This window comes from Manihot esculenta, chromosome 6, assembly GCF_001659605.2.
Source record: "Manihot esculenta cultivar AM560-2 chromosome 6, M.esculenta_v8, whole genome shotgun sequence".
NCBI lineage: Eukaryota > Viridiplantae > Streptophyta > Magnoliopsida > Malpighiales > Euphorbiaceae > Manihot > Manihot esculenta.
In genome coordinates, this window is record NC_035166.2 from 20,154,338 (window position 1) to 20,204,995 (window position 50,658).

At 34.7% G+C, this 50,658-nt stretch overlaps 3 protein-coding genes across 9 annotated transcripts; all 3 read left to right on the forward strand.

Moving 5' to 3' along the window:
• Positions 1 to 10,709: 10,709 nt before the first annotated feature.
• On the forward strand, positions 10,710 to 15,242 carry LOC110616685 (probable protein phosphatase 2C 15). Of its 4 annotated transcripts, XM_021759138.2 has the most exons (10): positions 10,711 to 11,153; positions 11,255 to 11,416; positions 11,692 to 12,169; positions 12,583 to 12,754; positions 12,864 to 13,017; positions 13,097 to 13,160; positions 13,293 to 13,400; positions 13,546 to 13,671; positions 13,803 to 14,035; positions 14,840 to 15,242. In XM_021759138.2, the coding sequence occupies exons 3-10, from the start codon at positions 11,960 to 11,962 to the stop codon at positions 15,057 to 15,059; spliced, it is 1,287 nt and encodes a 428-aa protein (XP_021614830.1). In that variant the 5' UTR covers positions 10,711 to 11,153; positions 11,255 to 11,416; positions 11,692 to 11,959; the 3' UTR covers positions 15,060 to 15,242. The 4 variants fall into 4 exon arrangements, with proteins under 4 accessions (XP_021614831.1, XP_021614830.1, XP_021614833.1 ...); XM_021759139.2 differs by having other exon boundaries at positions 10,710 to 11,412; XM_021759141.2 differs by lacking the exon at positions 13,293 to 13,400 and having other exon boundaries at positions 10,711 to 11,416.
• A 10,124-nt stretch (positions 15,243 to 25,366) lies between these two features.
• LOC110618268 (zinc finger protein BRUTUS) lies at positions 25,367 to 35,685 on the forward strand. 2 transcript variants are annotated; one of them, XR_006350960.1, is made up of 15 exons: positions 25,367 to 25,879; positions 27,145 to 27,354; positions 28,855 to 29,049; positions 29,136 to 29,497; positions 29,969 to 30,194; positions 30,580 to 30,748; positions 30,871 to 32,115; positions 32,292 to 32,463; positions 32,544 to 32,765; positions 32,846 to 32,983; positions 33,536 to 33,770; positions 33,886 to 33,945; positions 34,689 to 34,824; positions 35,161 to 35,232; positions 35,306 to 35,351. XR_006350960.1 is itself a non-coding variant. In XM_021761407.2 (14 exons), exons 1-14 carry the CDS (start codon positions 25,583 to 25,585, stop codon positions 35,447 to 35,449), a joined length of 3,747 nt encoding a protein of 1,248 aa, XP_021617099.1. In that variant the 5' UTR covers positions 25,368 to 25,582; the 3' UTR covers positions 35,450 to 35,685. The 2 variants fall into 2 exon arrangements, 1 of the variants encoding a protein (XP_021617099.1); XM_021761407.2 differs by lacking the exon at positions 34,689 to 34,824 and having other exon boundaries at positions 25,368 to 25,879; positions 35,306 to 35,685.
• A 2,117-nt stretch (positions 35,686 to 37,802) lies between these two features.
• Positions 37,803 to 49,541, forward strand: LOC110617731 (chaperone protein dnaJ 15). Of its 3 annotated transcripts, XM_021760709.2 has the most exons (13): positions 37,841 to 37,999; positions 38,230 to 38,481; positions 39,414 to 39,537; positions 42,631 to 42,713; positions 42,791 to 42,902; positions 43,007 to 43,111; positions 43,232 to 43,282; positions 46,222 to 46,311; positions 46,418 to 46,526; positions 46,623 to 46,771; positions 47,381 to 47,477; positions 48,070 to 48,123; positions 48,947 to 49,144. In XM_021760709.2, the coding sequence occupies exons 2-13, from the start codon at positions 38,354 to 38,356 to the stop codon at positions 48,952 to 48,954; spliced, it is 1,110 nt and encodes a 369-aa protein (XP_021616401.1). In that variant the 5' UTR covers positions 37,841 to 37,999; positions 38,230 to 38,353; the 3' UTR covers positions 48,955 to 49,144. The 3 variants fall into 3 exon arrangements, with proteins under 3 accessions (XP_021616400.1, XP_021616401.1, XP_021616399.1); XM_021760708.2 differs by lacking the exon at positions 47,381 to 47,477 and having other exon boundaries at positions 37,803 to 37,957; positions 48,947 to 49,541; XM_021760707.2 differs by lacking the exon at positions 47,381 to 47,477 and having other exon boundaries at positions 48,947 to 49,541.
• The last annotated feature ends 1,117 nt before the right edge of the window (positions 49,542 to 50,658 follow it).

Below are 50,658 nucleotides of genomic sequence, written 5' to 3' on the forward strand. Positions count from 1 at the left end.
TGGAATTTTGATGATGCCAGAGTCTTCTAGAGGGGTAAAAAATGTAATTTCTAAAATGAGTTTTACTGATTTCATGGTTTTAAATGAAAAAGATTTGAGTTTTGAAAAGAAAAGACTAAGGAGGTTTTTGCCAGGTTCGGCCGCCGAAAGTGAAGTTCGGCCGCCGAACATGAGTTGGTTTTGGGAGCACTTTTGGCCTCCGAAAGCTATGTTTGAACAAACCAGGTTCGGCCGCCGAACCTCAAGTTCGGCCGCCGAACATGGGGGTGATTTGCATGCATGTTAGGCCGCCGAAGGAGGTTTGGCTGGCCACCTATAAAAGCCCCTCAGACCGAAAATGGGCGAGATTTCTCCCCATTCTCGAGCTCAGATGTGTTCACGTCCTCCTCTAGTCATTTTCATGTTTTCTCTTCATCTCCTTCATATTTTTATGAGTTCCATGGTTGTTTTGAAGAGTTTTCAAGCTTAGATCAAGTTTTGGGAGCTTGGAGCTTTTGGAGCTTGGATTCTCCACACCTCCAAGTTAGAGCTCACACAAATCCTCGATCTTCAAGAGGTGAGTGTGGATCTATGTTTTTCTTTACGTTTCATGAAGTTTTAAGATGGTTTTGTTGGGTAGATATGCATGTTAGGGTTTATGTGGGTTTTATGCCTAATGTATGATATTTGTAAGGTTGTTGGGGTTTAGGATAGTTTGAGACCCCTATGTGCTTGGTTGCATGTTGTAGAATAGTTAATGCGTGTTTTAGGGGTGTTTGGAAGGTTTGGGAGGCTTCAATGCATGAGAAGCTGAGTTCTGCCCTTCTGGAAAGAACTCAGGTTCGGCCGCCGAAGGTGGTTTCGGCCGCCGAACCTGCCTTTGAATGCAGGGATTGGCCGCCTAACCTTGCCCCCGAAAGTTGAGTTTTGGCTTGAAAGCAGACTTTCGGCCGCCGAAGGTAATGTTCGGCCGCCGAAAGTGCCTGACTTTCGTCTCTGGAGTGAGGGTTCGGCCGCCGAAGGTGCCGCCGAACTTGCCTGACTTTCGTCTCTGTCTGGGACTTTCGGCCGCCGAAAGTGCCGCCGAAAGTGCCCTGTCCAGCCTCTTCTTGGGTGTTTTCTATGCATGCTTCTATGATGTTTTAGGGGGTTTTTGGGTAGTCTTTTATGAGTTGTTTAGAGTATGTTTAGCACCTCACTGGAGTCCACTTGTGTAGGATCGGACCCGAGGAACGAGGTGTTTAGCAGTGTCAGCCGTTTCAGAGTCGGCCCTGAGCTAGTCATAGGTGAGTGGAACTAACCCTTATGTTTTAAAAAGTTAAACGAATGTTTTAGCATGATCCATGCATTATAAAATGCCATGAAATATATATTAGGTTGTGCTGCACTAGTATTCACGAATATGATGCATTGCATATTATGTTGTTGATGTGGATGAATGTTGAATGATCCTCTAGCCCTCACCATGATAGTATATGATGACGATGATGATGATAATATGATATGAGATGAAAAGACCAGGTCGCCCCTGGTACTATGTTTATGCAAGCGAACACTAAGTGAGGCCTAATCGCCCCTGGTGTAGTCGGACATGTTATGATATGAGTTATGTAAGCGAACACTAGGTGAGGCCTAATCGCCCCTGGTGTAGTTGGACATGTTATGATATGTAAAGGGCTAGTGGTGACAAATTCATCCTTGATGTGATATGTTTGTGCTGTGGCGCATTTCATGAAAGCATATGTTAAAATAAACTGTTTTCTTTTATGGTTTCTGCTCACTGGGCTTTTTAGCTCACCCCTCTCCCCTAACCCCAGGTTTGCAGGGTCAGAGATAGTCAGGAGATCAGCAGGTTACGTCCATGGTCATGTTTATGTAATAGAATAGTTGTGGACATGATGTAATGTAAGTTTATGTAATGAAGTTAAAGAGTTGTTTCACAAAATGATTTTGTGTAATTTGTTCAGAGTTATAGTATTGTGCTTGGCCCGAGTTGGATAATCCCTTTGTACATGAGTTTTATTTTATATTGTTGCATGTGATGGACAGAGTTTGGCGTAGGGTATGCTGACCCTAGGGGTTCTATGATTCAGTCATAGTGCATACACAGGTCAAACTGGTTAAAGGTAAAGTTTTTAAATGTTTTAAGAAAATGTTGGATCATGTTTGGGATTATACCAGCTGTACAGGATGCATAGTAGGCTTGCTACGGGTCTCGGCGGCCTTATGCCGATCTGGATCCTAGCGCCGGTAGCGGTTCGGATTTTCGGGTCGTTACATGCATGCACTAACTTTGTACACAGACCCCCTTGCCAGAGCACTCATTAATGCCCTAGCTGAGTCCACACAGTATATGTTAAACCTAGTCATCCATACTCATCAACTAGCCATATACATAATAGACCATGGATACAAAAGGGATTTTCATTACATATGGATCAAGCACACTACTAGATACAAACTCTATACAGATCCATTACATCTCCTTACATCATTACATGTCCACACTATGCTATTACATATCTCTTACTCTTTCTCTTCCTGTACCCTGCTCAACTTCCCCTGTACACTGATCCTGCAAAACTAGGTTAGGGGTGAGCTATAAAGCCCAGTGAGTAGAAACACTGAAAATAGTTCATTCAGTACATGCTCTCATGAAATGCGTCACAGCATAAACATTTCATATCACGGATGGACATGACCACCAAAACTCCCCCCAGTGTCAGTATGCCTGGCCCGGCCAGGTCTTACAACATCAGTATGCCTGGTCCAGCCAGGTCTTACAACAGCAGTATGCCTGGCCCAGCCAGGTCTTACAACAGTAGTATGCCTGGCCCAGCCAGGTCTTACAACATCTCTAGGGCTATTGGGGTCGCCTTAGTCCATCCACATCCTCAACATATTATGCAATGCGTCATATTCGTGATACTAGTGCAATCAACCTATTACATCTCATCAGGATACATGAACATGCTTTAGGCATATGATTTCATGCAATAAAAGATTAAGTTTCGTGCTACTCACCTCTGGCTGACTCTGTACTGACTCGGAATACTCTGAAGCAATGCTCACTGCTGCTCTCTGCGGTTCCTCTGGTCCGTTCCTACACAGGTGGACTCAAATGAGGGACCAACCTAACTCAAGAACAATTCTATAAAACTCCCCAAAACCCCCCTAAAACATCCTACAACAATCACATAAAACATGCCAAAAGAAGGCTGGACAGGGCACTTTCGGCGGTAGGTTCGGCGGCCGAAAGTCCCTTCTAGAGACGAAACTCAAGCACTTTCGACGGCCGAACTTTACTTTCGGCAGCCGAACCCTTTCGGGGGCAAGGTTCGGGGGTTGAAAGGCACTCCAGAGACGAAAGTCTCTACCCTTCGGCGGCACCTTCGACGGTCGAAACCCCACTCCAGAGCCGAAAGTCCAAACCTTCAGGGGCAAGCTTAGGCAGCCGAAACCACCTCCTTAGCACGTTCGGCGGCCGAACCTTCCTTCGGCGACCGAAACTGGATTTCCCAGTTAGGCAGAAACTTGTTCTGCTTCATGCACAACTTCCCCTAAACACACTCAAACATGCAACCAACCAAAACACAACTAGCATATACTCATGTACATGCACAAAGGGGTCCAAAACTAACTTAAACCCCCAAACAACAACATCAACACAACATATAAACATAGTCTTGCACAAAACTCACATAAAACCTACTTAACCTAATCATGCATCTCTACCCATAAAAACTCCATAAAATCTTATAAAACTTTCATGAAACATACAAAGAACTAAAGATCTCCACTTACCTCTTAAAATACTTGAGTATAGGTAATCCTAACGTGAAACTATAGAGAACCAAGCTTCCAAAGCTTCCAAACTCTCAAACTTGGTCTTTTAGCTCAAAACTTCAAAATAAACATAAAACTTCTCAAAACCTTGAAAGATTTAAAGGAAAACATAAAAATCACATGAGGAAGGAGAGGAACACACCTCTGGCGGCTTATGGACTAAAATTCTATCCATTTCACCGACATGTGGCCTTTTATAGGTGGCTGGCCAGACCACCTTCGGCGGCCAAACGTGCGTCCGAAACCATGCAAGGTTCGGCGGCCGAAACTCACTTTCGACGGCCGAAACTCACTTTCGGCGGCCGAACTTGCCATTTCTTTTCTTTGTGTTTTTCATGCAAAAACTCTTTATACTTAAAACATTAAACCATAGCAAAACACGTAAACAACCACATGTCTATACCCTGCTAGAGGGTGCCGACTTCCGAGATTCCACTGGACTATAGGAATTCTGATGCCAGACTCTAGCCGGGTATTACACTTAAGACCTTCACCGACCGTTTTTGTTTTGTTTTTCCAGGAGTTCTAGGGGATCCCAGTCTTCTTTATTTTTCCGGGAGTTCTAGAGGATCCCGGTCTTCGTGCTCCGGGAGGTCTTTTAAGATCCTCACCGACCGTTTTTGTTTTGTTTTCCCGGGAGTTCTAGGGGATCCCGGTCTTCATGCTCCGGGAGGTCTTTTAAGATCTTCACCGGCCGTTTTTGTTTTGTTTTCCCGGGAGTTCTAGGGCATCCCGGTCTTCTTTGTTTTCCCGAGAGTTCTAGGGGATCCCGGTCTTCATGCTCCGGGAGGTCTTTTAAGATCCTCACCGGCCGTTTTTGTTTTGTTTTTCCGGGAGTTCTAGGGGATCCCGGTCTTCTACCTCTGAGGTCTCTATGTCTGAGGGTCTTCATTGCCAGGAGATTTTAGGGATCCTGGACTTGTATCCGAGAGATCTTGGGGATCCCGGTCTTCTACCTTTGAGGTCTCTATGTCTCAGGGTCTTCATTGCCAGGAGATCTTGGGGATCCTGGACTTGTATCTGGGAGATCTTGGGGATCCCGGTCTTCTACCTCTGAGGTCTCTATGTCTCAGGGTCTTCATTGACAGGAGATCTTGGGGATCTTGGACTTGTATTCGGGAGATCTTGGGGATCCCGGTCTTCTACCTTTGAGGTCTCTATGTCTCAGAGTCTTCATATTTTGTTCTTTCTTTTTCAAAGAGAAGTGACATTCATAATAGAGATAACATCATTGTGTAAAGAATGGCGTTATTTTATTCATTTGTGCTTTTCAGAGTACAATATATTTTTTTTTTACAAATATTTCAAGGGAAATACCTCTTCAAGTGCTGGATATTCCAAGCATGGGGCTTAGGGTTTCCCTGCATATCTTCAATTCGGTATACTCCTGGCCTGACCACTTTTGCTATCCTGAATGGGCCCTCCCAGGTCGGTGCCAACTTGCCCACTGCCGCTCTTTTTCCCATAGCTTCCAAGTTTCTTAGGGCTAGGTCCCCTACCTTTAGACTTCTTTCCCTGACCCTTTGGTTGTAGTAACGGGCTGCCCGTTGTTGATAAGCAGCAGTTCGGACTTGAGCTTCCTCCCTAATTTCTTCGAGAGCATCCAAGTTGTTCCTTAATTTGTCGTCGTTAGTGTTCTCGTTAACAAATTGGATTCGATGAGTGGGGATTTGCAGCTCGACTGGGACTACGGCCTCTGTGCCGTAAGCAAGTGCAAAGGGCGTTTCTTTAGTGGACGCTCTAGGGGTAGTTCGGAGTGCCCACAGGATACTGTTGAGCTCTTCTGCCCAGTTCGCCTTTGCCCCATCCAGCCGTTTCTTTAATCCTTGGAGGATAGCTCTGTTGGTAACCTCTGTTTGACCATTAGTTTGAGGATGGGCTACTGAGGAGAATTTGTGTCGTATGCCCATGTTCACCGTAAATGCCTTGAAGGCGTTGCAGTCAAATCGTCTGCTGTTATCTGAGATGAGCACCCTTAGTACGCTAAATCTGCAAATGATGTTCCCCCAGCAATCATGTTGATGGTCCCACTGGATCCATCATTCACTGGTCCAGCTCCCGTTCTCCTCTGTACTGGGACTGCCGGATTAGGCTGAGGTCTCTGTCCCTCCGGTCTTTTAACGAAGTTTTTCAGGTGCCCTCTCTTTATCAGCCTTTCTATTTCTGCTATCAATTGGAAGCAGTTGTTGGTGTCGTGGCCGTGTGCGCAATGGTACTGACAATACTTGTCAGGATCTCTCTGATTTGCTTCTGCTTTCATGGGCCGAGGCCATTGGAGGAACTCCTTGTCCTGGACGGCCATGAGCACTTCGGCTCTAGAAACGTTGAGGGGAGTCGGTGTTTCTGGGACCCACGGGGGGAGTGACCTTTGTTCTGAGGCACGAGGGGAAGGTCTTTGGTCTCTGCGTTCCCAGGGTTGTCTGTACGATTCAGGTCTCTTACCATGCTTTTTCTCGTGCCTCTCCGGCCTTCCCTCCTCCGGTGCTTTCCTCTTATCTGTCGCTCCCCTGGCGAACCTGCTTGTCTCCAAAGCATCGTCCTGTCTTATATACTTTTCGGCCCTCTTCATCAACTCGGCCAGTGAGGTCGGAGGCGTCCTGCTTAATGAGCCGAAGAACTCGGCAGAGGTCGTTCCCTTTTGCATGGCCTCCACCGCCCTTCCCTCATCAAGCTCGGGAATCTGCAGGGCCTCCGTATTGAAACGAGCGACATACTCCCTGAGCGATTCGTCTTTCCTCTGCCTGATTGTCTCTAGGTAGCTCATCTTCCTATCCGCTGGCACCCCGGCAATAAACCTGCTGATGAAGCGGGCGGCTAGATCTCCAAAACTGCCAATGCTTTCGGTCTTAAGGCTGTTGAACCACACCCGCGCTGGCCCCGAGAGCGTCGTTGGGAATACCTTGCACATCAAAGCATCCGATAAAGTTTGCAACCCCATGAAGGTCTTGTAGTTCATGACGTGCTCCCTCGGGTTGCCAGCCCCGTCATACGCTGCCATAGAAGGCATCATGAACTTCTTGGAAATAGTCTCCTGTTGTATCCATTTTGAGAAGGGCGAGGAAGTGGACAGGAGGGTTTGGCTCTGATCCTTCTTTCCCAGTTCGGCCAAGAGCTGCTCTCTCAACTTTTGCAGCTTTTGGTCTACATTCTCATCTTCCAGCCTGGGTTTCTTCTCTAGGTGGTATTCCTCCTCCTCTGCTTCACTTCTCGTCTACCTGGTTGTCCCGGCGGAATAGTTGTCAGCCTCATCATTCTCTATCATCTCCCTCACCCTCCTTCCATGGACTCGAGCCTCCGGTTCTTCCTCTTCCCCGACTCTTCTCCCCCTTGCTCCGGTACCGCGGCTGCTGGTTTGAAGGCGGTCAAGGGCAGGTTGGGGCTCATTGGTTTAGGGTTCTTCTACCACTGGGAGTGTATTTATCGGGGTGCTGAGGCCTCTTTGTTGCATTATCTGCCCCAACCAGTGGGCGGTGTTCTGTAGTTGGAGGGCCATGGTTTGAAGGTCCTGGTTAGATAAGGTAGCGGTGGGAGCATTCCCTGCCAAGCTTGGCGAGGGATTGAGAGGAATAGGTGTTTGGTTATTTAGTGTTGTAGGACTAAAAAAGGAGAATTGCTGCCCCTCTTGGGCAGAGCTCAGGTCATTTGGGATGTTAAGGTTGCTTTCATTGTGATTAGCCATCGTGAATCTCAGTGGGTTTTGTTAAGAGTGGAACTCCGGTGATGAAAAGATCTCCTTCGTTCCCCACAGACGACACCAATTTGATGATCTGAGATCCAGAAAAATAGGGTTTTACAGAGGTTCTTGGAATAATGAAAAAACTTAGTGCTTAGGAGAGGATCATTCTCCTTTTATCTCTTTTTCTCCTATGCTAGTGACATGCAACGGCCCGGCTATCATTGGACCACCTGTCTCTGCCATATTGATACGATTGTACGAGGATATCCGGTACCTGTCTCATGCGTAACGGCCCCTGATTCCCTTCGTACGTGTGTGGATGGGTCTACAAGGCTGAAGGTGGGGCCTTCTTCCCGATTCCGGGCTGGGCCGAGAGATAGAAATAATACTGAGTTCAAGGAGGATCAGCCTGAGAAGCAGTGAGGGCTGGGCCGGCCTGAGAGGCAATGGGAACTGGGTCGGCCTGGTTGAGAAATCCATATGGACCCTGTATCAAGGTTCGAACGGGCTGGACCTGCTCGTACTGGGGTCGCATGGGCCTCCGAGCGATGGGCCGTGATCGAGGGCTTGGCCCCTGACCGAGGTGGAGAAATCCAACGGTCATCAAAAATCATATTTAAAAACTATTTTTAAATAATATATTTTTAAAAATATTTTTATAACTTTTCTAACAAAAATACCAAACTGACTCATAGTATATGTTCATTTGTAATTGCCCTTCAAATAGTTATTTTAAAAATAAATTAATTTATTATTTGAACTATTATGTAATTTAAAAGTAAAACAATGATTGAATTCAAATTAACAAAAGCCCGTTAAAAGCACGAGCTTAAAAGAAGCAAGTACGCAGCGCATTATTGCTCGTGGACAAAGCGAAAGGCAGGAGGGTTGCAACTTCTGATGTGGTATAAATAGGCCTAGTCCTCTTAGGCCTACTAACTCAGAAACATAGCCTCAGGCTAGGGCATATGATTCATGCACTCATCTGCCACTGCCCACATGCTGTTTTTATGTCATCGCTTGACTCCACAAAAATAGGACGTTTGAGTTGTTTTTGAAATTCATATAAAATTAATTATAATAAATTTCACATAAAATTATACATATTTATTTATTAATTTATATATAAAAAACTACTATAACATAAAAAAAATAATTATTCACTTATTCCACAATTCATAATAAACTTAGGTATATTTTATTTGTTAATAGATATTGGTATATGTATTTAAATAATTATTCACTTTAAATATTTATTTAAAAAATATTTTTATATTTTAAATTTAAGAATTTTAAATACCAATAATATATTATTATATTTTGACTAGATAATTTATTATGTATAATCACCTCTCTGTTTCAAATGATATTACTTCCTGTTGGATGAAATTTTATTGATATAATAAGTAGTTTTATTTTAAAAAAAGATATCGATCGTGTATATATATATACTCTTTTATTATTATTTTATTCATAGATCAACTAATTAGAAAATAAGACTTTAACCATTTATTTTAAAATTTCAAATTATATATTATATGTTGTATTATATTAAATACAAATTTATATTCGATTATAATTAAATATTTTATATATTAAACGATGATAAAATATATTAAATAACGAAAGTAATTATTAACCATATTAAAAATATAAATATTGAAATAAATACTAAATTATAATATTAAAAATAAGTACTCCAGTTATCTTATAGAAAACAAATTTTATTTGTCTTAAAAATTATAAACCACTTTCTTTTAGATAATATTTTTTTTCTGAATTTTTAGATAGTGCTTAATTCGTTTCATTTGGAGATAGTAAACCGCGCAGTTGAAAAAATTGATTAAATTAAATTAATTTAATAATTTAGTATGTTTTTATAAATTTCAATTTAATTTAATTTTTATTATTAAATTTTTAATTATTTCAATTTAATAAAAAAATAAAAAATAAATCTAACTGATTATTAATAATATTATATTATTTTTATAATATGAAAATATTAAATCATAATTAATATTAAAATATTTTAATTAAATTTTAAAATATTAAAAATAAAATAAAAAATAAAATATTTAATTAATAAATTTGAATTGAATTAAATTAAACTAAACTGATTTGATTTAAATTAATTTTTAATTAAAATTAATTTAATTTAATTTTAATTCGAATCAATTGAATATTTCGCTGAAGCCTCCGGCTTTTGAAAAAAAAACAAATTAAAGACCCTGGATCCAACCACGCAACATGATTGGCCATAGAATCTGCGTACAAGACGGAGTCCTTTCCATCAAAATCACACCTAGGACTGGGACCACCATAATACGAAACTTACACTGCAGTCTCTATGAGGAAATTTATTAGCAAAATTATCGGTTTTAAAAAATATTTTTTAATATTTTAAAATTTTATTATTAATTTTAATAATTAAATATTTTTAAAAAATTTTAAAATATATTTAATAGAAAATAATTAATTAATAAATATTTTTATAAATTAAAATTTTATATTATAAAAATAAAGTAATAAAGTATTTAACTATTAAAATTAATAAAATAATCAATTACTATATTTTTTTAAAAAATTTTAAAAATTAAAAATTTTTATACATCATAAAAATTAAATAGTTATTACACTTTAAATAATAATTTTAAAAATAATTTTTTATTTACTATTTATTTTATCATATCATATTAAATAATTTACATTATTAAACTATATTATATTTAATAATTTTTTTAAATAAAAATATATCAATAAAATTAATGACTCACAGTTTGGCATGATTGTTTTGCCTGATTTTATTTTTTTAAATAAAAATTAAAAAATAATTTCTTTATTTCAAACAATAAAATTGATATAAAAAAGTAAATTTAAATTTTAAAAAGTTTTTAATTTCAAATAAAGAATAAATAAATTATTATTTAAAAATATTATTTTATCTATTAAAATGAGTATATTATTTTTTAAAATATTATTACAAAAATATGTTAATTTACGTATTGAAATTTAAATAATGAGGGTTTATCATACCCATTTTATTGTATAATTTTTGGAGTAGACATGAGGAGCCACATCATTGCATTCACAGAAACACATGCACCGTCAGCCACACGTGTCAGCTTTTCACTCACTTCTCTGCAAAAATTGGAGGAAAAAAGAAAAAAAAAATAGTTGCATAAATTTCAAACTACCGCACTCCTCTTTCTCTGTAGTTTCAACTCTGAAATGCATGTGGTCCCCATTTCCTCTGATTTTTACGGCAACCCACCACCAGCAACAACCTTCCTATCCTCTTCTCTGATTCAAGCTGCAGCAAGGAATCTAATAAACACTCTGCTCTATTGTGTGATCTCTCCGAAGCAGCCAATTTTGCTACATTTTGAAAATCGGCTTTCATGGTTTTTGTTTTTACCCCTCATTCTAACTCTGCTTTCGGTTTTTGACAGAAAGGGGAATGTGGGTATGTGGAGAGATTGCTTCGTAGAGTCGGCGAAGCCACTTTCTGGCTCTCCTTCTGTTCCCCAGTTAAAAAGCATGTCTTTCTAAGCAACCCTTCTCTTTGGTTTTGATTTTTTCACCGAGGACGAAATTTTTTTCTTTTTTTAAAAAGCTTTGTTTGGTAGAGGAAAATGTACAGAAGCTGACCTGGGTCGGTCCTTAAAAAATTGAACTTTTTTACTTATTTATTTATTTTATTTCCTTACATGGGTTTATTTGTTTATCATTTTAATGAAGGATACTCGGTTTTAGATTAATGGGGATTCCAGTTCACGTCTTATCAACAAAACGCGTTCGGTATCCATATTGATGATCTCTTCTTGAACGTGGTGGTGCTAGTGGTTGGTTGCTTAGTGTCGCAATCAGATCTGCGTTTTTGGCTCTGCTAAAACACACAGCCAGACATTCTTGTTGGTATTCTACATTCCATTTTTTAACTCTCATTTTGTCTGCTGCAATTTCGTTCTCTGTTTAGAAGCTAATGGCATTGGCAATTTTGCCTTGCTTATAGAGTTTGATTCTCATGTTTATTGCAGTTATATTAGAGCTAGTTTTGCTGCTAAACAGACAACTATAGAAGGCTTAAAACAGAGCATTTGGCCTTTTAGAATAGCTCAATGCAGTTGCCTTGTTCATAATCTTGATCTCGGTCTAACATTTGCCTTTTATCTTTCGAACGATAACTGCAGATCAAGGCAGAAACTTTGGTGGTTAATTGAAAGACAGTTGAATTTCATTGTTAAGACTTGAGATTTCTCACGTTTTTGAAGTAACAACGAACACGGCTTCGTCGTATTTTCGGGGATCATTTGTATCGAGAAAATTGCATTGAGATCGAGTTAAATTGGATGTAATCTTAAGCTCTTAAAGTGTACGGATATAATATGCTTTTGAGTCAAATTACTTCGTTATTTGGAGGTCTTGGACCCAGAAGCTAAGACATCGGAGTGTTAGTTAATGGCTTCCGGAGAAGGGAGGCGTCGCCGTGACAATCTTGTGCCTCTTGCTGCTTTGATCAGCAGAGAAATGAGGAACGAGAAGATGGAGAAGCCAACTGTGAGATATGGTTTTGCAGCCCAGTCTAGGAAAGGAGAGGATTATTTCCTGATTAAGACCGACTGTCAGCGAGTTCCTGGAAATTCCTCATCCACATTTTCAGTGTTTGCGGTAATTCTTGCCTTCTCTAGCTCCTATTTTTCTTTTGTTCCCGAGAAACTGCAATGATTTTCTGTCACTTAGATGGGAGCATGTGATGTAGGAAATCTTCAGTTGTAATTATTAAGACAGGACTCTGCTAAATTATTTGACACTTGGGTTTCCAATAATTTTGTTAGATTGTGAACTTGGTTAACGAATAAGTTCCCAACATAAGCAATATCTCCCTTTTCTCCATTGGTTTAGATTCTATTCACAGAATCCTTATAAAAAAATAATAATGGTAATAAGAAAAATACCTGTAAGTTTGAAAAGAATTTAACTGTGTTTGAATAAATTGCAGTGCTTGTGTACTTGGATATATTTTCTTCAGCAATATCTTTCTTGTTCTATGAGATAGTCAATTGTTTTCTTCTAACTGTCAGATCTTTGATGGGCACAACGGAAATGCTGCAGCAATATTTACTAGGGAGAATCTGTTGAATCATGTTTTGGGTGCTCTTCCTCGAGGGCTTGGGCGAGAGGAATGGCTTCAAGCTTTACCTCGAGCACTGGTTGCTGGGTTTGTGAAGACTGATAAGGAGTTTCAGAGCAGAGGCAAGGAATTTTTGCACCAAATCTTCACCATTTAGTATGTTTAAGCCTTCCATTTTACACTCTATTAATGTGCGATTAGATAATTGTTTTTTCATGCAATTGTATACAGGAGAAACATCAGGGACTACAGCAACGTTTGTGATAGTTGATGGATGGACAGTTACTGTTGCATCTGTTGGAGACTCGCGTTGTATTTTAGATGCTCAGGGTGGTTCCATTTCCACCTTAACCGTGGATCATAGGCTTGAAGAGAATGTGGAAGAGTATGTGTATTTTTGAATACCTTGTTATCTGTTACACAACATTGGACAGAAGCTTATATGTGTTGTGATTTCTCTGCAGGAGGGAACGCGTGACTGCAAGCGGTGGAGAAGTTGGAAGGCTTAGCATTGTTGGTGGTGCTGAGGTGTGTTGCTTTAAGAACTTTCACATATATCTGATACCAAAATTTCAATTCTTTCTGATTGGCATTATAATAAACAAACATATGTTTTTAGTTAATATTAATTTTGCTTAAATTTACGTTTAACCTTCACAGATTGGTCCACTCCGTTGTTGGCCCGGAGGCTTATGCCTTTCTAGGTCAATTGGAGACATGGATGTTGGAGAGTTTATAGTTCCAATTCCATATGTCAAGCAAGTGAAGGTGAGAGTCCATTAATGGACTTGTTACTTGTCTATGGTTTTGTCTGTTGTTTTCTGTCTTGAGTGTTAGTGTCCTTGTAATTTTCTTGGATATTGCTAAGCCTGTTTACAGCATGAACTCTAACTTTCTTCAATACATATAAAAGCTATCAAATGCAGGTGGCAGGCTTATAATTGCTTCTGATGGCATCTGGGATGCCCTTTCCTCAGAAATGGCAGCAAAATCATGCCGTGGGTTGCCAGCTGAACTTGCTGCTAGACAAGTTGTGAAGGTAATCAAAATTTTTGTTTCATATTTCTATTTAGTAGTAATATTTGATTAACGAGCCCTTTCAAGTTCGAACACACAGCTCATGGTAATCTGTGCTTAAAATTCTTTCTCGCCTCTATTTGATTGTGCTAGGAAGCATTAAGGAAAAGGGGACTAAAAGATGACACAACATGTATAGTTGTTGACGTAATTCCTCCTGACAACTCATCACAGCCCTCTACTCCTCCCAAGAAGCAGAACAAGCTCAAAGCCTTCTTATTCAGAAAGAAACCACATGATTCTGCCAATAAGCTATCAAAAAAGCTTTCTGCCGTAGGTATAGTGGAAGAACTTTTTGAAGAGGGCTCTGCAATGCTTGCTGAAAGGTAAGCACTGCCATTTCTGCATCATGTTCATTGTTATATATTATTTCTACTCTGGGTCTTTTCAGTTATTTTAGATTTCTTGAAGGTTCGTGAAGGAGTTATGACCAGTGCATGAAGGTTAATTCCATTATTAGTTCTAATAAATCATAGTTAGGCATTGAACTTGATAAACGTACATTTGCTTTGAGGGTTATATAGTATACAGGAAGAATCATAAAAAATCTTCAAGGAACTACCTCAACTAATCCATGAACCAAACCAAAATCTGCAATGAATTTTGTTGCGTTGGCTGAAATTTCTGAGGATTGGTTGGCAATGGGTTGAAAATTTAAGGTTTGGCCCGATTTTGTGCTGGCTATCAACCCAGAGAGAAGTTTCAACTACTAGATGAGCACTGGCCCAGAAATGATAGCTTTGATGTCAACATTATCCTAACCATTGATGTTGACATAAAACCAGATATATTGATTATGCATTTGTTCATTTATTATTTTGGTTTTAGAGTAGTGAGTTTCACTGCCTTAAAGGTATCATAAGTGTAAGGATGTCCGATCAATTCTCCTGAACATTTACACACACATGCATACACACACACACGCTTAAGGACTTCGGCTGGGCTGTTGTATGGTCATGAATCACCTTGCTCACGTGGAAACTCCTAATTAAATTTTCAGTATTAGTTCAATGGCTGGTATCTTTGAATGCTACTACTACATTTCTTATCACATGTCATTATCTGCAGGAAATTTCTTCTCTTGTATTTGTGGCTACATCTTAATTAATTGTTCATCCTTTGTCTTGCAGACTGGGGAATGATGACACCACAACACACTCACCATCTGGTCTTTTCACATGTGCTGTATGCCAAGTTGATCTTGCTCCAAGTGAGGGTATCTCTGTCCATGCTGGTTCAATCTTCTCCGCCAGTTCCAAGCCCTGGCAAGGGCCTTTCCTTTGTGCTGATTGCCGCGATAAGAAGGATGCCATGGAAGGAAAACGCCCAAGTGGAGTTAAAGTGGCATAACTCTGTTGTTCCCTTCATTCTTTATCTCACATATATTTTTTCTTTTTTTTTTTCTGTAAACCACAACCGCAATTTCTAGGCCAGGCAAATTTGATTGAATGTCACTACCATGGTACCACAAATGTATATGTAATATTCAAATAATGGGAAATGAATTCTAGCATTTAAGGCATAGTTGGTTTATTTGAACGTTTTACTTAAGCATAAACAATCCTATTGTAAAAATGGCAATAAATCCTGGTCATCATTGACAAATTCATTGATTATATGGTTGAAAGAGCCCTCATCATGCATCTTCTACACTCTAAATCTCAACCACACAACCATCCCCTACAATCAATGACTGAGTACTGACATGAGACAGTGCCACATGACCATCTGTGCGTCCCTGAAGGAAGAATAATACTCGCTGCCTTAAATCCAGCCTTTACTTAAAACTTATTATTAATAAAAATTATCAGTAATAATCTAGTAACATGTATAAACCCAGTAATTTTTTAACAACCTTTTACAATATTATAATTATAAAAACAGTGATCATTCACATTACATCCAATATCCAAGAATTCTTTTGCCTTTTTTCAACCAGATTATGCTTACTTAATATTTTCCTGAACTTCCCATAGAACGAATATAATGTTTTCTCAACTAATTATCATAGCTTTAACTTCAAAACAAACAAACCTACAGAATTTGCAGAGCAGAAAATGACTTTCAACCGTTGACCGCTGACGCAAACGCCAAAGGCATTAGAACTGAAGGTCAATTAACAAACCAACATAACTCCCCGTGAAGATCAGACAGGCAGCCTGGAGACACTATCAATCATCAGCCAGGAGCTACAAAATTACAATTCCCACATTCATTTGGTCATGCAAACGCTTTAATGCTATTTCGGATCCCTTGGTTCTAGAATCGTTAGCGTGCAGGGAGGCGCTCTTGCTTGCAACTTTGAAAGGTTTCTCCAAGGTCATAATTGAAGGTGATTGCCAAATGCTTATTAATGCAAATAGTAGAGAAGGAAATTCGGCTCCATTGGAGATTCACAATGTTGTCAGAATTCTTTCCTCTCAGTTACAGAAGTTACCTTCCATGGACTTTTAACAAAATTACTCATAGCTTGGCTGCTATTTCTCTTAGGGATGAATCTTTTCTTGTAAATCCCTAGCAGCAAATCATGTTTGTATCTTCTCTATTGCCCGGCTAGGGCTTTTATAATATTTTCCTTCCGTGAAAACAAAAATCAGTAGAAATAAAGTGCACGACAATTGAACTTTTCTTGAGCCTGGATCGTCTAGTCAAGCTTGTATTGGGTGTAGAATGCCAAGTTCATACTGGGTTATTTGTGGACTCTATAACCCAGAGTGATATGGTGTTATTTGTTTCTAGTCACAGAATATTTTAATATTATGGGTTTTAGCCCTTTGCTCCTGTTCAGGCTTGAGGTCATTTTTGCCGAGTATAAAAATTTACCTTTGACATTAAAAAAAAAAGCCAATCAACTCCCAATGTGTACTCTATACTAAAATCTCCAAAGATCTAAGTTTTTTAAGGTTGTACAGTAGTATATGGGTTCTGATTGTATTGCTGATAAGAAGTGGGATTGATAGTCCCAGTGCATTTCACCATTGTCCAGCTCATGTTGTCACCTCCCTTGCCCAAAAGATTTTGTCTTCTTTTTATATGCATAGGTTTCTAGTCTCCAACACGACCACCACTCATCACTCAATTATTACTCCTGCAACCTTTGGATAATTGACTTCCTTTTTCTTTTTCTTCCGAATAATTGACTTCTATTTTATCCAGATTCTTGATGCTTCAATGCCCATGCCTCCTGTGTTTGGGACGGATGATTATATCGATTGAATTTAAAATTAAACTGAATTGAATAAATTAAAAATTAAAATTTTAATATTTATAAAAATTAAATTGAATCGAATTAGTTCGGTTTAATCGGTTTAAATTTTTAATAAATTTTTTTATTTTTTAAATTTTACTTTTAATATTTTAAAATTTAATTAAAATATTTTTAACTTTAATATGATCTAATCTTTTTATATTATTAAAAATAATATATTATTATCACTAATTGGTTCGGTTCGATTTTTTTGATTTTTTTCTGTTCAAAATCAAACCAAACCAAAATAAATAAAATTTTTAAAATTAAAAGTCGGACCGAACCGAAATAAATAAAAAATCAAAGTGAATTTTCGAATTAATTCAGTTCGATCGATTTTTCAGTTTGAACCGAATACTGCTCACCCGACCCTATATACCCTTTTATCTATATGTAACTAAAGGATGAATATGTAATTTTTTTTTTATGATAATTATTTAGCCTGTTCTATTAATTATGAATTAAATAATTGTTATTTAAAAAATATATAAATTAAATAGTTATATTTAAAAATAAAAGCTTTTTTTCATTTATATACATTGATAAATTAAATAGATAAAACAATAAAATAGTTAATGTCTTAAAAAGACAAAACTATTTAGTGTGTCTATAGCACAGGAACACCTAAGAAGTGGTAATCTAAAGAAGGAGAAGCAACTCAAAAAAAGAGCTCTAATGGTAAAGAACAATAGCGCCGAGCAACTTCAAGTAAAGAAACCATAAAATAAGGATGTTTTGAGGACCAAACAAGCAAAGAACGACGAACTTCATGATGTTTGCTGACTGACAGGCTACCAAAATTCACTTGGTGGATCTAAACGGAAGGAGATATTGACCATCATCATGCAAGCCAGAAGAGACATTTCCTGATACTCCAAATGGAAAATCTCGTTGATAATATAACAATAACGAATCCCGTTGAGATTATAGCAAGTGTACAAGAAAATAACACTATGTCATTCGATTTTATGGAATAGTGAAAGTCTGATTCATAGGATGTAAAGATCAAATCTCTAATACCTCTGACCTTACCGATACTCACAGCAAGCAGGTTGATTTCACTAACACCCCAAATAGACCAACCTTTTCAAAGTCCACTAGGGTAATGGCTGGAATAAGTAAGCCGACATCTTCAAAGAGTACAGGGCCTCTCTAGGCTCATAATTGCCCGTGCGATAAAGTTGACATGTCGCGCTTGATAAATAAGGTATGCGCTAACCGATTTATATTTTGACTACTTATTATTAATGAATCGCCTAACACATCTACTACGTCGTCGTCATCATCCATCATTGTCACCATCCAATCTAATAATACATTTGCTAGAATGTCCTAATATAGTTCGGGTATAAATATTTTTGGACCAACCACTTTAAAAAATAAATTTTTTGGCTTCATTGATTCATTAAACATGCAAACTCTTTTGTAAACCTCAATATCCTCTGAGTCAAGTTCTTGTTTACGTCTATATATACATTTTCTTACCTCATCAGATCTTAGACCTATCACTCCTAAATTGAGATTCCTCCTTCTACCATGCAAGAAGCTGAGCAAATAAACGACCAAAGAACACACAAATAAAGCACAAAATTTTGGCTAGCTAGGAGCCAAAAGAGAGCAATTTTGAATCCCTCACAATCAAGCACCAATTTCCATGACAAGGAAATAAATAAAAATTATTCTACCCTGTCTAATGGTAGAAAGAGAATTTCGAAGTTGATGGGAAAGAGACTTCTCCTATCCAGTAGAACAGAAGAGGCTGAGTCGCAGCAAAGCAAGGGAACTAAATCCTTAAAAAAAAGACGAGAGAGATGAAATGTCACCTTAAATGTTATATAAATTTTACTTTTATGCTATCTTTTCTTTGACGTAGTATAAATTTTTATGCTCTATATCTTTTTTAAAAGTTATCAACACACTTTCGTATCTTTGTAAATTCAAAACTCTTAACTTTTTTATTTTTTAACTTAGCAATACTTACTTGAAAAAAAAATTTAGTAAAAATTTTTTTTAAATTCTTAGTTGTTAAAATTTCCTATAAAATTCCATTTCAAAAAAAAAATTTCCTATAAAATTGAATGAATATTTCTTAGAAAAAAAAGATATAATTAATTTGACTTGATAATTCACTTCAACTTGAACCATATGATATTTTAAATCCAAATTTTAATTGATGATGTCTATTTTTAATTAAACTTTTTCTAAGAAAAGGAACACTTTCTATGGAGAATTCGAGCTAATACGAAGATAAGTTTAATAATATTAAATTAAATATTTACGTATAAATTTACAATTCCAATACAAATCTTAACATAAATATTTAATCTTAAAGTTTCAAATGGAACATGTTAATGTCTAATCAAATGGCACCAGAAAAAGGTAAAAGAGATAAGAAGTGGAAGACAAAGGTGAATGTACATATTGAGGATGAAATTGCAGAAGCAAAAAGAAGGTAGCTAGGCCACATGGAGTGTGAGCGTGAGAGGAGTGGTTCTCACCCTCACCCATTTGGGGTAGCCAATTTAGCCAACATTTCGTGTGTGGGTTGCTCCCCCTGCCTCTGATTATCTCAATGGAGTCGCCGTTGGATTGTAGTGGATAATCTAGTCAAGCTGCATGTCTCGCAACAAAACTACACCACCTTTTCCAAGTTCCTCAATAACTCTTTACTTCTCTATCTCTCTCTCTTTTGTTTTTTTAATGCAATGTATATGTAGAGTTGACTTGAGGTCAACCTTACTCGTCAATTTTTCTCTTGCTGCTGTGACTGTGCCTTGTTCTCAATTGCAGAAAGTTCCATGCAATTTGCACATAGGAGGGCTGGTGGTGGGAAGGTCGCCCAACCAGGCCCCTACTGTGGCTGAATTCTTATATACGTCGGACACGGAGGACGCTTGTTTTTTCAATAGGGATTTGGCTTTTCATAAACCTCAGAAGCTTCTTCCAACCGATATTAGTCATACATGCATCTAGACAGAACCCAGTTTTTTTTTTCCTTATAAGTATTTTATCTATCAAGACATTACTTTTAATTATCTTGATTGTGAAAAATTAAAAATAATTTTTACGAAACTGCTTAAAAAAAAATTCTCTTAAAAAACAAAATCACAAAACCTGATTTTACTCTTTTTTTTTAAATGAAAATTGAGAATTGAGAGGGTAAAATATGAGATCTCTCAAATTTATTAAAATATACTTGTGATCAGATTAAATCTACGAGTACTTATTTTTCACTTTGTTAAAATTCTTTCTCCTTCGCCTTTTCATTTTCTATCCTTTTATCCCTACAGCATATTCTCTATTCCCCTAACTTCTTCATCTTGCTTTATTTGGTTAATTTTCAATTTTATCCGTTGCTTTCTTTCCTCCTCTTCTTCATTATTATAGTTTTACTCAATAATTCTTTATTCATTTTTCAGTTTGTTATTAAAATCCTCGTTGTTGTCATATTCCACAAAATCTGATCTATAAATTCTTCTACATTTTCTAATATAAATTTCTAAAAATTTACAAGTCATATCATGATTCATGTAATTAAAGGAAAATGTGGATACCTAACATATGAGTGTAGTGGATTATAAACATTCTATGTAAAGAAAATTTAATTTCTTTGAGCAATCACCAATTGATTTCTTAATCCATTCTTAAAAAGCAATTGGAGAATACAATATTGCTAATTTAGTCTCCAACTTATGATAAAAGTATTTAGTTATTAATAAAAATTACCTAAAGATTACAAAAAAAAAATAAAAAAAAAGGCATGAAATTGACAGGCCATTGTGGACAAAGTTATAGTGGCAACTTTTGTATGTTTGGTGGGTTATCCACATTTTATAGTGCCAAACAAAATATTTAATTGAAGAGAGTGTGGATGCCACACTCACCCTTTTTATTTTATTATTGTTGATTTTTCACTTATTTATTTTTTCTATAATTTTATATATTAAGAATTTAAAAACCACATAATTAAAAAATAAACAATACAAGATGATTTATTGCAATTAATTTTTTAAACAACATACATTAAAAGAATATTATATAATTATATTTTAATATTATAGGTGCCCTTGTGGAAATATCTATCCACTTGCATGGTTCTATTTAACTAATCATAATATCCCCAAGTGGTAAAAAATAAAAATTAATGAAAAATTTATCTCCTAGTTCACATGATTTAAGATATATAAATATGAATATGTCCATAAAAAAAATTGCACAAGATCCATTTTGTTCCTTATTAACTATAATTGAAATTAAATTTTTGATTCTTTAATTTTTAAAAACCTGATTCTTTAATTAGCACATTCTGAATTTTCAGGATTTAAATTAGGGTAATTTACGATTTAGTCCCTGGGTATTGCCATTATTAACAAGTCAGTCCCTGTATTTTCAGAAACCTATTAAAACGTCCTTATGTTTTATTTTCGTCAACGAAATAGTCCTTCCGTCCTATTTTCCGTTAAAATTAGATAAAGGAGGAGAGAAAAAAATTTTAAAATCCAATTTTACCCTCAAATAAAACCATTTATTTAGTCCTTGTATATTGTAATTATTAACAAGTTAGTCCTTACATTTTCAAAAATCTATTAAAATATTTTTATCTTTTTTCATATCTATTAAAACGTCCTTATTATTTTTTTCCATCAATGAAATAGTCCCTATCTTTTCTCACATCTATTAAAACATCCTTATCGTTTATTTAAGTCAACGAAATAGTCCCTCCTCATCGTTTCTTCCTGTCAACGAAATCGTCTCTCCCTATATTTTTAGAAATATATTAAAACGTCCTTATTGTTTCTTTTTGTCAACGAAATAGTCCCTATCTTTTCTCAGATCTATTAAAACAACCTTATTGTTTCTTTTTATCAACAAAATAGTCCCTATCTTTTCTTTGCTCTTCCTCCTCTTCCTCCTCCTCCTCCTCCTCCTCCGACTCCTCCTCCTCCGACTCCTCCGAAAAAGAAGAAGAAGAAGAAGAAGAAGAGAAAGAAGAAAAAGAAGAAGAAGGAGAAGAAGAAGAAGAAGGAGAAGAAGAAGAAGAAGGAGAAGAAGAAGAAGGAGAGAAAGAAGAAAAAGAAGAAAAAGAAGAAGAAGAAGGAGAAGAATGAGAAGAAGAAGAAGAAGATAAAGAAGAAAAAGAAGAAAAAGAAGCAAAAGAAGAAAAAAGAGAAGAAGTAGAAGAAGAAGGAGAAAAAACAGAAGCTGAAGAAGAAAAAGGAGAAGAAGCAGAAGAAGAAGAAGCAAAAGGAAAAAGAATTTATGAAGAAGAAAAGGAAGGAGGAGGAGGAGAAAACTAATTGGGGGTAATTTAGTCTTTTACTATATTTTTAACGGCAAAAATAGACAGAAGGACTATTTCGTTGACGGAAATAAAACATAAGGACGTTTTAATAGGTTTCTGAAAATACAGGGACTGACTTGTTAATAATGGCAATACCTAGGGACTAAATCATAAATTACCCTTTAAATTATTACGTTTTATAAAGTTTGAAAATATAATTTTCATAAAAATTACGTGTAAAATGTTAATATAACGAAAATGTTAAAGTACTAGCAGATTTTTTTTTTCTAAGACTATAAATCAATAAATGTGTTTAGCACATTTTATATATTATAAACATTTAAATTGGCATGCACGTTGTTATTGTACAAGGTTGAATAATTATTTGATATATGTACCATGAATATGATTAGATTATACGACACAACGTATGAAATAACAATTCTTTACTATTTTTATAATTTTTTAAGTGATTCATTTTATTTCAAATTAATTATTCTTATTATTAATATAAAATATTTTAAATATTTAAAATACAATAATCAAACTCAGGGTCTCAAAACAATCGAGTGAGCTACGTTTAACGGAGACTATAACGTATCCTATTTTTGAAAAGGAAAATTGACGGAAAATACTTATCTTTCGGTAATTTTAGGTAACTTTATTAGTAGATGTACAGCAAAAATCCTCTCTTCATTTTTCTACATCTAATTTGAAAAAGTAAAAAAAATGAATTAATCCTTACCTAATGATGTGACTTTAAAATATATAAATTGTAAAAATTAATTAAATAAAAAGTAAAGAATGTTAATGTGGATAAGCCATGCAGCGGGGGAATCAGTGATTACGTGAAGGTATGCTCGCACATTTCTCGTGCCCACCGAACGGCTGCCACGCCTTGTCCCTTCGTTTCGTGTGCTCACTCATGCCCCTTGTGATTCTAATCCTACCTTCCTTTTCCTTGTCAATTACCATTATGCCCCCACCTCTCCACGCATAATTCGTTTTTTCCCCTTCTTTTTCTTTATATTTTTTACTAAATTTAATTTCATTATCCTTTTTATAAAATAGGCACTTATTTCTTATATAATTAACAATTACATGCCCTAAATATATTTAAATAAATCTAAAAATTTTTATTATTAATTATAAATTATAAAATAATTATTTTTTAAAATAATATATTATTAAATTAATTTTTTAATATAATTTAATTAGTAAAATTATATACTAAAAAATCATATAAAATTTTATTATTTTAATATATATATATATATTAAAAAATGAAGGGAGTAATATTACCGATGATTTTTAGCAAAACTGTTTTTTTTTCTTGTTTGTAACGCAAACAGATAGTCAAGTTTGATGAAAATTCATTAGGATGATAAATTAAGTTGGGTTTGACCGGATATAGCAGCTGCTGGATAACATTTGACTAAGTCGACGTCACGCATTTGACAAATATTTTTTCTTATTTATTTTATTATTTTTAAAAATTTTCAATTAACGAATTATATATATATATATATATATATATATATATATATATATATATATATATTTTTTTTTTTTTTTTTAATTTTTGTGATAAAAGCAATAGATCAACATCAAACCACCTTCCTTAGTTTCTAATTAAAGTCAAAATTACTATGAAGCCCATGCTTTACAACCTCGACTGAGAAATCCATCTCAGCACCCTGAAGTGTAACATATACGCACAGCGTGGAAGCTTACGTGGACTTGATGGCAAGCTGAGAAGGTCACGCCACAGTCCATGTGGTGGCATAGGCGAATTCTCCCGTGCTGTCCACACGTGTGCACGGTTATTGTTCCTCGGCTCACTGCGGCCAATATCTTTCTTATCTTACCTGGCTCTTCCTTTCTCATGCATTCCACGTGCGATGCCCGTGTTTTATTGATAAGGTCAAGGCAGGTTAAATACTTTAGAAAAATTCTACGGTTACTTTCGTGACACCACGATATTAATCCACTCAAAATTTAATACATAAAAAATACGATTATTTAAAAAATAAAAATGTTTTGATGGTTTTATTTAGAGATTTCATTTTCTATTTATAAATATACTTATATATTTATTTTAATTCTATTAAATTGTTATTTAATATAGAATATAGTTGCTAATCTACTATATTATTAATAATAGTTTTATTTGTTTTGCCACAAAATATTTTTTTTTAAAAAAATATTTTTTACATTTTTTAGCATTCAAAATACTTAAAAAATTAATTAATAAAAAATGTTTTCATAATTAAAAGAATTTTTTTATACTTTTAAAAGTTTATTAATTTAAAAAGTAAATATATTAATAAATTTTCATATATAAATCTTAATAAAAAATTTAAAATACATTAAATTATTTAATTTTTTACAGAAAAATATTTTTTTATTAATTAATCTTTTTAATACTCCAAATATTTAAAAATATAAAATATATTTTCTACAAAATAAATAGTCTTACTATATTTTTATTTATTTATTTTTAATATAAATATATATTATCATATTTATATCAGATTTTTAATAAAGAGTAAAATACTTTTAAACTTACTTATTTCATTTTATTAATTTATCGTATACTCTGCAATGTAAAAAAAAACTAATATATATTATTTTATTTTTAATGAGTAATATAATAAAAAAATTAAAATTAATATAAATATATTAATTACGTGTAATTTTATATATAAATAGAAATATCTGAAAAATGAATGGAAATGCAATTTCAAATTTCCAACTTCCCAAAAAAGTAATCCCCATTAACAAACTATTATATTGGAAGGTCAAATTTCACGTGAGTTTATTAAACTTTAATAAAAATAAGAATAAGAAAAATAATAATAAATCATCAGTCAAATTTCTTAAAATAATTTTCTGTTCATGAATCAGTAGAATTTGGAAGCAGCATACCAACTACGCAACGAGGAATGACATCACGGGAGGATACGTGATGTATTTTTTCTGTGCCCAAATACAAATTAATTTCCCCGGATTAATTAATTATAATAAATAATAATAATAATAATAAGAAAGAAAACAAAATAGAAAAAAAAAAAAAAAGCGACCGATTGCTGCCGCGTGGACTAACTATAAAGCTCTTATTTTCATTTCTCTCTCTCTCTCTCTTTCTCTATCTCTATCTCTCCATTGAACCTTCCCGTTCTTCGGCTTTGCTCCTTTCTCCTCCTCTGAAGACACAGACAAAAGACAACAAATCTATGTATTTTTTTCCAAGTATGTTGAACGGAACGGAATGAAGATATAGCCCGACTAGGGTTTTTTGATAATCTGCAATAATTACGAGATCTTTCACTTCGATTTCCTCTAATGGGGACGCCATTTGCTGGCGTAGACGGCGGAGGAGGAGGAGGTGTGGCAGTAATGTCTGGGCCGGTTAACCCAATCGATCCTTCTACGCCTTCGAAAACTTCTGTCAAAAACTCTGCTCTTAAATCTCCAATTCTTATCTTTCTCTTCTTCCATAAAGCTATTAGGTCTGAGCTCGATGGCCTCCACTGCGCCGCCATGAATTTCGCCACCGCTGGTGGAGATATTAAGCCGTTGCGCCGGAAGTATCACTTCTTTTGTGCGATATATAAGCACCACTGCAATGCTGAAGATGAGGTAGGCTACGTTTTCTGGGACTGTTTTGCATTTTTTATGTTATTTAGATTGAGGCTCTGATATTTTTGGATTCGGTTTGTTGATTTTTGATGGATACTGTGTTAATTTCGTTGTTACTGTTAGACTCTATGCATTCTTATACTGTAATTGGATGGGGCGGACTTTTTTGGGAGTTTATATCGATACCCAATTGAATTTTCTCTGTTTTACTCTTCTGGTAATTTTTTTTATCACGTTATGAATTTCTTACATTTATTGTTAATAATCATCAATTTCTAAGGTCTTCAGAGTGTTTCTTGCAAATTGATGCGGAAGATTGAATTTTCGTAGTGTGGCAGTAAAACTTGTTACTTTATTTTTAATAGGGTTGATTTATTTCTCTATAGGTTTCTTTAAATGTTAGCTTGGCGTATTTTGTTTGATTAAGAATTAATAGAATTTTTTCTTGGTGGTTCTACATCATTGTGCAACTCATCTGGTTCTTCTGTTGAAGTTAATATCCATCCTCTGGTTGAGAGTTGTTGAGAATTTACCAGCTGATACACTTCCATGTTCTCGTGAGGCTGTGTTTCAATTTTGTTGTTGGAGATACTATTCCACTATTCCTCTCATCAGTCATCAATGCATGCTATCTTCATGAAATTGTACAACCAATGCTGTATAAGTTGCCAAGTATAAGTGGAATGTTATGTTTTTCTTTTGTTCTCTTCCTTTCTAACTCTTCCATCTAAGTTATAACTCAAATCAACCTTTAATTGTACATGACTATTGAAATTGAGGCAATGCTTGGTATTTGAGTGAAATTTCGCCACTAAAATGAAAATTTGACCTTCCTGTTCCTCATAATTTGATCTTTCATCTGTTATTCATTGTGTTGATGTTCACTTGTGATTGACAGTGCTAATGGAGGATTAATTGGAGTATCTGAAAAATATTAAAATAGGTACTCCATTGAAATATCTACTCTTTGTAGACATTATGACAACTATTAACCTCAAACAGTGTCCAATTTATCCAGTTAAGATATTTTTAATGAGGCAGTTTTTGGGCAATTGGACAAGCATCCAAAATATGACCTAGACATTTTCATTTAGATCTTAAAGGTACTTGTCACCTGTTTTTGTAAGAGATTATAGCTTGCCAATCTAATGAATGTCTTCACCCCTAAAGTAGTGCTAAAATATAGTTTATTTATTTATTTATTTTATAGTTTTCATGATATACATTTTAGAAGATTCTAACGTTAAGTTATTTTTGTCTTGTAGGTTATCTTTCCAGCTCTTGATATACGTGTTAAGAATGTGGCACGAACATACTCTCTTGAACATGAGGGAGAAAGTGTTCTTTTCGACCAATTATTTGAGCTTCTGAATTCCAATAAACAAGGTGAAGAAACCTTTCGCAGGGAGTTAGCTTCTCGTACTGGAGCTCTTCAAACATCAATTAGCCAGCATATGTCCAAGGAAGAGGAGCAGGTATATGTTCATTTCAATAATGCTTTACTTGCTTTTTTATTGTTCTTATTATGTGTTTTTTTGTTCTGTTGGATGAGCTCATTGCTTGATTAAGCTGCTTCGATGAACCAAACCAATGTGTTATCCATTCTTCATTTTGTTGTTTCTTTTTGAGCCTTTGAGATTCTTTATATAGTAATTATTGTAGTTTGGTAGCGAATGAGGTTTGGAACTTGATTTCCCATGATTAGACCTGGCTAAGGGCTGGTTCAGAACCACGACCTGACCAGTTCAACTCTGAATGGTGAAAACTAGAATACTAGATATGCACCTGATTGGGAATGGCCAGTGTTCTGGGCCAAAATTGGATTTTTTTTGTAAAAAAAAAAATAATAATCAAAATTTGAAAAATCTACAACTTGGATTTGGCATTGAACCGGAACCAGCATGGGATGAACCTGCTCTTCTGGTCCCAGTTCCGGTTCGCCATGTCTGCTGACATATAAGACCACATTCTTTCATATTCATTTCGGCTATCACTAATATGCTTTACCATGTATTCCTTAACAGATGAAATAAGGATAAACTTATATTTGGATAGCCTTTTTTGTTCATTATTTAGTTAGTTGCTAAACTTTTCTTCACTTTCAATTTATCTGTTTAACTGTCACATATAACGGCAAAATTTAACCTCTGGATTCTTCAAAATTATTTTGCATTACACAATTCAATATATATAGATGGTCATAATCATGCCATTTCAAAAGTAAGCAGTGTATTTATAGTGAGACTTGCTAATCTCATGTTGGAACCATATTGACACGGTCTCAAATGTGTTTATTGTTAAGGCAAGCCAAAACCCTCTTATTTCATCTGTATCCCCTCCCCCTCCCCAAGACCTGCCATATATACTGTCAGCAAATTTGATCCGAGTGTAAATCATTTGTAATTGTTATGTGGTGGCCTAATGAACTGGTTATATTCATAATTAATTTTAGATGTCAATATTGTCAATGAAAGTTTCATCCTATGCAACTGTAGTTGTATCACAAATTTTCAACAACTTTTCCCTTGAACGGTAAAATGAAATGGAATGATATCCTTGGGCTAGTATATAGAATACATTTGATAACAAAGCATTGGGAGTTCTATTTCGTGCTAAACTATTTTGCTTTACAATGGAAATTTGGATATGAGCTTAATTCTGAGAGAGTATCTCATCTTTCTTAAGGGTTCTTCAAGGAATGGAGGATCTGTATACCTCTCTTATTGCTGTGCTTAAGTGAAGATTCCATGTAAATAGCTAGAGTTGACCATATATGTGTGCAAGTCATTCAGATTTTTCTACCCAGGAAAATGGTCTCATCTTGGGTTGAAGTTGAAAGTCAGCAATATGCATTCGGAGTTGCCTAAAATTCATGCCATTCCAACCTCTAAATATTTCAAATAGCTAAAATAGGGTTTGATATTATTAATTGAAAGCAAATTTGAATTTCACAAGCTTGTGGTTGAATGTTGCAGGTATTTCCATTGCTGATTGAGAAGTTTTCATTTGAAGAGCAGGCTTCATTGGTTTGGCAGTTTCTGTGCAGCATTCCTGTTAATATGATGGCAGAGTTTCTTCCTTGGCTTTCTTCCTCCATATCATCTGATGAATATCAAGATATGCACAAGTGCTTGTGCAAGATAATCCCTAAAGAGAAACTTCTTCATCAGGTGAGGTTTTTTGGGCCATGGATTCCATCTTTGGATGAGTTTTATAATAAAAGAAAGACGTCTGACTTTAACATCTGTTAATGAAGGTAATTTTTGCCTGGATGGATGGTGCAAAATTGTCTGTGTGTACAAGTTGCCAAGATGAGTCTAAGGCCTGCTATCAAGATTCAGGTCCACCAATCCTAATCTGTCAAAGTGAGAAGACACATTGTGCATGTGAATCTTCTAGACTTGGTAAAAGGAAATATATGGAGCTATCTTCTGATCCTGCCAATTCAACTATGTTCCATCCCATAGATGAAATTTTGCTTTGGCATGCTGCAATAAGAAGAGAGTTGAATGATATAGCTGAGGCTGCTAGGAAGATACAACTTTCTGGGGATTTTTCTGATCTGTCTGCATTCAACAAGAGGCTGCAATTCATTGCAGAAGTTTGCATATTTCACAGGTACAGTTTTCTATGTTTTCTTGTCTGATTCTTTTCTTCCCTCCTATGTACACTACATTGTCCAAGTGCAGCAAGTAATATGCTTCAAAAGTAGTGTGATAAATATGTTTTAATCTCTGGATAGAGATAATTATAGGTCCTGATATTGGCCTGATGCATGAGCTACTATCTCCTGCCTTTGTTTTATGTTTCAACAGTTCCAACACCCCAGTTTTTCTTATATTCAAAAACATGTAGTTCATATATGGAAACCTTTGCATAGTAAAATTTCCTTGAACATATTAGTGATGAAGGAATTTGAACATCAATTGAATATAGCAAATTTGAAATTCTCTCTCCCCTCCGTCCCTCCTTCCCTTGTTCCCTTTGAATTATGTAATAAAGAAGTATAGGAATTATTAAAATCTGTATTATTTTCTATGCTATGGCCATTTATCATTGTGAAATGGGCTTCTGTTCTCTCGACTGCAGTATTGCTGAAGACAAAGTTATATTCCCTGCTGTAGATGCAGAACTCTCTTTTGCCCAGGAGCATGCAGAAGAAGAAATTCAGTTTGACAAACTTAGGTGTCTGATAGAAAGTATTCAAAGTGCTGGAGTTAACACATCTCTTACTGAATTCTATACAAAGTTGTGCCTGCAAGCTGATCATATCATGGATACCATACAGAAACACTTCCAAAATGAGGAAGCTCAGGTGAGCCTTTTAATATTGCAACGTTAGATGAAGCCTATCTTTCCCATTGGTGATGTATACTTAATACCTGGTTTCTATAATTCTTAACTGCATAATTTTTGTGCTGCTGCCATCCATTTGGAAATTATACTTGCAAATCACATTGGACTACCTTTTGCTATTTATACAAATTCTTTTAGGAGAAAGAACAGGGGAGTGTTGTTATTGCTATGTCACATGAAACTCATGTTTCCCATAAGTGGTGTATACATGTCTAGCTTCTCCATTTCTTAGCTTATAAGTTCATGCTACTGCCTTAGTGCTTGGCATTTGTACTTGGGAATCTACAATCTATTAATTTTTCATATCTCTGCAAGCCATCTTTTTGACATATTTTCATTGTTAGGTTCTCCCACTTGCTCGAAAACATTTTAGTGCAACAAGACAAAGAGAACTTCTTTACCAAAGCTTATGTGTGATGCCTTTGAAATTGATTGAATGTGTCTTGCCATGGTTGGTGGGATCACTTAGTGAAGAAGCAGCAAAATCTTTTCTTCAAAACATGTGCATGGCAGGTTGAACATCAATCTCAACTTTTCTTATAAATAATGGTTGTATTTTTTTTTTTAAACAACAGGTGTACTTTCCATGTTATCTATGTTTCTCTCTATCAACTCTCTAACATAATGTGATGCAGCTCCAGCTTCAGATTCTGCATTGGTTACACTCTTTTCTGGTTGGGCTTGTAAAGGTCGTCCTAGGAATACTTGTTTGTCTTCAGGTGCCATTGGTTGTTGTCCTGCAAGAATTCTGACTCGATCTCAGGAGGATTCCAAACAATCATTCTGTGAGAGCAATCCTTTGTTATGTACAAGTGAAAAGTTTTCTTGTACTCAAGCAGATGAAGCAGATGATAGTAAAAGGCTAGTCAAGCGCGGAACTGGAAACCTGGAACTACAGGAAGACAGTGATGCTTGCCAATCTGTAGGGACTTCCAACATCTCCAGATTATCTTGTAATACTAAGTCTTGCTGTGTCCCTGGGTTAGGAGTGAATAGCATTAATCTAAGAATTAGTTCTCTTGCTGCAGCAAAAGCTCTGCGTTCCTTATCTTTTAGCCCTTCTGCTCCCTCTCTTAACTCTAGTCTTTTCCACTGGGAAACAGATGCAAGTCCCACTGATAGTGCTTGTGCTTCACGGCCAATTGATAACATATTTAAGTTTCATAAAGCTATACGCAAAGACTTGGAATATTTGGATGTTGAATCTGGAAAATTAAATGATTGTAATGAAACTTTGCTTAGGCAGTTTACTGGTAGATTTCGTCTGTTATGGGGTTTATACAGAGCCCACAGTAACGCAGAGGATGATATAGTGTTTCCAGCATTAGAGTCTAAAGAGACACTTCATAATGTTAGCCACTCGTATACTCTGGATCACAAGCAGGAAGAGAAACTATTTGAAGACATCTCATATTTGCTTTCTGAGCTTACACAACTTCAAGAACGTTTGAAGAGTAACAGTCTTTCTGAGGAATTAACTGTAAAATTTTCCGGTTCTTCTGATCACAATGATGCTTTTAGAAAGTACAGTGAGCTTGCGACAAAGCTTCAGGGCATGTGCAAATCCATAAGAGTAACACTGGATCAACATGTTTTTCGAGAAGAGCTTGAGTTGTGGCCTTTATTTGACATGCATTTTTCTGTGGAGGAACAGGAAAAGATTGTTGGTCGAATCATTGGTACTACAGGTGCAGAGGTGCTTCAATCGATGTTGCCGTGGGTAACTTCAGCTCTTACTCAGGAGGAGCAGAATAAAATGATGGACACATGGAAAAATGCAACTAAAAACACAATGTTCAGTGAGTGGCTTAATGAATGGTGGGATGGTACTTCTGCTGCATCTTCACAAGTGACATCATCAGAGAGCTGTATATCACTAGGTCTGTGATCCTTTGTTATTTCTGATTGTTTGTAATTTATTCCCAGTCAAAGGGCATTGTTTATGTTGCTAAATTGAGACAAATTTTGAATGGTTAATTCTTGAAAGTTTTCTCATCCAGTAATATAACAATTTGGAGATGTTTTTGTATTGTGCTTCTTTTTTGCTCACATTTAGGCACTGATCTCCATGAAAGCCTGGATCATAGTGATCATACATTTAAGCCTGGCTGGAAAGATATTTTCCGGATGAATCAAAATGAGCTTGAAGCAGAGATAAGAAAAGTTTCTCGAGATTCATCTCTTGATCCAAGAAGAAAAGCATATCTAATTCAAAATCTAATGACAAGGTGCATTATGCTGTGTTTAGTCTGCAGTTTTTGGACTTTCATTCTTTTACTTACAGTGATTATTGTGTGGATTCTGTTAGTCGTTGGATAGCTGCTCAGCAGAATTCACCTCAAGCAAGAAATGGAGAATTTTCAAATGGTGAAGACTTACTTGGATGCTATCCTTCATTTCGTAATCAAGAGAAACAAGAATTTGGGTGTGAGCATTACAAAAGGAACTGTAAACTCCGAGCTGCCTGCTGTGGCAAGTTATTCACATGCAGGTTCTGCCATGACAAAGTCAGTGACCATTCTATGGACAGGTGATTTTTGTCACTCATGGCATACCTAGTTTTCATTGGACTGCATTTCAGCTATAATCTTGAATACATTATTCTTGCAGGAAGGCTACATCTGAAATGATGTGTATGCGCTGCCTGAAAATCCAGCCTGTTGGACCAGTTTGCACAACACCTTCTTGTGGTGGTTTCTCAATGGCAAAGTACTATTGCAGTATCTGTAAATTTTTTGATGATGAAAGGTATGGGCTTCCATAAGGTGCACTTTGCCATTGGATTTATTTCTAGATTCATTACAATTTGCTATGAGGTTTAAAAGAAAATAGTTACTTGCTATAAGGTTTAAAAGAAAATAGTGTGACAAGATTATAACATAATTAGATAATATGGTGATTGAGTTTGAACAAAAAAAAAAAGTGAATATATTTTGTACCATTAATGTTCCGCTACAATTTGATCCCCTATTCTTTGTCCGCTTTGGGAATTTAATAGTTAAGAGTGACCAGGAATTGGTTGTGTTATGCCTGGACAAACTTAAATGAATAAAGAATCAAAATGTGATATGCAGTCTACTTAAACAAAAATGTAGTCAGTTTTTTATTATTGGAATATGAATGTGGAGAAATAAATTTTTCCTCTTTTTGATGTTTTGTAAACCATGATAATCTGACTCTAATCTTGTTGGTGTAAGGGATCCTCTTAACTTCTTACTGGTGTATTGGTTATGTGGACAACTGTATCTGAACTAGATCTCTCACTACTGAATTTCCTATTTTTCTATGAGTGTAATTCAGGAATGTTTACCATTGCCCTTTCTGCAATTTGTGCCGTGTTGGAAATGGACTTGGTGTTGACTTCTTTCATTGCATGAAGTGCAATTGCTGCCTGGCAATGAAGTTAGTGGATCATAAATGCCGAGAGAAAGGTCTAGAAATAAATTGCCCCATCTGCTGTGACTTCTTGTTCACATCAAGCTTAAGTGTGAAAGCTCTTCCTTGTGGCCATTTCATGCATTCAAATTGCTTTCAGGTCCATTCTTTACTCGACTTTTACTTTGATTATTGTTTTCTTTTCCTTCTATTTTTGATTATTGCAAGAGGGCTATATTTTGTACATAAATTCAACTTGCCTTTTGCTGTGGCAGGCATATACGTGCAGTCATTATATCTGCCCAATCTGTAGCAAATCTTTGGGAGATATGTCGGTAAGTTCTAGTGATCTATCTTTCTAACCTACCAATCCATGATTCTATGTAGAATGCTGTTGAGGATGATGATGTTAATAGTCGTATGGGGCAGGTTGCCTGATACTTTGTTATTACTTTTGCTAAAAAGGGATTTACTTTGTACATCATCAAAACTTGTGATTTTAATAAGCATTTTTCATTTCTAGTTTCTTTTCATGAAAAGATGACCTAGTGCATGAAGCATCTTCCACTAGTGAGTTTTGGGAGGGTTGATGTATGCAGCCTTAACCCTGCTTTGCAGTGATTCTGTTTTCGTGGTTTATACCCATGACCTCCAGGTCACAAATGGACTGGCTTCACCATTACACTAGAGTCACCCTCTAGTTTCTTCTCATTTTTATTTATATGATTTATCCTGAGAGTGCTGTTACCTTGTGTTAGAACTACAAAGTTGCTGTCAATTTGTTTGAAGTTTGAAATTGAGATGGAATTTGAGTCATTAAGCTATTCTTTGTATCACGTATTCATAAACATTACCTTATGTAGTGCATTAATGGCATTATACAAAGATGTGGATAGTTATACAATCTATTATTTCAGTCAACTAACTTGAATGTTAGATAGTTGAAATTGTTTCCACATGTCTAGCAGCCATTCACTTTATTTTTATTGATACATTCTAAAAACTAAGATCCTCCCACTGATGATTGCAATTTACACTAAAGCAGTCATGCTGAGTATGGTATGATTGTCATATACAGTTGTAGACATGCCTATATTTTGAGGCAGAACAGGCTTCTTGATTTTGTAATCTATGCCAGTGGGCTTCTGAGAACCAGACAACACATGGAGATCTTCTAGTTGCCAAGCCAGAGGGAATAAAGAAATATAGAGCTGGTATTCTAAGTTCTCGGTATCTAGTTGTAAAATGAAATGCTTGATTGCACAAACACTTCCCTATGACAATTGAGCCTCTTCTTTTGTTGTAAATGAGATGACTATTTTATTTTGTTTCTTTCATTTCTTATGGGCTTCATAGTAACCAAACACTTACTAGGTTAAAAGGATTGAAATTGGATAACTATTTATTTGAATTCTAATGAAATGTACATGCAACTTTATTGGACTGGACTGCGGAGGTAGTGTCTTTGGCATTGCCATATTTGTTGTGTGGAGAACGCCACAAAGTACAGATTATGAAATTTCTTAGAAGGGCTTATTCTCTGTGTGCAGGTTTACTTTGGCATGCTTGATGCTTTATTGGCTTCTGAGGAGCTCCCAGAAGAATACAGGGATCGTTGTCAGGTGAATTGTCCGGGTATTTCTAAGCATTCCTATGCCTTATTTGGCAATACTAAAACTGATGTTTATGGTCCAGGATATACTTTGCAATGACTGTGACAAGAAGGGTACGGCACCATTCCACTGGCTCTACCACAAGTGCAGTTTTTGTGGGTCATATAATACCAGGGTGATAAAGGCTGATGTAACAAATTCAGTCTGCTCAACTTCGAACCAATGAGCGCATAGATGTCTTATAGCTGATGAAGGTGTGTAAATACCTGAATGAGTCCCAACCATTACAGTGGCTTTGTATATCATATGCCTTTACAATAGTTAATTCAATCTTTCAATTTTTTCCCTCAAGCGCGTATTATACCTCAAAAGATTTGTCTGCTGTTTGTTATAATCACCCTTGATGGATATGATGGTAAATATACTGCAAGCGGTGGGGAATAGGAAATTTTTGTTTCCAAATAGGCATTACTTGTAGAAATGTGCAGTCCTCAATTTTGTTGGTTGCAGAGATTTATTAGCTAAACTTCAATATTTTTGTGCCGTCTGTATCCATATATTTGATGAGATGATAAGAGAGCAACTGCATGAAAGATACACTTGGAACTACATTAAAAGTTATAATTTCAGACTGTAGGATGGTTTGGCGTAATTCATTGGACCAATGACCTAGTTCAGAGCGCCATTCACTTCACTGAAATTTCAATTGCTGATAAGATAGACAACAGTTGATCTCCAAATGTCGCCTTTCTAGTAGGTCCAACAGTTATGGCGGATGGTCAGTGCCTGCCGGCCGCAGGCTGTGGGTGTGGCGGTAGTGGTGACTGCCCATTGCGGATAAAATCAACCGTGATGGTGTTTACTAATTTACTTTAGGTCGTCTTATATGGTGATTTTGCTTTATTGTTATTTTGTTTTCCTTTACCTTCTTACGTTTGGTTTAGAGGTTCGGCTAGTTAAGAGATTTTTGATTCAACGGCTTTTCTATATCCATTTAGTAAAAAGTACAGATGTTATTCAATTGATAGACTCTTAAACTGTTATAGTAAAAAAAGTTAAAGAAATGAGAGCGATTATGATAAAATAAAATAAAATAAATTATTTAATATAATAAATTAATACTTATATAATTATTTTAATGGTATAAAAAATTATGTGGATATAATTATTTATCAAATATTTAATATAAAGTAGGTCCACAACAACTATTTTCTAACAAAAATGGTTATTAGCAATCAATCGAACTTTGTGACGAGGTATGAGGTTTGCGTTAGGGAATTTGTTCATGTAATGGACAACGATAGAGAGAAAAAAGAAATGAGTGAAATAGAGAGGGGTAGGGAGGAAGAGAAACGAGAGAGGAATAAGTTTTATTCCTTAATTAAGGAAATATCCCTACTTTCGCACATCATTTAATAAATAATTTTAATTTAATTATATAAACGTCAAATAATTTTTAAACTTATTATTAACGATCTGTTTCTATTAGTATTATGTTGATTAAACATTTTATTTCGTGAACATTTAATAAAAAATTCATAATAAATATAATTTAAATACATAATATTGATTAAATATATATGATTTTTGAATTTAATTAAATTATATAATTATTTTCTAAAATATTAAATGTTTTACATATTATTTATATATTAAAGAAATATAATTTATTGAAATATTATATAATAATATTAATGTTATTTTACAAAATAAAATTAATAATCTAAAAAGGATAAAGATGATGGAAAAATATTGTACAAAATTATAAAAAATGAAATAAATATATTAACATATTTTAATTTACCTAAAAATGACATTTACTTATTATAGCATTAAGAGGTTAATTTTTAAATAATGTGTGACTTATTTGTAACTTATATATAGGCATTAATAATTGAATCATAAATTTAAAAATTAAATAACTAAATTATTAAAAATAAAAAAAAATATTGATGCAATTAAATAAATTATATTTTATGAATAAATTGCACTAAAATGTGTATTAATGAAAAATCAAATAATATAATTATATATAATTATAAAAAAAATTTATCAACATTATAATTTTGATTCTCATCTTATTAATTCTAGTAAATTTTATATCCATGTCGATTCATAAAAATAATATATATTGTTACAATGGTTAATTAATTATAATTTAATATATATTAATTTTAAATCTAATTTATATAATTAAATAAAATTTGTTATTAGTTCATACAATGCAAAAGCCAACCATCTATTTTTTTTTAATTATGTATCTTTTAATTATTAATTCTCTTTTAATATTGATAACATATTAAACTTAATGTTAAAAGAACTCCATATAATAATGCTTACTCTTCACATATCAATACTTAAAAAAATTAATAATTTTAAATAAAAAAAATTTACCTAATCATAAAAGGATTAAAAAATTAAAATATTGGGCCATTTTGATATAATTCAAAATAGAGAGAAATATTTTAATTAATTAAGTTAGATCATAGACCCACGACAATAATTATTTGAATAAATGAATATTCCCTTATACAAAAAAAAATCAAATAATAAATCATATTAAAAAAAATCCTATAAAAGTAAAATAAATTAAAAAAAAAAAAAAGTGGTCTGCTTTTGATTCTGTTGGACTAGATATAAGTTGGCTGAAATTACGTGATGTCACGAATGAGGAGGTGAAGAAGAAACGAGGAAGGAAGAAAGAATCGCAGGAAAACTACCAAAACCTCCTTAGGTCAGACCATCTATCGTTCAATTATATTTTCATTACGTAATTGTAAGTCTCAAAACCCTAGCTACCTTCTTCAACCTCTGTATTGTGATTTTGTAGTGTAATGTAATTTGCAGATCTTTCCAATTTCCAAGTTGTTATCATTTGAAACTTGGATTCGCCTTTTTGTTTTCCCGAGGAGAGGAGGAGAAATAAAAAATGCTTTGAATTTTGGGAAATAATAGGTGTAATTTTTTGTTGGCTGTGATTTTCATATATTGATGGTGGATTTGCAGGACATGGTAACTCGATTGCTAAAAGTTGGGTCCATTGAAGGGAAACTATAGTTTTTCTGATTCTTAGTGGAGCAATATATCTACACTGATAGAGACATAGGGAAGGGTTTTCGAAGGAGGTGGGATGGGTTCGAAAAAGGCTGAAAGTACATCAGCTCCAGTAATTCGACGAGACCCATATGACGTGTTGTCCGTATCGAGAGATTCAACTGATCAGGAGATTAAAACTGCTTACAGGAAACTAGCTCTCAAGTAAGTTCCATGTCAATTGCATCCTTTTTATCTCTATCATTTCTTTTTTAACTTTTTGGAATTTTTTGCGTGGACTACAGGGATATTGCGGGTTGTGAGCAATTTTTGAGCTAATAGGTGTTGATATAGTCTTACTGTCTTAGATTGCGGAATTTGAGAATTAAGTTTAGTTACAGGCTCAAATACAGCTCAATGAGGTTTTAATGTGATGTGGATTAAGTATGTCACCCAAGTTAGAAAGATGGATTCTTTTGCTCATTTATGTAGATATGTTTTGATGCTAGCATGGTGTTTCTTTTGCTTATTTATGTAGATAGATTTCATGTTAGCACGATGATATTTTACTTATTCATGTAGATATATTTTGATTTTATCACTTTAACTGTGCTACTGAAGTTCAATGTGACATGGCTGAATACTTTCTTTGGCTGTTAATGCATTGTTTTTTTTTGGGGGGGGGGATCTTCTGGGAAGTTGTCTTTGTTAGAGGAAATCCTTATGGTAATTATGATAAATTTGGACTTGAAAACATTGGCAACTGATTCATGAATGCTCCATTTGTTAGTTGTGTCACCTTTACACTTTTGGGGAAAGTTGTCACATCAATGACTGGAATTTCATTTAAGCCTGTCAGTAACTCAAATGGCATATGGATGACTGGATTCATTTTGCTAATTGCAAGTTGCTTTTTGTTGATGGCTTCACTTGTGTTTTGCGTGTAAAGTCTGAGGTGATGGATAAGTTCAATTATTGTTATCCTACTTCCTTTGGATGAATATAAACTACTTATGTAATTTGCAATATATCCTTTTCACATATGTTAAATTTTCATTGTTTGACATCCTGAGACAATCAACTTTTCTATGTGAATGTTGCTTGTGTTACTTTGTATGCCTATATTTGATCTTGTAGCCAATATAAATCATGTGCAGATATCACCCAGACAAAAATGCAAGCAACCCTGAAGCTTCTGAACTTTTCAAGGAGGTGGCATATTCCTACAGCATTTTATCTGACCCAGAAAAGAGAAGGCAGTACGATAGTGCGGGGTTTGAGGTGCATATTCAGTTCCTTCTCTTTTTCCTCTTTATCCTGTCTTTGATATGGTGTTTGGTGCTGTGTTGTAAAAAGGACACTGCATTTGGTGCTGATGATTCTTCTTTAATTCAATATGAGCTGAAACTTCCCCATTGAATGATATATGACGTTAGTCATCAGAGTTTTTGACCTTATTGAATTGAATTTTCTCTCTAGAATCCTTCTCTAGTGGAGATGTATTGCCTTTCTTAACCCATTATCACCTCATTTCCCACAATTGTGGAGTCAATGCCTATAAATGTTGCGTCTCTGCCAAAATTTGTGGCAGCTCCTTTATGCAAGTAATCCTTGAAGGACATGTGAAATCACTGCGATTCTGAATAGAAAGGAATGAGTTGCACAAGCTACCATAACCATTGTCATTGATTAAATAACAAATTTGTGAACATTTTTCTAAAGTGCTTTCTTCTTATAAGAAGAAAACCGCATTGTTTCATCAAAGATAGAATATTCTGATCGTTGGAGAAGTTTCCTACTGCCTTACTTTTGTGCCTAAAGTGAAATGTGGATATCACCTGGTGAAGTTTTCACTAGTATGTTCTTTGCTGCTACCCCACCTCATCTCCTTCTCCATCTCTGTCATGCAGATGCTAATAAGGTGGTTTAATCTTGGAAACTTTGGAATTGGAATTTGAGTGTTTGAAAATATTAATGGGTTTTGCTCTATAGATTACATAGAGATGATAAATACTAGACCTATATGGACATCAAGGCTGTAATATGTTTGGGATTGGTTTTAATGGGATATTTATGGGGGCACAAAGTTATATAATTATATTGGAAGGTTTGTAATCATAGCACCAAATAGCTAGGTTTAGGATCACACCTAGACAGAAGCCTTTGTATTTGCAAGGGTTTGTAGTATATTTTATCATATCTGTATTGTATTTATATTTATATATCAGAAACTAAAGTTTTGAAAATTTTGTTTTTTATTTCTTTATATTTCTTAATTAATAGTTATTATTATTTAAAATTGACATGGTAGGTTGATCTTAATTATCTATTGGTGGGTTGCTTTTATTCAATGTATGAGAGATATCTACTTATTTTTCCAATCCTTTCAAAGTTACTCCTCCCTCTCACAAGGATAGGCTTATTTTACTTTTTCATCCTTCTGAAATTATAGGCTATTTTCCTTTTTCTATTAGTAATTTATGTATTAGCTTTCTGATATGCCCTATTTAATATGCATTGAAATTTGTTAGTTCTAAGAATAATTTAGTAATGGAGCAATATGAGTGGAGGGTATATTAGGAAAGATTTTATAAAATTTGTTATTTTAGCTATGATAATATATTTTCTTAATTCATGTGAAAATAGCTATTTGCCTATCCTTGTGAGACAAAGATTATTTGATTTCTTTCAAAGCAATGCGCAAAGAAATCAAAGTTTCTTTTTTGCATTTAGAAGGAAAAAACTAATAGTAATTATGGTGAAAGAAACATGGAGATTGTTAACTTTGTTCTATTACGTGGAGAAAGATAAAATGCAATGATAATGAGTGTGATCCCCCAAGTAACAATTTTTTGGTCAATGATTCATCGAAGTCTGAATTGGGTAAAGTTAGTAACCTAGTATTTATTCCACATGAGCTTGAATGTGATTGTATATTTAACCATTGGCTAGAAGTGTAAAACTAAGTGTTGTGTAAGATAAGTGTTATCCCTTTGAAAGTTTATGGGAGCCACTTCTAGGGTCCATATTGGTTAGTGTGCTAAGTTCTATTGGATGCAAGAGATTTAAATATAAGTGGAGCTTACTCCCAATTTTTGAGATGATATGTAATCAAGGTTTTGTACGGATTCCTTACCTGTATCTTCTCCTTCTATGCTAAGTTGAAAATAAAACCTCATGGATCATGCTTGTGGCATGTATACAAAATAATTGAAAAATAGAGCCATAATTGCATTCCTTTGTTTTCTGTGTGTCTACTTGTGGAGGTTTGTTAGGAAACATGAAAGATAAAATAAATGAATGCGTACATAGCTAACTTCTTGATATTTAGAGCTTCATTTTCTTTACACTCTTAGCAAGTGTTGTTGTGTCCTTTCTTCCTATTGTCATATAGTTGCTAGGGTATTTATCACATCTAGTACTTTGGGTTCAGAGATGGTGCTTTTGCTACACATTGTTATTACTTGCTAATTGTGCTCGGAGTTGTCAATTCAACAATTTATACTAGGGTTAAGCATAATTTTGGGAGTTCTGAACCAAACTGAGTAACCATACCAAACTGTTGAGAATTATACCAAACTGAACTTATTTCACTATTTTGATCTGTTTCTGGTCCTTCAATAAGAACTAACCATAACTATTTCGAAACCAAATCAAGAATCAATTTTATACACACATCTTCCTATTTTTTAGGTTTATTATATTCTTTAAATATAAATTATATGTATTTATATGCATTAAGATTTATATATATATATAATTATTAATTATATATAATAATTATGGACACTATACAAACCATTATTGTCTTTTATTCATTAACCTTTTCTTAATAACTTTTGTTATAAATACATTAATTAATTTTATTATTCTTAATTTTTGGTGCAGTGCTATATTTTATTAGATGTTCAATCATTTATTAAAATATACCTTATAGTTAAGGATTATAAAATTAAGAAGTACCTAAAATATATATTAAATTATATACTTATGCTACTACATTCATGCTTGTGAATGTGTGTGTATGTATACTTTATAATTAAAGATTTACATAATTGGGAAATAGTTTAAATCTGTATTAGTAACCATCTTTACAGCTTAAATGGTAGTTCAAGTATGAAATTGTTTCACAAACCAAGAATCGAACTAGAACTAAAAAACCGAAAATCAAACTGAACCGAAACTGTAACAGCAAACAACTGAACTGGAAACAAACTGAAATTTTTAGGTAGACCTGGAACTGGAACCACACGATATACTCATTCAATGATTTCTTACTACGATTCCTGTAATTGTCTTCCTGTTTGCATAATATTTACTTTCTTTGCTGAATAGATCCTAATTTTTTGGAATTCTATAATTGACTCTTTTCAGGCTCTTGATGCTGAAAACATGGATATGGAAATTGATTTATCTAATCTGGGTACTGTCAATACAGTATTTGCTGCACTCTTCAGGTGAGCTTGAGTTGAAAACATATGGAGCTTGTACTTTGATTTAGCTATCTTTAAGTCTCTTATTTAATTGAATATAGCAAGCTTGGTGTCCCTATCAAAACTACAATTTCGGCTAATGTTCTGGAAGAAGCTCTAAATGGAACTGTCACAGTCAGACCCCTTCCTATTGGAACATCAGTTAGTGGAAAGGTGTTTAGTATTTCTTACTGATATAGGTGTTCCTTTTCAAATATATATTTTGTCCTGAGTTCCTTTCCATTTATCTTTTTTGTTTATTCTCTTTACTATTGCAGGTGGACAAGCAATGTGCCCACTTCTTTGGTGTAACAATAAATGAGCAACAAGCAGAGTCAGGGATTGTTGTAAGAGTAACTTCAACTGCACAAAGCAAATTTAAGGTTCGTTGACTTATCTGTGCAATGTCCATGAGGCATGTATGAGCCGTTTGCTTGGATCTGTTTTTGAAATTTGGTTCTTTTGTGCAAAAACTAAAGCTTGATGTTGCATTGTTTATTCAGTTACTTTATTTTGAACAAGATGCCAATGGTGGCTACGGTTTGGCACTACAGGTACTTATCATTTCTCTTGGTGCTTTCCAAGTTTCAAGTTTTTCTACTCCTTGCACTCCTGCCACTTTCCTTTTCAACTTTTATCTTATCGTAAAACTTCTCTAAAAGTTTGCCAAATTCTTGAAGTGGTGTATGAATGTAAACATTTTTCATGATAGATCAATATGGAGCTTGCTGGTATGGATAAAAGTTGCTGGCTTGCTTTTGATATATTTTTTTTTAAATATGGTATTATTATAATTTGAAGAATCACGTTTATTCTGAACTGCCTGAAACTAAAATATGGGCTACATAATTACCTCATTAATTTGTAAACTTTTATTTGCAATTACAAATTTTAGGCATAGACACTCAAATTTACTATTTGAACAAGCACGCATTGCAAAATTGTATTATATGAACAACAAAGCCTTAATCCTAAACTCGTTGTGGTTGGCGATGACAATATGGATTTTTTTTTTTTTGGCCATTCATCTCTATTTGTGACCAGTTCCGCATCAATATTCAAGAAAAAAAAAGAAAGAAAAACTGGAAAGGAAGTAGATCATGCAGATAGCAAAAGAGGATAAACTAACCAAAAAAAAAAGAACATTTAGTGCAGTAGGCAACAAGAATTATAAAAAGGGGGAAGGGGGATGTCAGAACACTTGAGACAAAAAAGGAGGAGAAGGAAGAGTGAATAATGAAAAAACTGGTCAAAGAAAAATGAACTAAACTAAATTATGCAGGAGAGGAAAAGGCCCGAGTCAAGAAGAATAAGTAGACTGTCCTAGTTTGTTAATTCAGCTCACTGGGGAGACAGATGGTAGAATGAAATTAGGGCATCAATTCAATTGATTCTTTTTATCTTAATTCCAGAGGGCCACTGAAGCACATGACTTGGAACCTCACTTGGAGGTGTGTACATGAGGGTGGTTTCTTACCTCATGCTACCATGGTACGAATCCTGATCTAGGGGTAACAACTAACAATTTGGATGGAAGCATGTTAGACTTAATGTCCAAATATTTTCAACTTTCTCAATAATTTCATATCGCATTTATACCTATAATTGCCGCCCCTTCCCTAGGGAATCACTTTGAGGCATGGACTGGTTAACTATTCTCAAGGGTAGATGAGGTTGTTGCGACACAGATACGTATTAGACACTTAAGTTGGATGTGGGTACTTGTGTATGACGCCACTGACAAGGACAAAACTAAGAAAAATGTTAGACATCGATGTGTTCCAATCATGAACCGTCTCTGTTATTTGGACCTCCAACCCAAGCCCTTTTATTCTGTAAATAATACAATTTCTACCTATTTTCTGTTATATGGAACCTTGTTGTAGTACTTGTATGTGGCTCTAGATCCATCGTCATTCTATAGGACTAGATAATTATGGAGGCTTTGGATGATGTCACATATTGACTTAAATTTGCATTGAAGAGGGCATATAGTAAATGTTGTCAATGTTGATTCCCTAAAAAAGCTTTGGAATCATTTTGAGATCATTTAGAGGTTGGTGCATACCAGTTTGACATTGCTCTACTAGTCGTCAACATGGCTCTTGGAAAGGAAATGGACCGTCAAACACAAAGACCATGGATTAGATGATGCATGTTGTCGTTCTCCTTTGGAGTAAAAGAATGCCAGAAATGCTTTTAATAGATTTTTTATTCATCTGGAACTCTCAGGCTAGGCAATTCTTTTGTATCTCGTCTTTCTGATGGTTCAGTGCAGATCAAAGGGGGCTTATGATGAATGGACTAAGCATTCCCTGATGGAATGATTTAGTTAGTTTCTTTGTCAGGATGATACTGCATTCTGTGTTTGAGATGAGCTTCTTCTATCAGATGATTGAGCTAATCTTCACAGATGTAGTAATGGTGTTTCTTGTTGGGTGTTAAATTTTCCTCTAATAATCTTTGTTGTGTTGCTGCTGACTTTGTTTAGGTGGAAACTTATTTTATTGAGGGTTCTGGATTGAGTGTTCAGAAGTTGGAAGTTTGTCTACTTGGAAAACAGCAACTATTGCTTCCAAAAAGTTTACACTTTAAGCTGTCCACTTCATTAATCATCCTTAGGCGTTAACTTCCTCTTCAATGTTGTGATAGTATGGGAGCATTATTTATGTGCTAAAGGTTTCTTAGGATAATTTCAGGCGAGGACAAAAAGCAAGAACATTGGTCATTTTGGAAGTTGGAATTTCCTGTATTGAAATCAGAGGGGGTTCTTTAGACATCTGTCTGAATGTGTTTCTTAACCAAATCCTCCTGTGGAATTACAGTCCAGAGAAAAGGTGGACAAAATGTAAAATAATGGTACTACCATCCCATCTATGATCATCCTTTATCAGTAGTAAATTACTTGCTGCTACTCTCTTTTCTGCCCAATTTCCAGTTTCGGAGTGCATGGGGCCACCTGTGTATTGATTTAGCCTTGGTAGTGCATTAAAACTACTATTATACAGTTTGCTTATTATGCTATTTAATGCTACTATTGTTGATCTTTCAATTAATTCTTCCTTTGCATTAGCATGAAATTTGAATTAGAAATACAAATTTGATGAGGAAGTGTGGATATTGCTTCCTTGTTTCATTGTGAGGTTTCTGAAACACTGAAAATTGATTACTCTTTCCTAGTGGGTTCTATTCTCAAAATGGCATTCTTTGTTTTCTTTTTCTTCTGAAAATATCTATTTCCCTGGATGTTCAATCTGGCTTTTGAAGTTCTGACAATGGGATTGGCACTTGTGTGGAGCTTTGTAGATTTACTAGAATTTTCCTTTGCTATGATGTCTGGTTATTGCAAAGAAATATTATGGTATGTTGTTCTTAATCTGATCTTATGGGTAGTTTTAGCATGCATGTTTAAACCGTTTGCACATTTTGGCTGTTATAATGAACACCTTGTCAACTTGACTGATGCATATACAATCTCATTATCTCTGTCCAGGAAGAGAGTGAGAAGACTGGCAAGGTGACATCTGCAGGGATGTATTTTCTACATTTTCAAGTGTATAGAATGGATTCAACCGTGAATGCTGTATGACATCCTCTCTTCATTTCTTTTCTTTTTTCCTCTATATTCTGGTTGTTTTTGCCCTTGCCATTCCCTGACTGAAGTAAGCATTTCCTACATGGTGGTGCAGTTAGCAATAGCCAAGGATCCTGATGCTGCTTTCTTTAAAAGATTGGAAGGTCTTCAACCTTGTGAGGTTTCAGAACTGAAAGCCGGCACCCATATCTTTGCTGTTTATGGTCAGAAATGCTTAATTTATCCCTTAAATTAGGCTGTTTTTTACTGAATTTAAATTGAATTGGCCTTAAATTGGCTTTCACTGAAATTTTTATCAGGGGATAATTTTTTCAAAACGGCTACCTACACAATAGAGGCACTTTGTGCAAAAACATATGAAGATACCACAGAGAAACTCAAGGAGATCGAGGCACAAATTTTACGGAAGAGAAATGAGTTGCGTCAATTTGAGACAGAATACAGGAAGGTACAGTTCTTTCTTTTATAGGTGTAGTGTTATGGTCCTAGGTCATGGATCGTGTCATGTGATGATTGATAGAAAAGAAGCTCGTAAAAGGGAGCTTTTAACACCTCAAGACTCACAAAGGAGAGAGTCTCAATCTCACAATTCTTAGAATAAATCTGCTTGTTTTATTGAACAAAATAAACTCCTTTTATTGTGGAGGAGGTTCTAGAGCTTCTAATCAAAGTAGAAGTTTAATACAAGCAACCATTAGATCTAGGATAAGATAATAGAAAATATGATAAGATAAGATAATAGAAAATCTAAAAAAAAAATACTAGATAAATAAAATCTGTTTGTTATGTATTTAAGCTATGCATTATCCATAATATAACTCTCCTCCTCGAAACAGAGTTTGTCCTCAAGCTCAAATGTAGAGGTTGTCCTCAAGGTAGGATATGCAACATGAAAATAAATAATAGACTTTCATACAGTTTCAAATTCAAGACAACATTGTCCATAATCTACTACTTTCCAAAGCCGAGTGTCTAGATCAAAGACAAAGATAATTTCACTTGAAATTAAATCAAGTTCTTTTATTTTAAAATATGATCTACTACCCCACTCTTGTAGGTCTCGGCAGAGTGGGTCGCGGAATGTAGGATGATAATGTACCATTTGTGCCATCGCACGATGGAAAGTCAACTTTGTCATTTTGGGGGCACCATAGGTACCTCTATCTTTTCATTTACTTGTTAACCAAAATTTGATGGGCTGCAGCTCGATCTATCTTGATTTTGGTTCAACCCCCTATTGAAGGTTCGAACTAATTCAAAAATCTGCTGAGCTAAGGCATTCAAAGTCCATCAAATTATTGCATGAAAGAATTCAACTTATCTTCTAGATTTGTTGAAATAGGATCAGATACCAAATTATTATGGTCCCAAGTCATGCATCGCGTCATGGGATGATTGTAAGTAAAGGAGCTCATTAGAGGGAGCTCTTAACACCTCGAGACTCACAAAGGAGAGTCTCGATCTCAGAATTCTTAAAATAAATTTGCTTTTTTTATTGAATAAAATAAACTCTTTCTGTAGTGGAGGTTCTAGAACTTCTAATCAAAGTAGAAGTCTAATAGAAGCAATCATTAGATCTAAGATAAGATAATAGAAAATATGATAAGATAATAGGAAATCTGAAAAGAAACTATTAGATAAATAAAATCTGTTTGTTATGAATTTAGGTTATTTTTATCCATAACATGCAGCTCATTGGGTAGTTCAGTTGTGCACATCTTGAAATTCGCTTGTGATTCTTTGTAGGCCTTGGCACGCTTTCAAGAAGTAACCAACAAATACAGCCAGGAAAAGCAATCGGTATGTTTCTAAACCTTGCATCCCTTATTGGGTGTTTTCATCGTGTGTGTTAGCATTATTTCCTAACTTGACATGCTTACATGATCATGTAGACACAAATGCTCTCCTTGCATATATGCATCCCATTTACCAAAAAACACCTTTTAATATTTTCACTGAGCTGAGTTGATTGTAAGAGGGGAATGTGATCATCTCCTTGCTCCACAATGGCTGCACTCTCTTAATTAGACAATTGCTGTATCTAGTCTAGAACCTCTTGCCTGCTTAAAAATGTGTCACATACTCTACAAGAAATAATAAAAGGGAGGGAAAAACTGTTAAGGGAAGCACGGGTAGTGTTATTGATGAGTCAGCAGCAGTTATAACTAACTGATGTAGAAATAACAGCTGGAGAATACTTACCAGCATTATGAATAATGAATTCACAGACTCCCTCCTCTGCAATTCTGTTTCTCTCTCCCAACTAACTCTACTTTCTTTTCTCATCCCTTTCCTCTCTCTTTCTACTCTCATCTCAATCTCTCTTCTCTCATCCCCAAGTTCTTGAGTTGTGGCAAAATGTTGCGAAGATATTGTACTCTAAAATTTGTTTTTTAGCTAATATTCCGTGGATAATAGTGATCATAATAAAAAAATTATGATATCTGCTACTACTATATTAAAAATTAAAATAAGCTGTATCTCTGAGATCTGTTCTTCTTCTCTCCCTCTTTTCTATTTGCATTCAATGTTTGAATGGCGGCAGAAGCCGCAGAACACTATTACTTTAGTCTGTCAACTTGTTTGTTGTTTAGCTGACTATAATTTTTGTTGTTCCACTTAGGTGGATGAGCTTCTAAAACAGCGGGATAGCATACATGCCTCATTTACTGTGACGAGGATGGTCAGTAATTTTAGTAATGGAAGTACAAGCAAAGTTCTTAGTGAAGATTCAAAAGCTGAGAGTCCAAAGGAAGATGGAAGTGATGGAAAAGATAAATCCACCAAAAAAAAATGGTTCAACTTGAACCTTAAAGGGTCTGATAAAAAGCTTGGTTGACAAAAAAAAAAGGTGTTTTAGGTGATTTTGTACTACTTTGAGAGGTTTGATTGCATTAAATTCTAGGGTCGCCGATTTGTTGCATAAGTTTGTTTTGTATTATTTATTCTTTTTTTTTTTCCCTCAAATTCCTCATTAGGGTTTTTTTTCTCTCTCTCTCTCTCTCTTTTTTTTATTTTGGGTTTTCCAAGGTGGTTTATTATGGCATATTACAAAATGGTTCTATAAGTTTCAGAGTTTGCAGGTATGTGTGTGTATAATTTCAGTTCATTTTTTGCATAAACTGTGTCTTGTCCTTGTAGCTCAGTTAGCAACTTTGAATATATATGTAATATTTTTCTTTTTTATTAATACATTCATTATAAGGAATTCTTCGCCAGAGTTGAGCGTCTGCTGAGCTGATTCTTCTGTGCTGAATTCTCATTCTCATATATCTAACCTGAAAGTTGTCAAACAGTGTATTCATTGCAAAACAGAAATACAAATGGAGGCCTAAAATAACATTTTCATGACCTAAAGATTGAATTTTGGGAAATTGCATCTCCGACTTCGTCGCTATAAACAAAACGATTATGTTTGTTTTCCAATCATGTTTTATTAGTTTAGTTCTCTTATTTATTATTAATATCTCCGACCAATGCCAAAATATAATAGGTTATATTACATTAGGTGAACTCAAATATATGGAATGAATTTTGAAATCATTGTCCATTGAATTTTTAATTTTGATATATGCACCGAGTTGAGAAAATGGAATGTAGGGCTCTTCATATGGATGATGATGATTCCTCACTGAATTATTCTATCCTCTTTCTTAGTTGGTGATTGTGTTATTAAATATTGCAACATAAAGTATCTGAATTTGATCATTAAATTATGTTGTTTTCATCAATTTCTTTAGAATACAACAATTGCTTTTCAGCTTCAGCATTCAAGTGTTTTTGCTTTGCTTGTCAAGAGACCTAATGTTTAGTAAAATAGAGATTACTTTTGGGTCATGAAAACAACTCGGCAACTAAAGCTAGTCATTTAGTCAACCAGAAAAATATCAATGGGATCATTGAATTTATTAGTTTTTCTCTTTAACTTGACAACTAATCATCTCACTACAAATACTATATGATGACCCAGATGGCATTTGTACTTAAAAAGTATATCTGTATTAAAAATTTTTGGCTTATAATGTTTGAAACTTGTTTATTTTTAATGGAGATTAAGTATAATGAAAAGTGACTAGATATTCAACTATCTCAATCATATTATACGTTTCCTCTAAATACAATTATTTAAACCTCCCCCAATAAAAGAACTTCAATTTTCATTTGGGTATAAAAAAATTGAGTAATATTAAATAGATGGCATGATTAGATAAGACTTCTAATGTTTTAGATTTCCCTGTATATGCGGGTTTTGTTAGCTTGATCACCCAACACAAAGATTCTCAAGACTTGAAGTAGATAATTGACAATAAGAAACACTTAGAGCAAATATGGGTT

Bases quoted from the DNA above. Each gene is read 5' to 3' on its own strand.
- LOC110616685 (XM_021759139.2), top strand. From the start codon at position 11,960: ATGGCTTCCGGAGAAGGGAGGCGTCGCCGTGACAATCTTGTGCCTCTT. The intron at 12,170-12,582 runs GTAATTCTTGCC...TCTAACTGTCAG, and splicing joins CCACATTTTCAGTGTTTGCG to ATCTTTGATGGGCACAACGG. The intron at 13,672-13,802 runs GTAATCAAAATT...TGATTGTGCTAG, and splicing joins CTGCTAGACAAGTTGTGAAG to GAAGCATTAAGGAAAAGGGG.
- LOC110618268 (XM_021761407.2), top strand. From the start codon at position 25,583: ATGGGGACGCCATTTGCTGGCGTAGACGGCGGAGGAGGAGGAGGTGTG. The intron at 27,355-28,854 runs GTATATGTTCAT...TGAATGTTGCAG, and splicing joins TGTCCAAGGAAGAGGAGCAG to GTATTTCCATTGCTGATTGA. The intron at 32,464-32,543 runs GTGCATTATGCT...GGATTCTGTTAG, and splicing joins ATTCAAAATCTAATGACAAG to TCGTTGGATAGCTGCTCAGC.
- LOC110617731 (XM_021760708.2), top strand. From the start codon at position 38,354: ATGGGTTCGAAAAAGGCTGAAAGTACATCAGCTCCAGTAATTCGACGA. The intron at 42,903-43,006 runs GTGTTTAGTATT...TTACTATTGCAG, and splicing joins GAACATCAGTTAGTGGAAAG to GTGGACAAGCAATGTGCCCA. The intron at 46,527-46,622 runs GTCAGAAATGCT...AATTTTTATCAG, and splicing joins CCATATCTTTGCTGTTTATG to GGGATAATTTTTTCAAAACG.